Genomic DNA, 71,182 nt, shown 5'->3' on the forward strand with positions numbered 1-71,182 from the left:
TAAAATATCTCCTCTTAATTTTTAGGAAAAACTGGCCACTAGTTTTTATTGGTGGAAAAATTAACACTAATGTTGCAGATCTGTTATCAGAATGATGTCACTTTGTAAAGTCTTACACCAAACTAAACTCTTCATTAGCAGAGATACATGCCTACTTCTCAGTCAAAACGACATTTTGAAAGGAAGTATACAAAGAGGATGTAGAATAGGCACGCAAGTTGACAAAATAGACAAATGAAAATGTCTCATGACAGATCCCCTTGGAATCCAGAAAGCACTTTAATACCCTATCCTTCTTCAAATGATCAAGAGTATTGACAAGTCCTGTAATTACAAAACAGATGAAAATCACACTGTAATAATCAGTGAATGCAGAATAACTGCAGAGATCCTGCGGTTCCAACTTTTTCCACCATGATTCTACATCAAGGTAAAAAAAGATTCTTTTGTTCAAATCCAGGAAGGATGTAAAGGTAGCAGCACAACTGCCAAAGATGGGACAATGACTTATTACTGAAGCTGGTGAGGGGGTATAGTAAGGAGAGGAGGTAGGGTCCTAAAGAAAAGAACCTAACTCTAGTCTGTGGTAGATCTCCGATACCAAAAGCGTGCCCTGAAGTCATCACTACATGTCATAAAGCCAGGGTTGGTGGGTGAATGCACAATGCAGCGCACAATGTTGTTGTGACCAAGTGAGAGCAGGTTTCGGCGCTCAGCTGTCCTTGAGTCCCAGCAGCAGAGGCTGATGGTTCTTTCATCTGGCAGCAGCACATAGTCCTCAGTGTGATTGAATACAGCCTGTGTCCGGTGCACCTGCCGCCCGCTCAGACCAGCTCCTGCACAGAAATTGAGTGGTTAAGAAAAAATTTGGCTTTCCAGGTTTATATCTCAGGGTCTGAAGTTATTTTACTTTTGCTATTAGTTCTATCAATTTAAAGGAACATTTACAATTGTTGTAGTAACTTATGCAATTATGGAAACAAAGTATGAAAAAGGAAATCATCCTTGGGTCTCCCAAATAAGGCTAGATGGTTAAATGTCTTGACACACTTCTTGGTAGAACACAGAAAAAATGTAGAACTGATTATATGTATTTCATGAGAGACAGGAAGAGAGAGGGAGAGAAAGAGGGAGGGAGAGAGAGAGAGAGAGAGAGGGAGAGAGAGAGATAGTGTGTGTGTGTGTTTATTGAGAACCAACAACAGGGATTGAACCAGGAGCCTCAGGCATCAAACCCCACTATTTCCTTGGCTGCCCAGGTTTCTTTCTTTATTTTTACTAGTTGGAAACTACCACTTTTGACCACAAGTTCAAAGTACCACTACACATTTAATAACTCTTTCACTGCTAGGTATTTAGTTTGTATCCAATAACACAATGATGAACTTTTATTTACAGACACACTCTTTTCTTATGATTCAAGTGCTATGAACTAAAGTTCTAGCATACATACATGAAAAATTCACTTTTCAAAACTGCCTCAAAATTTCAGAGTATTTAAGGAACATTGTATTTATTTATTTCAAGAACTTCCAGGTATTGTACACTCAACTGCGTATTATATAAACCAGAGCATACATACTTAGTCCATGGTTTTAAATTTTTACTTATGATTACTATTTTAAACCAGAGTACTGTTCAGCTTTGACTTAATGATGGTACTAGGGATTGAAGTGGGACTTGATAGCTTCAGGCATGTGTGGTCTGAATAGCCATTATGCTACTTCCCCATCTTACACTTAAAATAATAATAATAAAGTATGTAGTGGAGATCTATAAAACTGGAATATATATCTTTACGGACAAACCCAAATTCAGTATGAGATCTGGTTTCAATACTTATAATTAATGTTGCCATTAGGCAAGTAACACCCCATTATTTTTTCTCCTCAGTTCTTGGAAGATTTCCATATCCAAGCACTCATAAAGCTCCTCCCGCCCCCTGCAGGTGGGGAATACAGGCTTGAACCCCAGTCCTTGTGCACAGTAATATGTGAGCTTAGCAGGGTTACCCACAGCCTGATCCCTACATTTTTATTTTTATGAGAGATAATCACAGAGAAAGAGAATGAAAGATCAGAGCACCACTCAGTTCTGAAATGGCACTGCCAGGGATTGAGCTTTGTCTAGACCCTCAGGCATGCAAGTCCTGTGGTCTCTCTGGTTCTAGATCTCTTTCCCATTTTAACATTTTATTATCATTAAAAGAATTAATTTTCAAAATCATAAGGAAAAAATTTCAAGGACACATTATAGCTCTTGGTAATAAAATAAATTAAAGTGGACCATGTGGTGGCACATCCAATTGATAATGTTATCATTCATGCACAAGGACTGGGATTTTGAGCCGTTGGCTCCCCACCTACAATGACGAAGCTTAATGAGTAGTGAAGCTGGTCTGTAGGCAACTCCCTTTTTCTCTTCCTCTCTATCTCCCCCCTCCCTTCTCAATTCCCATCTCTTCTATCTAATAAAAAACAAAAAACAAAAAAAAAAAAAAAAAAGGGGAAAATGCTGGCCAGGAGCAGTGGATTCACAGTGCAGGCACCAAGCCCCAGTGGTAACCCTGATGTCAATAAAAAATTAAAAAAAGATAATGAAGGAAAAAGCAAGAAAAGTATGTCAGGCATTGGTTTAACATTCTTTCTATTAAAAAGGTCATATATGGGGAAGCTTCATGAGCAGTGATACAGTGTAGCAGGTGTTTTTCTCTATCTCCCTCTGCCCTTTCAGTCTCTATCCAAAATAATTAATTAATTTAAAAAAGAGGCCATAAGGAATGAGACGAGTTCAAATTTGATTTGAAAATGGCTAAAGGATGTGAAACCACATTACAAAAAAAAAAAAAAAGCTTTGGGAACACAAGATCACTTATCTCACTCTAAGAGGAAAAAAGTGCTAGTTTTTGTTTGTTTGCTCAGATTTTAAAAATTCAAAGGATTGATGATCTAGTACTGATAAACATTCTAGGAAATCTCATGTTTAGTTATTAGGTGTGTCAACTGGTGAAATAACTCTGAAGTTAGGTATCATCTTGACCCATAATTACATCCACTCTTAGAAATCTGACGTAAAGAGACTATTAGTGAAGAATACACATATGGGGGCTGGGCAGTGGCACACTTGGTAAAGAGCACATGTTATCATCATGAATGAGGACCCAGGTTAAGTCCCTGAGCCCCATCTACAGGGGGGAAATTTTACAAGTTGTGAAGCAGTACTGCAGATGTCTCTGTTTCTCTATTTACCTCTCACCCTTCTAAAAAAAAAAAAAAATTAAAGGTGGGCTAACAAAATAGCTCACTTGAATAGTGTGTTGCTTTGCCATGTGTGTGACTCAGGCTCCAACCTAGCCCCTATGACACTGAAGGAAGTTTTGCTGTGCTTGTCTCTTTACTCTTTTTCTACCTCTCAAAAAAATTTTAAAAAAGGGAGAGGGAAGGAGAGATCAAATATAAAGTCTCCACTGCGGGGGGGGGTGGTGGTGGTGGTGGTGGTGGTGGTGGTGGTGCTGGGATACCATGAACTATGTACAACCCAAAAGTTAAAAAAAAAAAAAAATCTTTTCTAGGGGCCAGGCTGGGCCGGGCTATAGCACATCTGGTTAAGGACACATACTATGAAGAACAAGGTCCAGTGCAAGGATCCCAGGTTGAGGCCTCGGCTTCCCACCTGCAAGGGAGTGGAGGTCAGGGAGATTGGGGGTCACTTTGCAAGTGGTGAAGCAGGTCTGCAGGTGACTATCTTTCCCTCCCCCTCTGTCTTCCCCTCCTCTCAATTTCTCTCTGTCCTACCCAACAACAACAAAAATGGAAAAAGATGGCCTCCAGGAGCAGTGGATTTGTGGTACAGGCCCCGGGCCCCACAAATAACCCTGGAGGGAAAAAAAAAAATCTTTTCTGAAAGTCAAAGAACAGTAATAGAAATGACTTTCCCAAGACTTCACTTCTTAATTATATTATATACCCCAGAAACCAGAGTTGGCCAGAAGCTAAGAAAATAGAAATAATGCAAGGTAGGCCTATGCTGCACCCTAGTGGTTCAAATGCTAGTAACCCTCTGCTGTTGTCTATAGTGCTAAAAAATCCAAAACAGAAGAGCCTGTCCTCTCCCCCAAGCGTTTTCCTTTGAATTTAGTGCTATGGTCATGGTGATTTTAAGTAAAATACACAAACATCTCTCACAACAGAAGAAACTAACAAGTTTCCTACCAAAAGCATTTTGCTGCTACAAGGTACAGAACAAAAAAAAGCACAGTATTTTAATACTAGATTGCCACATGAGTTCTGAACACTGACTACAAGTGAAAGCATAAATTTAAGTATCATAAGATATCACAAACACAACTGCCACCAGTTAAAGATAAAGCAAATTTGTTTTTCTGTCTGAAGAGCTGTCTAACTTTATGCAATATAAAGATCTGAACACACTTGTGTTCTCATTTGGAGCTACCTCTATTCTTAGGGGTAGATCTTCTCCCCCTCTCAGCTCTTCTTTCCCTTATGTATACACCACTAACCAAGGCTTTTCTCTGGACTACCTTTAATGTTTCTGTTACTAGAGGGCAGTCTTCAAATGGACCACTCGATCTTAAAACATTACTTGAATGGGGTCACACCTAATTTAAGCTTGGATGCACTAAGAAGAGCAAGTTAAGAAACTGATTTAGGACAGGGTGATGGTGTAACCAACAGAGCATACATATTGCCAGTTATGAGGATCTAGGTCCTACCTACTTCTATCTCTTATCAGAAAAAGGGGAAAAAAAAAAATCAACCAATAAAAGAAAAAAAAACCTGATTCTATTTTCAGTTTTGTGTCTTATTCACTCAAAATTTGGCTAAACTATTCATCTTCTAAGACTGAATTTCCTCTGTAAGATGGAGGATAGCATCTGACTTGCTCAAACAGAATATATGATTCTATTATATAAATCTCAGAGTTCAGAAATTATAAGATGCTAAAGAAAATGTAATCAACTGCCTACATACCTGTGTATCTGACCAGTGTTCGTCCTGTTGATATTTCCCAAAGTTTAGCAACTGAGTCTTTTCCACTTGAAAGGATGTACTTAGAATTTTTGGAAAAAATGGCCGAACAAACTTCCGCACCATCATGTGCTTTCTCAAAAGTGGTGATACATCGATTTGAAACACCATCCCATAATTTGATACAGCCATCCTTGCTACCAGTTACATACATATTGGCGCTAGGGTTGTAATTAACAGAACATATGGCATCAGTGTGTTGATCTTGAGGATTGCAAGAGACAAAACACTGAAATGTGTTGATATCATAAAGCCGAAGTGTAGGATGCTGAGTTCCAACAAGTATGAAGTCCCCAGAAGGATGAAATGAGATGGAGCGTAACATTTCGGCTTCCTATTAGAACAGAGACAATGACATTAAATGACCAAACAGTGAACAATTAATTTCAAAGCAAATGTGGAAAATATTTGGTTGATGCAAGAAATTCATAAGATTAATCAAATGTTATAAAATTATATGAAGATGTGATCCCTGGAATAAATGAAAGTGTCATTTGAACAAAGATTTCCAAATTCAGTACTTGTTAGTGTGACTGAAAAATAAACTACAGAAATTAGCTTTATTTTTAACAAATGAATCCTGGGTGAACTTACACCTATTCATGCATAATTAATGAAGATAAACACAATTTACACATAAAATAAATTATCTGTTCCAGGGCTCCAGGTTTTGAATAAAAAATTAAGCTTAATTATTAAGGGTGGGGGAGTCACTGTTAAAACATCAGTATTCTGAACTACATGTTAAAAATAAGAGTAGCAGGGGGTAGGTGGTAGTGCAACAGGTAGTGTACAAGTTACCATGCAAAAGGACTAGGGTTCAAGTCCCTAGCCCCCATCTGTAGGATAACAGCATCTTTACAAGTGGTGAAGCAGTGTTACTTCTATCTCAGTCTATAAAGGAAAAGAGAGAGAGAAAAAAGAAAAAAAAAGCCACCATGCACCATGAAGTAGTCATGCAGGCACTGAGCCCTAGCAATAACCTTGGTGGCAATAACAATAAATAGAATACCACTTTCCCAGCAAACACTTGATAGCAAAAATACTATTTCAAGAGCATAATTAATACCATATATTTAAAATATATATATATTTATAAAGTTCTTTTACAAACACTTCTAACCTGAATATATTTGAAGGCTCTTTTTGCAGAAGGTTTGGAATAATCAAATAACTTAAGGGTATAATCTCTAGAACCAGAAGCTAGGATCTGTTCTGTTGGGTGGAAGGCAAGACATGTGACTTCATCCACGTGGTCATAGAGAGTTCGAATCACTGGGTGATTTTCCATATTCTGTTGTGCAGTTTCATTCATCATGACCTAGACCAGTAAGAAGAGATGTTTACGGTTTAAAATATGCCTGGGTCAAAGCATACAATCTATAATCATAGTAAAGGTAAAGCTGATTAAGCTACTTTCTACACCCTAGAATGAACAAAAGTGTTACTGGGATTTTTACCTCTATTGGCATGGCACTTTTGGCCAACATTCTTTCTGTGTCAAGTATCTTTATGGAAGCATCAGCAGACCCAGTAGCTATTAACTGTCCATCTCTACTATAGGTAGCTACACGGCAGGGTCCTTTATGGGATGTGACATAACATGTTTCATATTCTGAAGCCTCTGGGGACATAGTCTGGACATCTGCGTCAAACTCCAGGTCGATTCCTGTCCCAGGGGCAACTGTATCTGAACGACCAATTGCATACTGAACAGCAGTATCATCATTTTCCATTCCTGAAAGAAATACAAGTCAAGGGCATGAACTTTTTTTATTTAAAGGCCAAGACAAAGTTCTGGCTTAAGAACTGGGGAAGAACTTCACCAATGTCAACTATTTTCTGGAGGTGCACTGTACCTAACATTTAACAAAATTATCTACTAGGAGTAAGACAGTGACAACTCAATGGCAGTATGTGGAAGGTTAGGCTCTGTCTCACATGATTTTTGCCTCCAAAGTCTACTACATTACTGTTGCTCAACAAAATAAATGGTTTTTATAAATTGTCTTTGTTCCCGTTCTGGATGTTAGTATTTTCCATGCTGAGATCTGTTAGTAGCAGCTCTAAAGCTCATTAGTTAGACTGTTAACATTAATACAAATGAAATACATAAGAATGTTAAATAGACCATGAATGCAGCCTGGGAAGTGGCTCAGTGGATAAAGTGTTGGACTCTAAAAACAGAAAGTCCCTAGTTCAGTCCCCTATATAGCATGTATGAGTAATATTTTGTTTCTCTTTCTCTCATTAATAATTTAAAATTTAACTCCACCCATCACTACTTCATTTTAATAAATAGAGCCACACTATACAACGTTACTTGTTTTATTTAATTATGACAAATAAGCATTATGCTATCATAATATATTTTTCACCGATGTTTATGGATACAGGAACAACTACAATTCTATATTGTTGGACATTGTTATATTCATTTTATTTCTTTTTAAAAATTTTTTTATATTTATTTATTCATTCATTCCCTTTTGTTGCCCTTGTTTTATTGTTGTAGTTATTACTGTTGTTATTGATGTCATTGTCAGATAGAACAGAGAGAAATGGAGAGAGGGGAAGACAGAGAGGGGGAGAGAAAGACAGACACCTGCAGACCTGCTTCACTGCCTGGGAAGTGACTCCACTGCAGGTGGGGAGCCAGGGGCTCAAACCGGGATCCTTATGTTGGTCCTTGCGCTTCACGCCACCTGCACTTAACCCACTGCACTACCACCCGACTCCCTCATTTTCTTTCTTTAGGATAAATACCTCATAACTAACATTTCCAGTCAAAGCACACAAACATATGTGGCAATTCAATATTTTAATGAATGTATTCCATGACTTAAGCAAAACACTATGATATACTATCATACACAAGTTCCTGGTATTCAGAGTCTGGAAAAAAACAAAAAGGGGGGGGTATGAGAGGGATAAGGATAGTGACAAACAGTTCAAAGAAAGAAAATTTTAGACAGCAATTCTGTTATTAAGAAAACAGGGTTGTCATGGTAGAATCACTGCGAAGGTCAGGGGAGGTAGTAGGGTTATTTTAGAAGTGCTGAAGAGGATTCAGATGTTTGAACTGCAACTGAAAGGATGAAGTCAACAATACAGTCATGCACTGATTACATTTTAATCAACAACATAGCATGTATTTTCCATGGTGGCCCTAACTGGATAACCATATAGCCTAAGTGTGAGTAGGTCATACTGTGCAGGTTTGTGTCATTACACTCTTAGGACATTTTCATGGAAATCATCTGGTGACACATTTCTCAGAATAAATACACAAAGACAAAACACTCTAGATAATTTATGTAAAGACCATTAAGCCTAGACCAAGTTCGAAGTCTTCATACTCTGAATTTTCTTCACTCCTTCAGTTCTTAGTACTAACACATAAATTACATTAAAACTAAGTGGAAGTAAGAACAATTCTAGTGCTGTGAAAACCTAAAACCTTATTATGAGGCTCAGTGGATTTGCATTCACAAGCTACCTAGTTTGATGAGATGCAGGAGTTGCTCCGAAGGTGCACAAACAGACTGAGGCTTGATTTCATTGATGAGGCCATTAGCAATGCTGATATAGCCATCGTAGAGCAACTGGCTAATGATCAGTTTGTAGAGTTGCTGGCGGTCCTTCAAACCAACTTTGGTTCTATACATTTTGAAGAGGAAGACAATTTTCCTGATAACTGCAAAAAGAGAAGATAGGCATAGGATGACGGGCAGTCAACTAAATAAATCAAAGAAACACAGGCTTCTGAAAGTGATGGGACTTAATCCCAATTTTACTAGTTGCATTATCTTTGGTCAGTGTCTTAATTTTCTGAGATCAGATCCCTACGCTATTAATTAAGTTACTGAAGGTTAAAAAAAAAAGGTACTGGGTGGGGGTAGATAGCATAGTGTTTATGCAAAGAGACTCTCATGCTTGAGGCTCTGAAGTTCCAGGTTCAACCCCCAGCACCACTATAAGCCAGAGCTGAGCAGTGCTCTGGTTAAAAAAATAAAAGAATACACGTAAAGCATTTGACATTCAAATTACTTAAATCATTTTAGCTGACATTTTACAGTGAACCTCTCTTCATTTATCTTTCATCTCTACCAAACTACCCACCTTAAATTCTTTATTGTTATCCTAGAATCTTCTGTTAATGAAGACATCATACCACCAAAGCTTCTCATCCCCCAAAATGGGTTGTGGGCATGACAAGACAGGCACACTACCCAGGTGAGTTAACTTGCTGACTTCAACTATTCTTAAAATACATTTTAGGATCAGGAAGATAGCTCAGTTTGCTAGAGCACGGGTTTTGCATTCTTGAGGCCTCAGAGGCTGAAGGTTCAATTCATAATCCCACCTTACATCAGAGCTGAGAGGTGCTTTACTCTTTCTCCTAATAGATAAATCTTATCACGTTTAAGGCAACTGGATTTGTTAAAGCATGTATAACTAGAATAGTAAGGAAAAACACCAGGGCATAAAAGCTACTATACATGAAAACTAAATCAAGTTGTATACTTTGGAAAGATTCAAAGGAGAACTGCTTGATAAATTATTGGCAGAAAGGATTGAATCAAAACAGCTATAAACCATGTTTTTTAAAAAATATAGAAGACTTAGAACTGTTCTCCCTCAGTCTGAGAAAGTGAAAAGAGAAGTAACAATTTCTAGTTCATGCAACAATAATCACCCCCTCCCCCAACTAACACAAATAGATAATTGTCAAAACCAATGTTTATACGTATGTTTATCTAGATAGATATGAGAAGGCTGTATGAGTCTGGGGTAAAGCAGGCAATACAAGTTGCAAAACAAACAAAAAGGATAAAAGCTCCAAGTGTCTGTGGCAGAGAAGAAACTGTAAAATGTAGAGCAAGAAAGAAATATTGATGAAAGTGAAGCAGCACTACTACTATTACCTCCTGGTATTGTTGAACTTTACAAAGGTGATTCTAGAAAAAGGTTATTACAGAGAAGAGGTGGGAATTGTGTTTTCCAACTGTAAGTACCCCTGGAGAACTGAGGCTACAGACTGTACCACTAACAACTGACTGACTTTTACTTCTCTGAAGCTCCAACGCTATGTGCTAAGTCCGTGGGCAATAAAATCCAAGGTCTCATAACTAGTGTCTGCAGGAAGCAAGGTTAGAATGCAAGTGCTTTTGACTCCTGAGACTGTGCTATTCCTAACCATTTGCAGTGCTCCTTAAAAACATCATTATGAAAAATGAGCTGAAATTCATCAGACATTCATTATACTATACATATTAAATGTGTAATGTACATTACCTCATTCTATCCTTATCTAGTCCTAAATCACAGATGAGCAACATGAGGCCCAGGTACTTAGTTAATTCATAAAGACCAAAGAGCTCGTGAAATGGCAAAAATCTGGATCTTAAGAGCCAGGCTATTTGATTCAAAAGCCCGACCTCGTATTGTGCTGCACTGATTGTTAACAGCTAACGTCCATTAAGCACTTACAGAACATTGTGCTACAACCTTGATACGCATTAGCTCATTTAATCCATTCAAGTGCACGCCAAAGCAAATGTATACACGTCTATGCTTGTGTAAACAACACGGGGCACAGCAGAGATGAAACCGCTTCACACCCGAGGGAAAAACTTAACTGGAAAAAAAAAAAAGGCCTGAGCAACTTGGTTAAAGCTAAAGTAGTCGCCAACACGGCCCACACTCAAAGCCCAGAACTGAAAGCTCTCTACTCGTCCTGTCTTTTCATCCACGAAGGGAGCATATATTTTTGAGAAAAAGAAAAAAAGAAAAAGGGCGTGTGTGTGTGGGCAGTGGGTAACTCCACGCCTCTCAACTCCCGTAGAACGTTCACTAGCCGGGCAGGTGAGCGCCCCATCACCCCCGGTTCAAGTCCGAGGGCAGTGAGCACCCGACCCACCGGCTGGTCTATGCCCGGTGCTGGAAGAAAGACCAGCGCATAACACCCGGCCCCCCTCGCTGTGCGCTCTGCTACTGTTCCGAAGCAGCCGCGAACTCTGGACATAGGAGTGGGAGCTGGATCTTGTAAGAGAAGGGAGTGTGCAGGCCAAGCCCCATACTTGGAACTGAGGACACATGCCGCCCCGCTCTCTTGACCCTTCCCGCCTCAACCCAGTCCTTCCTGTGGCCCCTGAAGGCCCATCCGACCACACCAGGGTCTCGCTCCACATCCCGGATCCCCCTGTACCCGCTAGTCCGGCTCTCTCGATCTCCCGCTCACTCCTAGAAAAATGGAGGCACGAATTTAGCCCGATCGATCGTTCCCAGTACGCGCTCCTTGCGCATGCTCACAGGGCGAAGGGCCGAGCGCTGCGCTATCGATCGGCCCCCATTCTTTCCTGCTCTTCCCATCATACGATACAGGAACATTGTAAAAGTTCGTTCACCTCCTCTGACGTTATCTCCTCCGTGACAACCCTGAAAGTAAATTGCTGCTGTGCCACAGACAAACGTCTGAAATCCGGAGAGCACCGCGGAAACAAGAGGCAATGGGAACAGACGAGCCGTTACTTCCACTTCCGGGCTCTCTGTGTAAGTGCGCTTGCGCGTTGTGTTTGCTGGGATGATGACGCAAACTCGGAGCTGTAAACCAATCAGAGGGACGAACTTCTACAACCCTGGCCAATCAGCTCTTGAATTAAAGGGTTTAACTCCTATTTAAAATGAAGATGCTTTGAATCCTAACGGCTGAGCGATCGGGAGGACACCGCTCGCTTGGGTTTGAGTCCCGGGTGTGTAAGTGAATACTCCCGAAGGGCAGCTGTGGCTAGCGGGTGAGGTCTCGGGACTCCTTAGCGCGATCAGGGGGTCGGACTGGTCGGAGGAAAGCGGGCTGCGGGGCTGCGGGATTGCGGGGCTACCAAGGGAGGCATGGAGGCACAAGGCCTGTCTCAGAAGCCCTAGTTCCTCACCCCCCCCCCCACTCGCGTCAACTCCTCTACGACGTGGAGTCGCCCTGTAAGGTGCCCCCTTTTATGGGTGAACCCCTTGGGGTGGATGGGGTTGTTGAGGCTTTAGGAGGAAGAGTGAGGAGGCTCGCGGGGATTTCGGATTGGATCCTCCTGTTGGGTGAGGACCTGAGTAAACAAAGTACCGAGGTTTTTTTTTTTTTTTTTTTGCTGCTTTAGAACTTGCATTCCAATGGAGTCAGGGAAATCCGAGGACCAATTAGGGGGAAAAAGCGGCTGCACTAATGAAAAGATATGAAAACAAGCGAGAGAAATAAAACATCAGGGGCTACTTGGCCTTGAACCTCCTTTCTGCCTTTGAATGGAGTAGCCTTTTGTACTGACTTGGTTGAAGAAGGAGCTTCTTCGAGGAGAACGCCAGGGCCACTGCTTCTCAAACCGTAGGCCTGGGGCCACCTGTACTGGGGAAAGCTGGCTAGAAGTGGCAGAGCTAAGCCAGCAAGATCGGGTCATCTGGAGAGGGCAGCAGCTTTGTCAGGTGCTAGACGCGGGTTGGATTCCGGCCCCCACCATAGGGAGGGAACCTTCGGTGTCGTGTCTGTCTCTTTCTCTTATCTGGGTGGGGGAAAAAAAAAAAGCAGGGCAGACCCCCACCAACCAGATGTTCTTAGCAAGTTCTTCAGGTGATCCTGATGTGTCCTTGGGAACTTGTGATGAAGATCCACTTTTAGTCACTTGGGGAAGTTAACACACGAAGCATAGGACTTGTTAGGCCTGGAGTTAGTCTCCATTCGAACAGACACCTTGCTGGTGTAGATGTAGGTACTGTTCTAAACAGCCTTCATTACCTTTTTTTGCCCCCCTCCAAAGACCTGTTTATTAATCTGAGAGAAGAGAACTCTGCACATGCGACGCTGGGGTTCAAACTCGGGACCTAATGCTTCCAAGGCCAGCGCTCTAGCCACTGCACCACCTCAGGCTTTGCTTGTTCTTTGAAGCTCATTTAAAATGTTTTTTTGTTTGTTTAATTCTTTTCAGTAACATACCTTTCATTCCCCTCTTTCCCATCAGCACAGATATCCCCAAACTTTTTGAACGAACAAGGCTAAACTAACTCCATACCCACAGTTCTGCTTTCCTGTTGAGAGAAAAAAAAAAAAATCTCTGGCTGGAACTGATTGGATCCTATGAGGGCCATTGGCCAGGTGACACCTGCATCTAGAGATGAGAATTACCTGGCTAGTGGTCTTCTGGGGCCCTTCCCTTGATATCTGGATCAGAATTTTATCCCATTCTGCTTTTATTCACTCATCCAGAAAAAGGCGAAGCATATTACATTGGAGCAAATGTCTGTAGTTTATGGTGAAAGTAATTCAGTAAATTCCCCTAGGTATATGTAATCTCCTTAGTTAACTACTTGTAATTGTTAGGGAAAGTGAAAGAAAACAGAAATTAATGTTTGAATAACATTTTTTTTTTTTTCCGTTTTGACCAATACACTGTTGGATATAAAGATTTTAAGTTGAGGATGTAGGGCGGTAGCGCAGTGGGTTAAGCTCATGTGACGTGAAGCGCAAGGACCCTTAAGGATCCCAGCTCCAGCCCGGGCCCCCCACCTGCTGAGGAGTCGCTTCACAGGCGGTGAAGCAGGTCTGCAGGTGTCTTACCTATCTTTCAGATGGAGGTATTTTCACTGTGTGTACATGCATGCACACACCCAGAGCACCAATTTAGTGCTAGTTATTTACTGGTAATACTGGGAATTGAATCTGGAACCTCTCCCATACCTTCTAGGTAGGTCCCATGTACTTACTTATACTGCTCTCTCTCCCAGCCCTAGCTTATATTTAAAATGGATGCAAGAGCGGAGGAATTAGCATAATTAAAAAAATTTTATTAGTGATTTATAAAATTATGAGATAACATGGGTATAATTCCACACTATTCCCACCACCAAAATTTTGTGTCACTGGGAATTAGCATAATGTTTATACAAAAGACTTTCATGCTTGAGGTTCTGAAGTCCAAGTTCAGTCCCTAGCACTGTTGTAAACCAGAGCTGAGCAAAGCACTAGTATGTATAAATAATGTATGTGAAAGTATAGTGAGGGGGGAATTACAGGAGTAGAGTCTTACAGGGGACTTGCCACCAAATTTCTTTGTCATTTTAATTATTTTGTGCCTTGGTGAACTTGTTTGGATTCATTTAAGTTCAGTTACTGTATTCTTTGTTCCTCTGAGTACTGTTACGAATTCTTCGATAACTCCTCTCATCATTTGAATCTGTTGAAGTTTTCTCTTGTCAGTGAGCATCCCTAGGACCCCAACTTTGAAGTCTTCATTAGGTGTTTTTTTTTTTTAATTAAATATGTCTTTTTAATTTTTCTATTAACCTTATTTATTTGACAGAGACAGCCAGAAATCGAGAGGGAAGGGAGAGGTAGGGAGAAACACCTGCAACGCTGCTTTAGCACTTGCAAAGTTTTCCCTTTGTAGGTGGGGACCAGGGGCTAGAACCTGGATCCTTGTACATTGTAGTATGTGAGCTCAACCCGGTGCGCCACCATCTGACCCCCATTAGGTAGTTTATATAGCTCTGCTGAATTTGGGTTTCTATGCAAGTTGCTGTCTTGGTCTATCTTTGCATTTGATATCTTTTGTCTTTTTCATGTTTTGATTTTTCTGTGAAAACCAGTACCAGGAGTCTGTTTGAGCAGGTCTGGTCAGTGACCAAGGAGTCACAGTAATAAATGTCTGCAGAAGCTTTATTGTCGAGGTTTTCCGAAACCATAAATTTATGGTTGCAGGTGTATCACAAACTGGTGAGAGGAATCTGGCAGTCTGTACCTATGGTGGTGTTTTTGTGTTCCTTGACCCCTGGGTCTTGTTGTGAGGGGTGCTGAGTTCAGCAGTGTGCTACTTTAAATTGCCTGTAATTGCTAAGTGATTTATGGGTTTTTACTGTTCCAGGCCATTTTCCTTTTTTTTTTTTTTTTCTTCTCAAATAGAGAATATCACTCACTACAGCACCAAAACTTCAATGGTACAGTGTGGGCCAGGCTTGAACTTCGGTGGTGGATATGACAAAGCAAGTACACTATTCAGGTGAACTGTATTGCTGGCCTGTTCCCTTCTTTTTGTCAAATTGTGGACACAGAGTTGTTACAGAGGTGGAGCTGGTCTTGTGGCATACCAGGCAGGCAGCAGCGGCAGGAGCTGGACTGTAGCTGGCAGCAGCAGTGAAGGTGCCTTTTAACAGTGGAAAGGGACTTAGCTAGGCCTGGCTGGGTGGTGGCAGTGGGGGGCAGCCTGTGTGTAGTGGTACTGGTTTGTTCGGGGTGAGTAGCAGTAGTAGAGAGAGGCAGCTGGATTGGACCAGCACATGGAATTTATTTTCTTTGAAGACACTGATTAGAGGGCTGGGCATGAGTTTGGAGAGACAGGTAGTAAATTTATGAAAGGATGTTATGTAAGATACGTACCATGAAGAAAAATAGAGATGGTCCAAAAGAGGGACATATGAGCAGATAGACCTGAATGAAAATAAGTCATACTTGTATTAGGAGCAAGTGCCTTAAATTGTAGAGGGAAATAGAAGTGCAAAGACCCTACTGTAGGGGGCTTCTCTGATGAAAGTTCTGGGTGACTGATAATATAGTAAAGAAAGAGATAGTTAGAATTGTTTGGGACCGGCTGGTGGCACACCTGGTTAAGCGCACATGTTACAGTGTGCAAGGACCCAGGTTCCAGCCCCTGGTCCCCATCTGCAAGGGGCAAGCTTTGCAAGTGGTGAAGCAGTATTGCAGGTGTTTCTCTCTTCCTCTCTCTGCCCCTGCCCACAATTTTGGTGGTCTCTACCCAGTAAATAAAGATATTAATAAAAAAAAAATTAAGTTAGAATTAGTCATGGTCTTCATTCTTTGAGACTTCTTAGGCCTGTATTCCTGGTCTTCAAGTTTGTTTGTTTGTTTATTAGATAGATGGGCAGAGAGATGGAGTGAAAGAGACCACAGCACGAAAGCCTACTTTCACTAGGTTGCACATGTAGCAAAAGCATTACACTGTTCTAGTTTTTTTTAAAAATTTACATATATATATATATATTCCCTTTTGTTGCCCTTGTTTTATTGTTGTAGTAATTATTATTGATTTCGTTGTTGTTGGATAGGACAGAGAGAAAATGGAGAGAGGGGGAGAGACAGATAAGACACCTGCAGACCTGCTTCATCGCCTGTGAAGCGACTCCCCTCCCGGTGGGTTTCGAACTGAGATCCTTTTGCTGGTCCTTGCGCTTTGTGCCACCTGCGCTTAACCCGCTGCGCTACCGCCTGACTCCCCTCAACTGAGCTATTTTACCAGCCCTCTTCAAGTTATCTTAATAAGGATGTTTAGAGCCCTGGAGCTAGATGAGAAACCCTAGCAAGGGAGTAGAAGAATGGAGTGTTTGCATTACTTGGGTGTGGGGGAAGGGGTGGTGGAGGCTGGCTTATTATAGAGTGCAAGACTTGTATGTATGAAGTCCCAGGTATGTTGGTGCCATTCTTTTTTATTTATTTATTTATTTTACCTTTTGTTGCCATATATATATACACACACACATATATATTGTTTTAAATTTATTTTCCCTTTTGTTGCCCTTGTTGATTTTATTGTTGTAATTATTGTCATTGATATCGTTGTTGTTGGAAAGGACAGAGAGAAATAGAGGAGGGGAAGAAGGTAGATAGACACCTGCAGACCTGCTTCACCGCCTGTGAAGCGACTCCCCTGCAGGTTGGGAGCCAGGGGCAGGAACCGGTATCCCTACGGTGGTTCTTGGCTTCACGCCATGGGTGCTTAACCCGCTGCTCTACCGCCCGACTCCCTGCCCTTTTTAAAATTATTATTGTTGTAATTATTGTTGTTATTGATGTCGTTGTTCATAGGACAGAGAGAAATAGAGAGAGGAGGAGAAGACGGGGAGAGAAAGATAGACACCTGCAGACCTGCTTCACCTCTTGTGAAGCGACACCCCTGCACAGGTTGGGAGCTGGGGCTAGAACCCAGATCCTTACGCCTTTGCGATTTGCGTCACGTGCACTTAACCCACTGCGCTACCGCCTGATTCCCATCCTTTTTTTTTTTTTTTTTTTTTTTTTTACCATTGGAACTGGACATAAGAATGGCATCAGCTCTGGCTTATGGTGGTGTGGGGAATTTAACCTGGGGCTTTGGAACCTCAGGCATGAGATTCTCTTTGCATAACCATTATGCTATCTACCCTCACCTTGTTGGTGCCATTCTTATGTCCATCCCCCGCCCCCCAGTCCTGTTTCTATGTCCTCCCCTCAACCTTACCCCCAGGCATGGAAGCAGGCTTATGTACTGATGAAAGTGAGCGATTAGAGAGGTGGTTGAGTCAGTCAGTTCAAGAGTGAAGTTTATCCTACAGGGAAATAGGAGAAATTGATCTTGTGGGGAAAGGTTCTTCCTGAACACTGTACTAAAAGAGAAAACATGGCTCTCTTTATTTGGATTAAAGAAAAAGTATAAAGTTGATGCTTTTCCATCCAGAGCTAAAACCCTGATTAAGCATGGTGACATTAATGAATTGGGTGGATTTATGTTTTTTTTTTTTTTTTTTTCTCTTTTCAGGAATCATGGACAAATTTAAAGAAAACTGTGTCTCAGGGCCTGTTAAGGTAATTGAAAACTCTATAATCTCAACCATGTTAATAAAACCCGAATGAAGATTGGTCTTTATCTGGAATTCTTTCCCTTTTTATTTTTTTTAAGCTTATTTATATAACGAGAGGAAATGAGAATATAACTGGCACCTGCAGTTTTAGGGATCAAACTCTGGACCTCATGCTGCAAGTCCTGTGTTGTACCACTGTGATACCTCCTAGTTTGCATCCCCTTTACTTTGGTTTGTACTTAAAGATCCTTCTTCTGCATTCTTGGTTTTAAAATACACACACACACACACCAGCATTTAATAATGTCCTATAAATTTCCTCATGTTAACTTTTTGCTTTGTGTTTTCTACCAGAGCACTGCTCGGCTCTGGCATATGATGAGGCTGGAGATTGAACCTGGGAACAATGGTACTATCTCCTTGGCCCTCTTCTGCTGTTCAGATATCTGTAGTCTTACACTATATGCAGGATAATTATTCCTAACACTAGATAACACAGCTAATATTTGCCAGTACTTTCTTGCTTTCCAGACTTTAATTTTCTTGCTATAGTTTGGTCATAAGTTCACAGGAATGTTAAACTATATTTTAGTGAACATTTTTGAGGCAGGTTCTTTGTGAGCTACAGGGATCAAAGTGATCAAAAGCACATAGTTTATGAATTAGAAGACCTTAGAGCCCTTTTGAGAAAATGTGTGAGCCACTGCCATGTCCTGTAGATAAGACCTGAGTAAACCCAAAATGGGGTGCTTCTAATTTAAATTGTGATAGGCCAATCAATTCCATGTTTCACCAAGGAAAGATTCCTGTCTCTCATCCCTTTAATGAATATTTGTGGAGCAACTCGATGACTGAATCTCATATACAGATCCTTTAATACAAGTAATCTCCCCAATTGTCTTTTTTTTTTCCTTAGTAAACTTAAGTCATTATTGTGGGTTGGCAAGTAGCGGAATAGTTATTTGTAATATACTTGTAGTAATACTTATAGCTACTTATAATAGTATGATGCAACAGCCTTTCATGTTTGAGGATCCAGAAGTCTGAGGTTAAACTCCAAGTATCACTATAAATCAGAACTGAACAGTGCTCCAGTTTATTAAGAGAAACAAAAAATATTTTCACGTAAGTGAATACTTGCCCTTTTGAGGGAGTGATGGTGGCATGTAATGTGTGAGATGACCCGTTAGAAAATGGCCACCGTGACTGTATTTGAGTCTCAATTATTATGATAAAGGATCATTCAAAAAACTTAAATTCTATGCTTAAGTTTCTTTATCACCACCCACATATATCTATGTTGTAGATGATAATTTTTAGAAGTAACTGACTTCTCACTTAGAAGTTGGAAACATTCCTATTAGTGGACTGGTGATGGTCTTTGAGGCTTCCTCTTTCCAGTACTGCTTCCTCTGGTGAGGGAGGGTTGAAGCCTGTTCATTTTACTTAAATTAGCTTGTCTTAAATTTAAGCCCCTGGTAGCCTACTTAAAAGTATGTAAATAGTATGTTTTGGTAATAACTTCTTAGGGGCCTGCACTTATTTCCTCTTTGTCAGTGTTATTTTGGCTCTGATCCATAAGTATATAGAAAATGAATCAATAGTAAATTATCAGTAGCAATCTTTTTGTATAAAATCTGGAAAATACGAAGAATACACACTGTCTTTTCCACAACTTCCCCACTTGAAGATAACTACAGCTGACTATGTTAATGTATCTTTTTGAAATTTCAGTGGAATTGAAATTTTGGTCTAGTTTCTGTGTTGTAACTTTTGTTAAAAATTCTCAAGTCATTGAGGACTCTTAGTGTCTAATGCTCCCTTCTTTAGCTGGAAGTTTAGTTAATGCACATTTATTAATAGGAGCATGATTTCTTAGTGGTGGGATGTTGAGAGAAGGATCAGGAAATACTCAGGCATTTATTGCAGACATATTTGCTATGTCCTTTGGAAGTGCTGGTTAAAATAATGGTCTCTTTGATCTGTTCTTGACTTGTTTTTTTCTTAAATGACACTATTCTATGATTATTGGTGGTGCCGGGGATCAAATCTGGGATTTGTAACATGCAAGCCCTTTGTACTATTGCGCTATCGCTCCAGCCCCCCTTCCATCTGCTGTGACATTGATTACTTTGTTAAAATAGCAAACAAATTTTATGAATTTCTCAAAATATTAAGCTTTTGTTAATGAAGACCATGAAGTTTATTTTCCCCCACTCCCAACCTAGAGTACATTTCCACTTGGTGATGGTCCAAAACGTGTTCCAGTGGCTCAACATTTTCCTTCTCAGAATCCATTATCTGCAAGCAGTGGCCAAGCTCAGCGGATCTTGTGTCCTTCAAATTCCTCCCAGCGCATTCCTTCACAATCACAAAAGCTTGTCTCCAGCAATAAACCGGTACAGAATCTGAAGCAAAAGCAATTGCAGGCAACCAATGTACCTGGTACTGTCTCTAGGCCTATAAAAAATAACCCAAAGAGCGAGCAACCCCCGCCATCAGCACCTGGTAAGCCAGCTTTGAGATTCACTGGATAGTCATTCTTTATGGTTGCTAGAAAGACAGGTTTGCATATATTTATTTTTAACATTTGGAGTCTTACCTTTTTTATTGAGATGAGTAGAAAATCTGATGTTTGGGCTGACATAGCAGTGTTTCTTGTGACTAGCCTGTGCTAACAATACAGGAACAGATTTCTATCATCATGGAAGAGTTGGACAACTAGGAAGACATCAACTTTATGTCTTTTTTTTTGCTTATATAGTGGGGAGAGGGAGGATGCTTGTAGACACAGTTGGAATCTGCTGGTTCAAAGTTCTGGAGCTGGTGGGGAGTGGATAAACTGAGGGAGACTATGGTGAGGTCATGTTTGGTGCTGCTGGTTGTATTAAGGAGTGGGGCTTTAAGCTCTGCATTGGGAAGCTGCTAAAGAGCATTTGAGCAGAGCACATATAGCTCAACCTGATCTGAGGGAAGCTTTTGGATCAAAGATGGCAGTAGAGTAGTATAGATCTCAACAGATCTATATACCAGCTATTGAGTGTTCACACACAACAAGCTCTGAGAGAAGTGCTACTTTAAAAAAAAAAATTTTTTTTTTAACCAGATCAGCTACGGTGCAGGTGGTGCAGGGGATTGAACCTGGGACTTCAAAGTGTTTCTTTTATCAACGTGGTCTAACTCAATTCTTGTAATCCTCTCAGGACGGTAGGGTTGCAAATTTAGGTTTTTTTTTTTTTTTTTTTTTTTTTTAAGCTAAGAGTCAGACACTATTTTCTTTTCCCAAGAATGGCCAGGAAGGAGAAGTACACATTTGAGAGTTCATTTGGGATGCAAACTTGATAGAACTAGACACTGGAGATGAGTGAAGAGTTTAGAGGTGGTTATGTTGATTGTATTAGCTGAGATAATCATGGAAGAGGGGAACCTAGCCTGAGCCTGTATTCAGGTATCTGAGTTGAAACATACTATTAATTTGACATGTTGAAGATCGATAAATGTAAACATCCCATATTTGTTTCATGACTATTGGAATAGTTATTTATCGTAAAGTACCTTGTGATGCAGTTGGTTTGTTGAAAATTTTGCTATATTGCTAGCTACCATTTTTCTTTTTTGAACACTTTTTAAAAAAATATTTTATTTTCCTTTTTGTTGCCCTTGTTTTTTATTGTTGTTGTTGTTGATGTCGTCATCGTTGTTGGATAGGACAGTGAAATCGAGAGAGGAGGGGAAGACGGGGACAGAAAGACACCTGTGGACCTGCTTCACTGCCTGTGAAGCAACTCCCCTGCAGGTGGGGAACTGGGGGCTCGAACCGGGATCCTTCCGCTGGTCCTTATGGTTTGCGCCATGTGTGCTTAACCCGCTGCGCTACCACCCGACTCCCAGCTACCATTTTCTACTTTTTCTCTTGCCAACTATTGGGTTGTCATAAAAGTCATGATGTGGGAGTCGGGCTGTAGAGCAGAGGGTTAAGCGCAGGTGGCGCAAAGCACAAGGACCGGCATAAGGATCCCGGTTCGAGCCCCGGCTCCCCACCTGCAGGGGAGTTGCTTCACAGTTGGTGAAGCAGGTCTGCAGGTGTCTATCTTTCTCTCCTTCCTCCTCTCTGTCTTCCCCTCCTCTCTCCATTTCTGTCTGTCCTATCCAACAACAACAACAACAATAATAACTTCAACAATAAAACAACAAGGGCAACAAAGGGAATAAATAAAATAAAATAAATATTTAAAAAAAAAGTCATGATGTATTTTTCTATGCAAAAATGTGTCATGACTTTTACAATAACCCAATAGTATAATGGGAGGGTGGCTGCCTTGTGTTTTGTTACACATTGTTGATAATCTGTATGTAGCATATGAACAGTTGACTGGTCTTACTAGTGGATAAAAAATGATAAAGTAAGACCTTCTCTTAGATAGGAAGATTGGCTAAGAAGTTTTCCTACTGAAGTGAGCTTCAGGGAGAATCAGTAATCTTTGACCTAACAGAAATCCTGTAAAGATTTCATATAGTGGGAGGCAGTTTTAGTGTTTACTATTAAATCCTCACTGTTAAACCTTCATCCATTGGTTCTTGCAACTGCAATTTTAAGTAAGCTGTAATGGAGAGCAGATTCTTGAATAACATTGTTCAGTGTCATCTACCAGAATTGTTTACTCATCGGTATTACAAAAAATACCCTGCTGAAGATTGATATTTACAGATCTGCTGTAGTAGTCTATTTTATATAAATAGGAAACAGATTAAATAGGCCAGATCTACTATTCTGGACATATTAATATTTTTGTGACCACTCTTTGATTTACTTTTTAACTTACTTTTTTAAAACTTATTTCAGGAAATAACCCTGAAAAGGAATTGGCATCCAAGCAGAAAAATGAAGAATCAAAAAAGTAAGTGTTATTCATGAAGTTCTGTATTCCCATTCTGTGGTGATTAGGCTGCATATTTAGTTATGAGAACTAAAAAAAAAAAAAACCTATATATTTTTTTCAAAGAAAGAAGGAAATTTTAAGGATAGATGTTTGCTAAGAATTCTTGTTTCTTAATTCCTCTTAGAAAAAGCCCTTGGTCCATGCTCCCAGAGGGATAAAGAATAGGAAAGTTACCAGAGGAGGGATGGGATGTAGAGTTTTGGTGGTGGGAACTGTGTGGAGTTGTACCCCACTTATCCTATGGTTTTTGTCTCTTTCCTTTTTATAAATATAAATATAAATTATATATATATATATAAAATAAAAAGTTTTTATTAATCAGTTCTAGAAATACATAAAGTAAAAGTTGATTTCTACTTTCAGAAGTAATCATTACATATGTGTGCTTCCATACTTTTTTCCTATTTTTACAGAAGTGCAGTTTTTTAAATAAAATGGTCATGGTGCAGAACTCTATATATCTTTCATATGTGTATGTATAGCATATTTACATATATATAACTATAAATATTTTAATAGTATTAATACCATTATTATTATTTTTTACTATGAAACATGAATCGTATATTCTCTAGATAGCTTCTAGTAAATTTTATTAATATCTGAGCCAGGAATGAATGAATCCTAGATTTTTTTTTCCTTTATATGCCTAAAGGAGGTTTTCTGAGAATCGAAATTCAGTGGGTCTTATTCCATCCCTCTTCCAGAGTGATTTTTCCACCCCAATGAGTATTTCTGTAGGTAGAGGTTGAAATTATAGTTAATTTAAAGGATGGTCATAGATATGTTCTGAAGCATTCTCTCCCCCCTTCCCTTATTGGGAGTTTTAATAGTCGACACAGTAAAATGCAGTAGTTGATACATGTGTAAAACTTCTCAGTTTTCCACATAACACTCTAAGCCCCCAGGTAGGTCCTTCTCTGCCATCATGTTCCAGGACCTGAACACTCCCCCGACCCCAGAGTCCTTTACTTTGGTGCAATACACCAGCTCCAGTTCAAGTTCTGTGTTTTCCCCCTTCTATTCTTATGTTTAACTTCTGTCTATGAGTGGATTCATTCCATATTCATCCTTCTTTCTAGCTTATCTTACTTAACATGATTCCTTAAAGCCCCAAGATGATGTGACAAAGGTGAATTCACCATTTTTAATAGCTGACTACTATATCTATCTATCTATCTATCTATCTATCATCTATCTATCTATCTATCTATCTATCTATCTATCTATATCATAGCTTACTCAGCTACTGATCTGTTGGACACTTGGGTTGCTTATGAAGCATTCATGACTTCTCTAATTATCTGATCTTTTTTATGTTTTTTTAAGTTTGGTGTTACTAGGGCTATAGTCCTATATTTAATATTGCATTTGGTTAGTTTCCATTTAGTGATTCTATTGGGGTGGGCTGAGGTGGGGTGGGTGGGTAATTTTGTGATGACTCATTTATTGTAGTTATTGACTTGATTTGTCTAGAGGATACTTGCTGAATGATAGCTTTGAATGTAAGATTACTTATAGAATGTGTCTACTAACATTTTTAGAAAAGACTTGTTTCCACACTTTAAAATGTTCCAATTTTTTCACAGAAGGCAATGGGCTTTAGAAGATTTTGAAATTGGCCGCCCACTGGGTAAAGGAAAGTTTGGTAATGTTTATTTGGCAAGAGAAAAACAAAGCAAGTTTATCTTGGCTCTTAAGGTGTTATTTAAAGCTCAACTGGAAAAAGCAGGAGTTGAACATCAGCTGAGAAGAGAAGTTGAAATACAGTCCCACCTTAGGTAAGTTTTCAAATTGATGTTCAAAAGAATGGAGTACAAAATTGAGTTCTTAATAATTATAACCCCCTGCCTCTCTTTTTTAAAAAATTAAAAAAAATTTTTTTAACCAGAGCACTATTCAGCTCTGGCTTAAAGTGGTAAAAGGGATTGAACCTGGGACCGCAGGCATGAAAGTCTTTTTGCATATCTGTTAGGCTATTTCCCTAACCATCAACCAATTTTTAAAAATTTCTTTTTTTTCAAGAAAGTATGCTTTATAGTATCATAATGAGTGATTAAATCTGTCCTGTTTCAAAGATTTATGTAGTTTAAGTGCTGTGATTCATAAACTATTTTAATGTTTTGTTAGTGGAATATTTTATGTAAGATTTTTGGTGTGTAAGATTTTTGGTGTGTGTCTAAGGTGAATGCCATTCTTACGCTTGAGCTCTCAAAAGTTGAAAAATGGCAGCATGTAGACTGACTTTGGTCAGTGGGTAGAGATTTTTCCATATAGTACTTTTAAAAATTTGAATCAGTTACTAATACTTACACTCCTGGCATTAAACTAGAGGTCCATTAATACTTTGAAATTTCTAAACAGCAATGCTGATATATGTAGTTTACTAGGAGTGGTTCTCTAGTTTTGAGATCCTTAAATGGGCCAGAGATGGGTCTATAACCAGGACCACTTTTCACCCTGGTTTCACATGAAGAATTTATTTGACATTTAGCTCATATATATTTATTGGGGGATTAATATTTCACTGTTGACAGTAAATACAAATCCCCACTAGGTTCTCTGCCATCATGTTCCAGGACCTGAACCCTCCCACCAACCCACCCCAGAGTCTTTTACTTTGGTGCAATATGTCAACTCCGGTCCAAGTTCTGCTTAGTGTTTTTTCTTCTGATCTTGTTTTTCAACTTCTGTCTGACTGAGATCATCCCATATTCATCCTTCTGTTTCTGACTTCTCTCACTTAATGTTAAGTGAGATTTCTTCAGGCTCCATCCAAGGTGGGCTGAAAACGGTGAAATCACCATTTTAATGGCTGAATAGTATTCCATTGTGTATATATACCACTTGTTCAGCTACTCATCTGTTGTTGGACACCTGGGTTGCTTCCAGGTTTTGGCTATTACAAATTGTGTTGCTATGAACATAGGTATACCCTTTTTTTTTTTTTTTTATGGTTATGTTTTGTTCCTTAGCTCATATTCTAGTTGTTGTAGGCATGGGTATGTTTATACTTTTGTTTCTTGGCAGGCATCCAAATATTCTCAGACTGTATGGTTATTTTCATGATGCTACTAGAGTTTACCTAATTCTAGAATATGCACCTCTTGGAGCCGTTTATAGAGAACTCCAGAAACAGTCCAAATTTGATGAACAGAGAACTGCAACTGTAAGTTATTATGTACTGTTCAATCTCGCTTTGTATATTTTCTATTCTAGTCCCTAGAATTGGTCACTTACCTGGCCTTCTCCTTTTGAAAAACATTTTATTTGTTAATGAAAGGACCAGACTATCACTCTGTCATACTCGATGCTGCTGAGTGAATTCCATACTTCATGCTCGAAAGTCCAAGGTTCTAACCACTGCACTATGTTCAGGCTGTGCCCTATTTATTTATATTTTAAAGATTTTATTTATTTATTCATGAGAAAGAAAGGAGGAGCGAGAGAGAACCAGATACTACTTTGGCACTTGTGCTGCTGGGGATTCAACTCAAGACCTCATGCTTGAGAGTCTAGTCCTTTATCAGTTGTGCCACCTCCCAGACCACCCCTATTTAATTTTATTTATTTATTTATTTATTTGTTTATTTATTTATTTGTTGGACATTAAGCCAACCCCCTCCTCCCCCCCTGCTCCATTGCTGATACTATGGCCATTAGATAAAAAGAAACGGGGTGATGTCGGGCAGCCCCCCTGCTCCATCCTCCATTGCTGACACTATGGCCTATTTACATAATCATTGTTTTGCCTGAAAGATTCCTCACCCATTCCTTTGATCTATCTTCTTTCTACCTTGAGACCCACCCTGCCTGCAGGGTAACATTAATCCCACCAGTTAAAATCATCCCAACAGTTGTTAAGGAAGTTCCCAGTTTCCTTTTTCCACCCCCTTTTCCTAGCCATTTCCATTTCCGACTTGCCACTTCCAGTTTTATCCTATAAGGCCACTTCTGTTTCTGGTTTCTCTCTCTTCCTCTTTTCTGCATCCTGACCTAGAGGAGGGCAGGTGTGCAGGGGGAGGTGGATGCTGGCTATTGGTTTTGGGCTCCATGTGACTTAACCCGTTGCACTCATGCCTGACTCTAGGGTGTCCTCATGAATAACGAATTGTATTACCACTCCGCCACGAGTTCCTGGTCTCTCTCTCCTGTGAAGCTAGCCCGGCATTTATTTATCTATTTACTTACTTACTTGCCACCAGGATTTTATTTCATTTCGTTTTATTTTATTTCCACCAGGATTACCCTTGGGCTCGGTGCCTACACAATGAGTCCAGCATTCCTGGCAGCCTTTTTTTTTTTTGTCCCTTTTTATTTTTTCTTTCTATTTTTAATTGATAGGAGAGATAGAAATTGAGAGGGGAGGGGAATATAGAGATATCTACAAACCTGCTTCACAACTCGTGAAGCATCCATTCTGCAGGTGGGGAGTGTAGACTTGAGCTCCAGTCCTTGTGCATGGTAATGAGGGCGCTTAACTGGGTCCACAACCACACAGCCCCTATACTTTTTTTTTATATATATATTTATTCCCTTTTGTTGCCCTTGTTGTTTTATTGTTGCAGTTTCTATTGTTGTTATTGACGTCACTGTTAGATAGGACAGAGAAATGGAGAGAGGGAAAGACGGGGAGAGAAAGACACCTGCAGGCCTGCTTTACTGCCTGTGAAGCAACTCCCCTGCAGGTGGGGAGCCGGGGTTGGGGGGGGCGGCGATGGGGCTCAAACCAGGATCCTTACTCAGGTCTTTGCACTTTCCACCACCTGCGTTTAACCCACTGCGCTACCACCTGACTCCCGATTTTTTAAATTATTTTTTTAATTGCCACTAGGGTTATCCCTGGGGCTCAGTGTCAGCACTATGAATCCACTGCTCTCGGCAGTGATTTTTTTCTTTTTTCTATTTCGTTTGATAGGACGGGGATATTAAGAGGGGAGGAGATAGAGGAGCAAGAGAGAAAGACAAAAACTTTTAGACCTGCTTTACCATTTGTGAAGTGTTCTCCCTGCATATGAGGACTAGGGGCTCTAGCCAGAGTTTTTGTGCATGGTAATGTGTACACTCAACCAAGTGCTCCACCGCCTAGCCCCATGTCCTACTCCTTTTTTTGGAAAATTTAATTAGAAACCAAGATTTGACTGCTAGATGTTTAGGTCACCACTGAAGTGTCATAAATTCCAGGTTCTTGGCTGACACAGTAAGGAACCGTGTATAGTCATCCATGCCTGTAATATATGTTTAATTTCTATATCTACTTGTATCTACATTAGTCAAAACTGGAGTCCATTTCCACATGGATCAATTTATCTTCTTGAGTATCCACAACTTCTCATTTCTCTGATATTGAAAAACCTGAATTCTATCATCCATTAATCCAGTTTTAGTTTACATAGTAGTGATACCAGAATTGTTAACGAGTTACCCTTGGGAAACTACTGTATTTTTTCTCTTTGTCCTTTCCTCCCTTACCCCCTCCCTCCCTTTCTTTTCCCATCAGGATTATCTCGAGCTCAGTACCTGTGAGGGAATAATTCCTCTTGTTGTGGCTTTAACCAGATTAATTTTGGGGGGCCAGGTAGTGGTGTATCCAGTTAAGTGCACACAGTTACCATACATAAGGACCTGAGTTTGAGCCCCTGCTTCCTACCTGCAGGAGGGAAGCTTTATAAGTGTTGGAGAGGCCTGAGGTCTGCAGGTGTCACTCTTTTCTCCCGCTACCCTCTCAATTTCTATCTGTCCTATCAAATAAGAGAAAGCAAAAAAAAAAAAAAATTTAGAGAAATATGATTGCTAGGAGAGGTGTATTCGCGTGGGCATGGAACTCTAGTGATAACCCTGGTGACAGAAAAAAAAAATTTTTTTCCCTTTTGGATAGGGGGTTAGGCAGAGAGAAAGGAAGGAGAGAGAAAGTGACAGAACAGAAACCTGCATCATTGCTGCATCACTTTTGAAGCTTTCCCTCTGCAGCTGGGGACTGGGAGCTTGAACTGGTGCTCTTCCACATGGTAACATAATGTGCTCTACTGGGTGTGCCATCACATGGCCTTCAATATTTCATTTTTCTTTTTTTATTACTGAAAACACATCCATAGTATGAATGCACCTCATTTTGTCCCTTCCACTATTAAAGAGCTTCTAGTTTTTGGTGATTCTGAGTGAATTTACAATAAATATATGTGTGCAGGTTTGTGTGCAATGGATGAAATCACACCACTGTTACTGAAGGGCCCCGCTGAGGACATAACTGTTTTGAACTTGACTATTTCTTTGGAATCTCTAGAAATAGAGATCTATGTTCTTTGCCTTTAAAAATAGTTAATCAAATAGTTTGACAATATTTACACTAATCAGTTTTCACTAGTCCAGATGAAATTTATTTGGTGTACAGAGATAGATTATTTAAACAAAATAAGACTAGTTCTTTGTAGATTCCTTGTAGTAAGCATGAAAAGGCCTATATATACACTTATTTTCCTTTTCTGATTAATTCAAAGAAAAGTGCTAGGGACTTTTCCTGTATCCGTAGTACCATGTGAGAGGTGTGGAGGAAACAGCTACCATAGCTCTGACTTAATACATGTCATGATTTGAGCAGAGGAAACCCACCTGTCTTTTTTATATGCTCTGAAGTGTGGTTAGCTCAAATGGTTTACCTTCACTTTTTGTTTACTAAATTTTGGTCTCTGGCGCTTACCTAGGGGAAAAAAATACTATCCTATTTTGGCAATGTCACTTGTTTAGCAAAATAACGTTCAATTCTATCAGTTACTTTGGAAAAGTCAAACTTACACAGAACTAGATATATTCTGGCAGTGTACTAAAAATTCTTGTCTATATTTTAAACAAGTTTTGGACTTAACTTGCTAGATCCTCCTTTACTTGAGATGAAAGTAAAAGCAAAAGTACTGATTCAAATGCTGTAAAGCTAATATAGAACCTGAAATTTAACATATCTAACATGCCAACATACCTGCCTTTAGTTTGTGTTGTTTAGGATTATCCCTGCCCCACCCTTACCCCATGTACATTTTTAGCTTTTTGTTGTAATTTTTTAAAAGAGAATTTGCTATACAGTATTTAAAAGATTTTAAACTTCAAGAAACAATATATTGGGCCAGGAAAATAGATCACATGGATAGTATCCCTGCTTTGCTATGAGAATTACCTAGGTTTAAACCCAGCCCCTACCACATTAAAGTTAACTTGGATGCTAGTGTCTATCCCTGTGTCTGTCTCTGTCTCTCTGAAAAGTTGACCCAGAGTGGTGATGCCCTAGTAAGGACAAAATAAACAGAATAAAATTCATTTAATCTAATGCACATATTACATATATTTGTATGCAAGTTTGCTTGTCTAGGTAGTACCAGTTTTTCAATAGTCTTAATTCATTGCTGCTGGGGCATAAATTGCCATGTATGGATATAGTTATAGTTGATTGTATTTTATTTTCTCTTCAGTAATATCACAACTATTCTTACTAACTTTGTAACTACACTTGCATTTCCATACTAAACACTACAGATACTAGGGTTTCATGTTAAACTATTAAAGTTGACTTTTTTGAGTCATCAGTTGTCTCTAGATTTTGCTTTAAAATCTTAAAAACTTAAAATCTATGTTGTGTCCTTCCAGAAGAGATTGTCTAAAATTGTTATGTAAAGTCTAAAACAGATTTTTAATTTTATTTTAATAGTATATCACAGAATTGGCAGATGCCCTGTCTTATTGTCATTCAAAGAGAGTTATTCATAGAGACATTAAGCCAGAGAACCTGCTCCTTGGGTCAGCTGGAGAACTTAAGATTGCAGATTTTGGGTGGTCCGTACATGCCCCATCTTCCAGGTATGTAATTCAAGAAGTGGATTTGTTTGGTTTAGCAGGAAACTTTGGGGCTTAATGATGAGCTAAATAGTAAAGTTTGTGAGAGCAGATGTGTGCAGAATTGGGGCAGGTAACTTAGAAACATTCTGAGTGATTCAGACCTGATAATAATAGTCTTTAAGAACATTTTGTTCTGTAATTTTTTACTTACTGCATCCTAATCTTTGGGTTAAAGATGCCTAGTGCTGTTGGAGTCTAATGAAACACAACATCAAGAAAACAAATGATAAGTATGACAGAACTGAAGAGCAGGAGGTACAGAAAGCAGTAACTCTTGATCCTAACTTGATGGTGAGGTAGAGTCTGAACTTCTTGAACCAGAACATAAAAGATGCAGAGTGTACCTACCATGTGTAAAGATCTAGAGTTAAGTTATTCAGGGAACTTTTAAAAACCAAATTAGTTTGGAAGTAACAGTCAGCATTTCAATTAAAGATTCTGTAGTCACCTTGTTAATAGACTAAGCCCTTCCTTGTTCTTTCATAAACCAGAGAGATCTGTCCAATGAAAAATATCAAATGTTAAGTGAATTTTGCAAATAAGAGCTAAAATACTATTTTTTTTTTTTTAAATTAAAATGAATTGGGGCTTCACTGCTCCTGGCTGATTTTTTTGGATGGTTGGATGGATGGATGGTAGGTACTGCACTAACACTTCCTCCATTGTGCTGAGGGTCTGGCTTAAATCTTGGTGGCACATGTTACAAATCAGGCATATTATCCTGGTTAGTTTACTTGCTGGCCCTCTCTATTCTTTCAAAATTTAGTTTAAATAAGTGTTTGAAACGTTTTGCAATGTGGAACATTTTATACATTTAGTGATAAGATTGTTACTTTGGGGTAGTACTAAAAAGTTATAGACAGAATACTTTTGGAAATTTACTGAGTCTAGAATGATGGTGGAAAGGCCGGGTGGTGGTACACCTGATTTGAGTGCATGTGTTATCATGTGCACAGTCCCAGATTCAAGCCACTGGCCTCTACCTGAACGGGGGAAGCTTCGTGTGTGGTGAAGCAGTGCTGCAGGTATCTTCCTAGTTCCCCTTTCCTCTCAATTTCTGTCTCTATGTAATAAAATGAAAAGAGAATGAGTGAGTCTTGTTTTTGTTAACAGACTACTTTTTGTTGTTGAACCTGGGCTTCACTGCCCTGGGCCGGCTTTTTCAAGTATAGGGAAACCGGGTGGGAGAGAGATCACAGCACTGAAGCTTCCCTCAGTGTGCTGTAGTTCCTCCCATGTAGTATACCAGGGTCTTGATCCTGGGTCATGCACATGGGAAGCCGTCAGTTTCCCAGGTGTGTCTCACTGCCCATTAAGACTACTTTTGCTTTTGGCAGCACATTAAATCTGCTGCCACAGTCTATTTACTGAATTGGTTTTATACTGGGAGCTGTTGGCACTTGGTAAAGCAGTGACGAAGAACTGTATGTAGACTTCATGCAATTGCATGGCTAAATTGGACCTTGTTTGGTAATGTCATTGTAATAAGCAAGACAATTTAGCCTCTCCTTTTGTAAAAAAGACATTTATTATGTGATGTCGTTAGTAACTTCAAGCCACTGCCCAAATGTTCATCAAAAGAACTCCTCAAGTATTGTACATTTTAATTTGAAAGCCTGATTCAGTCCATCTTCATTTCATTGATGAACTGGGGTGGGGAGGGGTGATGTGAAATGTCGAAGTAATTCCTTAATCCTAAGGTACCATTCATTCGCATATTTGTGTATTTACTGGGTACCAAGCATAGGGAACATGCCCCTAACACCTACTGACCCATATCCTTGGTCCACCTCCCCCGCCCCCAACTCTCCTAGTAGTTCCATGGCAAAGAATAACTGATATGAACTAGTATGATTTTTGCTTTTATTCAGGGCCAATACTTAACAGTTTGACATTTGGACTATGACTTTTTGTGTTTGAAACTTAAATAGCTTGTATATATGATACTTTGTCCTTGAATGTTTCCATATGTATCTCCTCAAAACAATGATTTCCCCCCCTTTTTGAAATTTAAATAATCACCACCATTATCATGTCTAAGGAAATGAACAGCCTTATTATTTTAAGTCATGTTCAATTTTCCAGTTTCATAAAAATTTATCTTGCTCTTTTAAAACAGAATTCAGCTAAGGCTCATATATTATATTTTCTCATACGTCATAGTTTAGACCAATCTCTTCATAATTTTTTAAACTATTCTAAATTGTGGTATTACTTAATTTTCCTTCCTTTTTTTTTTTTTTTTTTAATGTTCTGAAAACTGGAAGCTAGGCTTAAAGGCTTGGAGAATATTTCTAGTAAGAACATTTCATAGGTCACTCCCAAAACTTCAGTACCAAATTTTTGTTAAACAATGTGTTGATCAGAAGTCAGCATGTACCTATCACTCTAAACCTAGTACTTTCAGTGGGATGATTTTTTTTGTTCCCAGTCATTAATGTCATCTGTTTATTTAACATCTTAGCATATCTGTAATATACAAAGAAAATAAGAACTCACAATTGTATTTACATAGTGAACTTTGTACAACTTTTTCACTCATTTATGAAGGTTCTGGAGTTGGACAATTTCAGGGTGCAGCTTGGTTCCTAGCTGTGTGATACTGCATTTCTTTAATTTTCTAAAAATAAGGGATTTATAATACTATACTATATATACATACATATATTTATGTGTATATACACATACATATGTACTAGTACTTGCTTCATAGCACAGGATCTCTTAGGAAAAGTGCCTAAGCACTCAATGTTCACATGCCTTTCAGTTATTGTTAAAAGAAAATCAGAAGCACAACAACCTAAGCCCTCCTCTGTTTTTAGGAGAACCACTCTTTGTGGCACACTGGACTACTTGCCCCCTGAGATGATTGAAGGCCGAATGCATGATGAAAAGGTGGATCTCTGGAGCCTTGGGGTTCTTTGCTATGAATTTTTAGTTGGGAAGCCTCCTTTTGAGGCAAGCACATACCAGGAGACCTACAAAAGAATATCACGGGTAAGATAGGAAAGGATCTATCCCTTGTTAAAATACTTCATTAGCCTTAACTATGATTTGAGTATTCATACTATTCTCTCTGATCTAACTTTTGTGACTATTACTTAATGTATTCCAGGTTGAATTCACATTTCCTGATTTTGTAACAGAGGGAGCCAGAGACCTTATTTCAAGACTGTTGAAGCATAATCCCAGCCAAAGGCCAACTCTAAAAGAAGTACTTGAACACCCTTGGATCACAGCAAATTCATCAAAACCACCAAACAGCCAAAAAAATAAAGAACTAACTAGCAAAGAATCAACTGGGAAAGAATCTTAAGACTCTTGCAGGGATAAAACTCTTGAGCCATGTCTATGTAATTTGTCAGGAATAGGCTGCTGAAATTCATCTTACTTTGACTGCCTGCAGTCTAGAATGTTCCAGAAATGATTTCTTTTTTTCCTTTTTCCCAAATGGAGCTGGCAGTACTTTGTCCTCCCCATTCCGGATTTCCACTTCAAGTTTAACACTCTAAAGTGAAAGAAGCCATAAGAAGCATGCCGACTTTACTGGTTTTCATAATCCAGAGACAAGGTTTAGTCACCCTATAGCCTGTTTTACCTACGGCATCCTTCTGGAAGGCAAACTGACTGTGGGACAATTAGCCACTTTACCCGGACTTGATCAGTTAGAGCTGTGCAATAACCTTCCAAATAGCTAAGTATGCGTGTAACTTATTGGGTGACCAAGCCTAGTAAAGCTGTCAGAATGAATATGTGGTTCTTCCTTTTAAATGTTAAAATAAAGTTTTGCATTTTCTGTTTTCATGCATTCCTTTGGGAATATTTTTAGCTTCTGTCCAAAGCCTGAACATCTAGTCTAGCTAACTTACCTCTTACCTGAGACTTGACATAGGATACCTGCTTGACTTCCATCTCAGGACTTTGTTGGGATACAGACAATACTTGTCTTTCAGCTATTTCTAAATGTTAGAAATTACACAGAGCCATGGCATATGTGTAAACTTTTACAAATACATCTAGGATACATAGTTAAACCCCACAGGTACCTTGTGCCACTTGTTCATTGCTAGCCTTGAAACAGTCAAGTGCCAGACGAGCTGGCCTTCAATGTTCTTGGTGTTCCTAATGTGTAAAGTTAGTTATTTCATTTTCTTATCAACCAAATATGAACTTGGCAATGATGGAGGAGGTAGATAGGCCAAACTTAATAGCATGTTTTCATGATACAATTCAATGCGGGAGAATGAGTAGCTATTATAATAGTCTACATCAAAGTTGAAGTATACATGAAAATATCAAAATTAAGGAAAATTGCAATGTCCACTTAGTCTTGAGGCAAAGGAGCTATTGGTTCCTATAGATCTAAGCTGAATGCAAAACAGTATTTCATGCACAATCCATTTAAATTATGATTTAACTAGTGGTACTGGGTAGACTTACAATTTAATCACAAAACTCCATGTGAACAAAGGAAAAAAAATGTAGTAGCACAAGATTAATAAGTTAGTTTCACAATCTGATGCTTCATAATCAACAGTTAATGCCTTTCCAGAGAGAAATGAAAACTCTTCATAGATATATTTATAAATTTTATTTAAGCTGTTCATTTTATCAGATAAAAAATTAGAGGGGGAACATTGACATATTTGTAAAATAGATAATCAGTTTTATCCCCATAGGTCAATAAAAACATTATAAATACAAGCAACTTGTACACCTTGCTGGTGAATTCACATATTTGTTCCCTGATCTGTTGAGCTGCTCATCCTATCCAGTTCATTTGATTTGACAACTGGCCACCAGAGTGGGATGGAGTTGGGGCTTGGTCAAGAACACAATTTCTATCTGATGATAGTTTTATTGCTGTCCATTTCAGCCCATTCACATTACTCAAAACTTGTTTAAGATTTTAGCCCTTAACTGTAGAAATCACTTGGCTTTTTTTTTTAAAGGACATTACTAGGAACCTGAATGGAAGGGAGACTGACAGATTGTAACCTAACCAATTGTTTAAAGATGAAAATGGTGGTCTGACTGGCATGGTGCACTACTCAGCTCTACAGATAACCTCTGAATTAGGTCCCAGAAATACAATTCCAACTATGAATCTGGAAAACCTTTAGTAATGGGCTGATTGCTTTAAGAGACCTTGCAAAAATTATAAAATCTAACTGAAAGAACTGATTGCCATGGGTTACAGTGGACTAACAGCTAACTCCACATCGGATTTAAGTAAAACCAAGATGGCCAATTTATAGTCTCTTTTTCTGATTGTCACAAATGTAACTATAAAAACCAAGGACCAGAAAAATAAGTGTAATTCTCTCTAACAGGACTGCAGGTTTAAACTAGGGTTACCCGACTGAAAAATGTATAATAGTGTCTGCCAGAGGGTGGCATGAATTTGTGCCTAATTTTGTAAGAAGGAATTCCTTCAAATACTATTTCAAGAATGTCCAATTTTAGGTCTGTGCTTGAGTTTCTATTATCTAGTGTTCTTAACAAAGTAAGGGATTGCAGGTTGCACACCCTTTATCATATAAACTGATTGGCTCAGTAGAACGATACCTGTCTTTCTTCCCACCTACCTTTACTATTTCAGTTTCACTTATTGCTACTAAATTTGCTTTTATGAGAATAACAATATTTTTCTTTAAGCCTACATAATTTAAACTAAAAAAAAGTAACTATAATGTAAACATGTGACAGTGGTTCTAGAATATCAGAAAGTCTGAGATGTAGAAGGATAAGTGAAGACTGTCTTAGTATTTCATTTGTTCAGCATCCATATTCCCTATGAATATGGTTGTTAGAGGCCAAGGGGTGCCATTACTACTGGATAAGGTTTCATAATTAACCTACACAGAGACAAGGTGCCCTGACCAACTTTAATGAAATTCAAGTAGAACTGTCAAAGGGAGACCTTATGTCCATAGTTGAAGGTATATTGGGGTCAGTAGAACATAGCAGAAGTACTTGCTTTTCCTCAAACAAGTGGAATCATTGTCAAAGTGTTGATATTAATTAGAGTACATATTGTCAAGTCTGTTAATTGTAGCACTGGCAGCAGTTCTGCAGAATATTGCATATTAAACTGCAGGCAGCTTAACCAATATTGGAGGAAAGGGAATTTAAAAAATAAACTTAATTGTTGCCCTTTATAAACCAAAGCAAAGATTTCTCTCTTAGGACTTGTGTAGACATACCCTCACTAACAATCTTCTGGAAGGACTATTTCTTAGGCTAATAGTACAGTTTGAGATTATAGCTCATTTGTGATCTTTTGCTGACATTTTAGGGTATGTATACAGGCTCTATGACAAATAGCCTTACCAAAATTTAAAAAGCAAAATGATGATTATTAAATGCCTGACTTTTGCTAGTAAAGGCAAAGCATTCATTAGCTCATAGTAACTACCCCTGGCCCTCCCCCCAAAATCCTAAAACCAACCCAGAAAATGTAATTTAAAAGAAACAGGTTTTCAGGTCTGCAGCTCATCAAGGCTTTGTAGTTGGAGATTTAAAAAATCCCACTTTCCGAAAATATCTGACAATTAAGGGTGCAGAAACTAAGGTAATGCTGATTCTCACTGGAGCAAACAGTTTGTGGATGGCATATGCCACCACAAAGGTACTTGTGCCTGCTGCCACTTTTGACTGGACCAGTGACTCTTTAAATCCGAGTTTAAGCAGAACTGCAGACATGTCCACACCACTGGAGAAATGCAAAAGTAAAACAACAAAAAAAAAATGGTTATTATCAGTAAGGGGTTAAATTAAGGAATAAATTCATTGTAGGATTTACAGTATTTTTAAGAAGGGGAGGTTGTGCAGTGAGTAGATAGAACTTTTAGGCATTACCAGGCCACCCCATCACCTGGTTCCCTAGTCAGGGAGTCCTGGGATTCCCACAGACATGATGGGCCTAGAACTCGAACGGATCACTCTCTCCATTGTCACTGGTCATCTCCATCAGGAACAACATAATGGACCCCATTGTGGGCCACCATAGGACCTTGCCCTCAATGCAGACCAACAATGGAAGAGACTATTCCATCCTCCAAAGGAGGCTGGACAACATACTTTATGTTCCACCTGAGGAAGATGGGTCCTGAAATTGGTGCAACTTGTAATGTTCCTACTCATGACCACAGAATGTGAGCTCGGACCTACAGGGTTGCAGAGGTTACATAGGCTCCTATGATGAATATGGGCCCCACATCAAATTGATGGGGTTTTTAGTCAACAATATTTATATACCTTTCCCATATATGGAAGCTACTCTTTTCCCTGATCCAGCTTTCCAGCCCTTTTTCCAGCCATGACATCATCTCTCTAGACAATACCTTGGGTTCACCTGCATATCAGATGTCAAGCTCATTCAAAAATTAGTAAGGTCATAGGTCCCTTGGAATATACCTAAAATAGACCTACTAGCTTTTTCCAAAACGGAGACCCCAAATCTTCATCTGCAATATTCTTGTCTTTAGGTTCATGATTAGTCAATAATTTGTTCTGCTTTATATCTTAACTTTTTTTTTCAGCCACCAGGTTACAGATGCTACCATGATACCAGTTGGACTTCCCTGGACAGATGACCCACCAATATGCCCTGGAGCCCCACTTCCCCAGAGCTCTGCCCCACTTGGCAAAGAGAGAGACAGGCTGGGAGTATGGATCAACCTGTTAATGCCCATGTTCAGTGGGGAAGCAATTACAGAAGCCAGACCTTCTACCTTCTGTACCCCATAATGACCCTGGGTCCATACTCTCAGAGGGATAAAAAATAGGAAAGCTATCATGGGAAGGGAATGGGATATGGAGTTCTGGTGGTGGGAATTGTGTGAAGTTGTACCCCTCTTATCCTACGGTCTTGTCAGTGTTTCCTTTTTATAAATAAAATTTTTTTAAAAAAAGAACTTTCAGGCATGAGATTACTTGTTCAGTTCCAGGCACGGCATATGGCAGAGTTATGCTCTGGTTCTCTCACTCTCTTGCTAAAATAAATCTTTAAGGAAATGTGATAAAATGCAACCTGGGGGAGTACTACAGTGGACTCTCAAGCATGAAGTTCTGAGTTTGATCCCCAGCACTTATGTGCCAGAGATGGCTCAGTTTCTATTCATAAAAAAAAAAAGAAAAAAAAAAAGAATATGATAACAGCTAAATGAATAAGTCTTAGGAAGAGTTTGCATTCATAGAAAGAATGACTAAACATCTTACCTTGAAACCACCATGTAAAATATGCCCAAGGATATTAATGAGATTCCAATGTGCAGTGACACACCAACAGCACCATACTCTTGAAAAACCTTCTTTAGCTGCTGTGACTTGCTTTGCTTTTTTTCCTCTGTTCTGCTGGCATTGCTTCCTGTTGTGGTAGTGATTTTGCTGGGGTCCTATGCACAGTCCAAAGAAAGAGATACACATTAGGGAAGGAATAAGGATATCAGTCATATAAGGTATTCACATTGTTCTACCCTCTCTCCTAACAAATAAAAGATGTTATTCTTTTTCTTCCCAGTCAGCCACTAAACAATGAAAGGCTGGGTACTAAGTATGATGGCCTTCAGGAAGTTCAGGTTTTATCTTCTGAACCTGTGACTATATATTACTTATGTGGTGAGAGGAGTTTGCAGATAGAGATTAAGGGTCCCGAACTGGTGAGATTTCACCAGGATTATCTAAGGTTAAAAGACAAGAGGGTCGGGAGTTGGGAGGTAGTGCAGCGGGGGTTAAGCACACGTGGTGCAAAACGCAAGAACCAGCATAAGGATCCCAGTTTGAGGCCCCGGCTCCCCACCTGCAGGGGTGTTGCTTCACAGGCGGTGAAGCAGGTCGGCAGATGTCTATCTTTGTCTTTCCCTCCTCTCTCCATTTCTCTCTGTCCTAGCTAACAATGACAACAACAATAACTACAACAATAAAAAGGGCAACAAAAAGGGAAAATAAATAAACAAAATTTTTTTTGAAAAATCCTTAAAAAAAAAAAAAGACAAGAGGGTCAGAAAAACAGGTGTGAGGACAGAGGCAGACTCAGATTTGAAGATGTCACTCTGCTGACTCGTAGTGGAGGAAATGGTCAGGAGTCAAGGATGCATGTGGCCTCCAACATCTAGAAAAGACAGGAAATGGGTTCTCCCCTAGAGTGTCCAGGAAAAGTCGGCCCTGTACACCTAATTTTAGCCCAGTTAGATCTTTCTGGGCTTCTGAGCTCCAGGACTATAAAATACTCTGTGTTGCTCTGTGCTACCAGGTTTGTGGTTATGTGAATCCAATATGAATCCATTACATGCTTGGGGATTGATACTTTTCCAACACATAATCTTAGTTAGGCAATGCTGGGAATTTTCTCTTCCTTGCTGACCATACCCTCCAGCTATACCCTCCATATGCAGAAGTCACACAGGCTCAGAAAAGTCACACAGGCTCAGAAAGGCAGAGCAGTTGGCCCAAAGTCCTTGAGACTGAACTTGGGTGACTTCAGTTCTAAACAGTTTGGGACAACCATGGAAAAGAGTTCAGCACACTAAGATAGTGTGTGTGAAATAAAACAGAGCAGGAGTTATGGTGCATTTACTTCTTGATCAAGATTCACCCCTGAGATCTGAGCAGTGCAAGGGAGAGTCAAAACACTTCATAACATGGTCCGGTAGGTGGTGCAGTGGATAAAGCGTTGGACTCTCAAGGGTGACGTCCTGAGTTCAATCCCCGGCAGCACATGTACCAGAGTGATGGCTGTTTTTTTCTCTCTCCTTCTATCTTTTTCATTAATAAATAAATAATAAAATCTAAAAAAAAAATTCATGACACATCATACCTATGTAGCTCTTTAAGGACCTGGGTTATTGGGAGAAACAAAACAAAACAAACAAAAAGCCAACAGTGAATCACAGAAAGAAACCTCAAATCTAAAATTCCTTCCCCACCTTTGATTAAAGGATTTCTAGAATGCTAATGATACTCAACAGGACTGTTGAAGGTTGTTTCTGGTTCAGTTAGCTCCCTTGTATTTTTATTATCTACTTATTTAAATTTTATTAGTGACAATATAGATTTACAAGATTAGAAGATAACACAGGTACAATTCCACACCATTCCCCCCACCAGAGTTCTGTATCCCCATTCTCTCCAATGGAAGCTACAGTAGTTCTCCCAAGATTGCAGATATGGGTTGACTTACTATTTCTATAACTGTATATATATATATATATATATATATATATATATATATATATATATATATATAGCCCATTTTTCCCCTATGGTCCTGCTTTCTATTCCTTTTTAAAAATAAATTATTTTAAAAATGTTTTCATTATCTTCATTTATTTTATTGGACATAGTCAGAAATGGAGAGGAGAGAGGGAGATAGAAAGGAAGAGAGACACTTGCAGACCTGCTTCACCACTTGTGAAACTTCCCCCCTGCAGGTAGGGGCCAGGGGCTCAAACCCAAGTTCTTGTGTATTGTAATATGTGCACTCAATCAGATGTGCCACCACCACCCCCTTCTCTTCCTTTCAAAGTCACACCTACACCCATTAGTAGTTCCAAATATCCTTCCTTTATTCCTTTTCTCCCTACAGATCCCAATGGAGTTGGAGTTCAGAGCACTTTGGTTATCTTTTCCTATCATTCCCCCCCCTCTGAGAATATAGACCAAAATTCTTTTTGAGTGCAAAAGTGGAGAGGGAGGTCCGGCTTCTGTAATTGCTTCTCCACTGGACATGGACACTGGTAGGTCGATCCATACCCCCAGCCTGTTTCTACCTTTACCTAGTTTGGTAGGGCTCTGGAGAGGTGAGGCTCCAGGACACACTGGTGAGGCCGTCTGCCCAGGGAAGTCAGGATGGAATTATGATAGCATCTGCCTCATTTATGGGACACTTCATGCTTAGCTGCTGTCCCCTGAACTAGCAGCTCTACCTAGCCCTGGCTCCTCTCCAAATCCTTCATGCCCACAATCTTCAGAAGTCGTTTTCTTTCTCTCGGGGCTGACACCCCAGAAGAACTCATTGCTCTCCCCTTTGTGCTTTCCATGATAGGTGTCTCATCAATCCACCTTTCTTATTTCCAGTTTGGGCTGTGACAACCCATTGCTTTCATTGACAACTGTTGGGACCAGAACTCAAAAAGGACTATTGTCCTAGCTGTGGTGGGTACTGCAAACAACACTCCAGGGTACTGGGGGCCTATCTTCACAAGTCTTATCCCTGAGGGGTTAACTCCACAGAAAAAGATATTTAAGGCTGCCCACCTGAATGTGCACTGGGGGTAGTAGGCTATGCAGCCTTGGGAGAAATTCTCAGGACCAAACTTGCAAGCTGATGGTCAGTGGATTTTCTCTTCTGGGTTACCTCACACAAGGTTGGGGGCTCTGAGACCAAGGAGGAGTCAAATTCCTAGCATGATCTTAATCTTGACTTGAATGTCCATGACCAAACCTTCCTTGCAATTTCTAAAGGAGTTTATAATCTACTCTTCTCCCAAATTAGCTTTCAGGGTTATAACAGACCTTCCATCATTGGCCAAAACTGCCAAGTCTGTGACTCTTCTCCCGCATGCAGTCCAATAGCTGGGCCTGTTTTACCTGGACCCCTGCCCCTTCTCCTCTCCTGTACACTGCCTCCTGGTCCAGGCATTATTTATCACTTGGATTGTTGTGACAGCCTCTCAGCTGGTGCCTCACTCTCACCCTTGACCCTATAGTTTATTCTTAACATGGTCGTCAGAGAGAATCTGTCAAAGCCCAAGTCAAAAACATCTACTCACTTGTCCCTCCTCCCTCAGAATTCAGATTTATCAGTTAAGAGTATTTTTTTCCCCTCCCAATTAAAGAGTATGTCTTGGGTTCCCAAACTATAATTGGGGAGAGGGAGAGGAGAAATATCTAAAAGCTTTTAAAATTAATTACAATTGTTTGGGGGCCGGGTGGTAGCGCAGCAGGTTAAACAGAAAAGGCACAAGGCACAAGGACCGGTGTAAGGATTCTGGTTCGAGCCCCAGCTCCCTACCTGCAGGGGGGTCGCTTCACAAGCGGTGAAGCAGGTCTGCAGGTGTCTGTCTTTCTCTCCACCTCTGTCTTCCCTATCTCCCTCAATTTCTCTCTGTCCTACCCAACAACAACAATAGCAATAATAATAATAGCCACAACAATAAAAAACAAGGGCAACAAAAGAGAAAAATAGTCTCCAGGAGCAGTGGATTTGTAGTGTAGGCACAGAGACCCAGCAATAACCCTGGACGCACATACAAAAAAAATTCATCACAATTTCCTCTTGGTCTGTTTAGACCCTGGGAACTGAGTGTCAAAGCCCCAGGGGTGGGGGAAAACAGTGTTCTGTTGCTGTGTTGAGACTTAATTCTTCTTTTAAAAAAACTTTTATATTTATTTTCCCTTTCGTTGCCCTTGTTTTTTACTGTTGTTGTAGTTATTATTGTTACTGATGTCGTCATTGTTAGATAGGACAGACAGAAATGGAGAGAGGAGGGGAAGACAGACGGGGGATAGAAAGATAGACACCTACAGACCTGCTTCACCACCTGTGAAGTGACTCCCCTGCAGGTGGGGAGCCAGGGGCTCGAACTAGACTTAATTCTATATGCTATTTCTGACTTAGGAAAACAAATGCTTAAAGCAATAGGTGGACTTACTGAATCCAGTATTGGGTTATGGGGTTCTAGAGACTGAATCCTAATGAATAGTAAAGCATAACATTTTTTGCAAGATATGAGGATACTCCTCACCCTCATGTCTTTAAGATAGGTCCCATGTCTCTTGCAAGGCACTGGGCTTAGCACCTGTAAGGCTGGCAGTATTTGGGATCGAGACCATAGCCACAGACTATCTTTCATGTCCTGTAATAGCTAAGCATTCCTAAAGGACACTTTTTCAAGTGCTCTGGGAGGGCAGTGGGGGGCAGAGAAGAAAAATTATAACATATTTTCTTTTGGTTTGCCAGCACAAGTCACTTCCCCAGCTCTCAAAACCATTGAGTGTCTCTGCCCATCCTCACAGCAGAAGTGTTGGGCAGAGCTGAGGTTCATTCTGATAAATAAGCACCTATCTGCCTTTGGCTGCTGAGAAAGAGCTGCAGATGGGAGGACTGCCAGATGTCAGGCGCTGATAAGAGGGACAGTCCACAGTTTCTCCTGTGAGGCTGATAGGGGAAGGGGAGGAACAGGGCATAGATGAGTCCCCTTCCTTTCCCGCCCTTAACACTAGGTCTAACTAAGTTCAATTATGTCATATTTGGCGTATTCACCAAGATCTAGTGTAACTGTGTGTCTTTGAGGAGTAATCCCTGCCTTTTTTATTTATTACCTCTACTTTGGCAAAACACACACAAACTTACAAATGCTAAATAAGCGGCAGAAACTTCAAGACCAGGAAAAGACAAAATATTCATTTCCTGTTAGCCAGCACCACAGTTTTTTAAAATATAATTTAAAAAAATTTAATTCTTTTTTAAAATTTAAAAAATATTTATTTACTGATTTATTCCCTTTTGTTTCCCTTGTTGTTTTCACAGATAGTTTTTAAATGAACTTTCTGGACGTAGTGTGTTACTTGGACAATTGTCTTCCTTTTAGCTTGGCAAAAAGAAATATCTTTAAGCATTCATTGTAAGCTATTCTTAATCCTAGAAGAGAATAAAGAAGCTAAAATAAAGGGATTTGGGAGACTAGCAAGGAACCAACTTTTCAAATACTCATTTCTTTGCAAAATATCACATTAAGCATCTGTGATAATGTAAGACCTTTCCCTGGGTGCATAAACACTATACATCTCCTGTGTCTGTACATTTTTAAAGAGATTTTATAGAGGTGTATGTGTACATGTGTTCATGCACAAAACCTCTTCCCTCCCCTAATGTTTGTTTCTTATTAAAATATATATTTATTTTTTAATGAGAGAGAGAGACATGGAAGGTACAAAGCACTACTCAAGTTCTGGTCTGTTCCAGAGAAGATATTGAGCCTGGAACCTTTGGGCCCTCAGTTATGCATGTCCGGTGCATATACTGTGATAATGCCCCCCCCATATTTGTTAGAGTACAAAAGGCTATTAGAAAGTACAGGAGGATGGGGGAGATAGCATAATGGTTATGCAAAAAACTTTTATTCCTGAGACTCTGAAGTCCCAGGTTCAACCCTTCATAACACCACAAGTCAGAGCTGAGCAGTGCTCAGGTGGGAAGAAAAAAAAAGAAAAAGAACAAAGAAAGGAAAAAAAAAGTGTAAGAGTCTTGAGGAATGAGTCATAGATCTTGCTCACAGGTTATTTGGTTGTTGGGAGTTATGTGTTTTCATTCATTCAAGAAATATTTTTAATAACATGCTGAATTATGTTAACCTCATACTAGGCATTGCTGTGCTGTGAAAATATTAATTCACATGGTCTTTATGGAAACCTCATGAGACAGATACTATTATCTTCTCCACCTGACAGACTCCTAGAAGCCCAGAGGGGTTGAGTAACTTTCCAAGGGTCATAGACAGATTACATGTTAGAGCTGGGATTCAGATTCACTGATGGTGACCTTTGTTCTTCACTTGGCTAAGTTCTTCATTTATTCAGAGTGACTGCTCTGTATGAGGCACTTCACTAAGTATGAGGGGGCCGAATAATGAATAAAGCCTTATTGTCGGAGAGCTTAGGGCTGAGTGGGAGGGGAGAGTCACTGAGCAGAAAGAGTGGCAGCAGAGCTATAAGATGTGACAAGTTCTATGAGAAACACCATGAAGAGGCTGCTAGCTTTAATAAGATCATCAGGGATGTATTCCCTGAAAAAGGCAACATATGATCTAAGACTAACGGAGATGAGAACACTAGAACTACAGGAGCAGGTCAGCTGCCCAAAATTTCTCTTCTAGAAGTGGCTAAATTCAGGCAAATTGGGCTGTTCTGCTGGGTGACAGGACACTGAAAGCTTTTCACTGACAAAGGCAGGTTCTTCCAATGGTTTTTTTTTTATCCTTTCTCTCACCGTTAAGGTAGATTCTGCCTTAGAGTTGAGAGTGTCTCAGACACTGAATTAAGTGTCTGGCACAGTAGAGTTACCGTCTGGGTACTGCCTTTTCTCTTCCTAGTGACAAGAGATGAACTGCCTAATGGTAGCCAGGAACAAGAGGCAGAAAAAGCACTGGGCTCTATACAAACCCACCCCACCCCACAGCTGGTCCCAGGCCCAGCTGGCAAGTGTTTCTCAGGAAGAAGAATATCTTTTGTGTTAATTACCTGGTAAGCTGGATTTCTTCTAATTGAGGACAGATTAAACAAGAACACGGGACTCTCTGATTTCACACATTCACGATGATGATCATAACATAATAATTTAGAATGTGCCAGATATAGCATATCAACTCATTTTATACTCACACTCTAAGGAAAGAGAATTACTAATAAATCATTTAATTAAAAATTTTATTTATTCTTTCGGATAGAAACAGAAATCGAGAGGGAAGGAGGTGGGAGAGAGACAGAGAGACACCTGTAGCCCTGTTTCACCACTCTCAAAGCTTTCTCCCTGCAAGTGGGGACTGGGGGCTCAAACCTGGGTCCTTGAGCATTGTAACATGTGCGCTCAACCAGGTGCGCCACCACCCAGCCCCCTAATAATTCGTTTTACAAGACAAGAGAGAGAAAATGATCAAGTTCACACAAGTAATGAGTAGAGTTAGGAAGATGGGATGACCAAGATGATACTGGTTTCTGCTATATCTCCCCCTCCATACACACACACACACACACACACACACACACACACACACACACACACCTTCCAGTGGCAGGGTCTAGGCCAAGATAAGACTAATGTATATAGGTAGCTAGTCAAAGGCAATTCCAGATGACAAATGCAGAGATCTACACCACTGAGGGAGTCAGTACATTAACTCAAGACATCACTTGTGGTCAGGGAAGGCTTCCTGGAAGTAGCCAAGAGAAATCACTCAGAGGTAGCCAGGGGTGTGTGGAGGGTGCCAGTTCTGAGATGATCCCCAAACTGGGCTCAGGATTTAGAAATGAAATCTACCACTTGAAAGATGGGGGCAGAGAAACTAAGAAAGTTTCTCCATCTGTGCCAGAAGCATGGAGTCAAATCACTGTGGCGGTGGGGGCAGGTAGTAAATCACAGGTAGAGCACACATGCTACCAGGTATAAGGACTCAACTTTGAGCCCCTCATCTCCACCTGCAGTGACTCAAAAGCAGTGGGGCAGTATTGTAGATACCTATCTCTCCTCTCAATTTCTCTCTTCCTATCTTTGTCTCTTATCCTCTATCAAAAATAAAGGAAAAGGAAAAAAGAGGGGAGGGAGAAACTATAGAAATGATCCCTGAAAGTGGTGGCAAACAAATCACTATGGAATATTCAGGAAGCAAGTCTGAGGGACAGTGTGATCAGGTTGACATCAGCTCATGGAACTTTCCCCCAAACTCTTGTTGGGAAGATACTATTTTTAGCCCTTTGCAAGGCTAGCACACACACAGTGCCTGGGTAGAGCACAATGCTGCTGAGTGGAAGAGCCAGAGCTTGTAATCAGGTGAAGGGAAGTCAGGATGCAAAACTTGGGTTCTGAGTTTTCTATCTTGCTAGTTTAAGTCCAGACTATTACTTAACACTACATTTTTCTTTAAACAGCTCCATTTTAAAGAAAGGACACTGTAATAGATTTTTTTTTTTTAAAGTAAAGCCCATATTACAATTCTGAATGGAAAGTAGGTATTACTTACCCTGCACACAAAGCAACCGAAATGAAACAACACTGGTGTTCTTGTGTAAGTATTGCCTGAAGTCCACCAGGGAAGCTAAATCTTGGTTGGGTGAAAAGGGAGTAGCAGCAAAATGGGAAGATTTAAAAACAACACCTACCACAACCTTTCTCTTTGGGAGAAGGGTCCTAGGGAGGAGACTCCCCTCCAAAAGGGAACAACTCTGCTGGCTAAGTTTAATACCAAATGCAGGCCCTATGTACAAGTCTACAGGCTACCACCACTTGACTGAACGACATTTCAGGAGCCTGGAGACTGAATGACCTTGGGCAGATCCCTATTCTGAGCAACAGTGCCTCAGTTTCTCCAGCAGTCGATTGGGATGATAGGGATCGACAGCCTCTGGTTTGCAAGCATTCGGGGCCGGGAGGACTCTGAGGAACTCGGTCTTTGGCGGCTATGCGTGCAAAATCCTCCTTCGGGGACTGTGGACCGAGGTCTCAAACGCCAAGGGCTGGGGTGTCTTAGTGCTTGGGACCAGGGTAGGGAGGCTTACCTGGTGGCCATGGCAGAACCCGCGGACTGTGCGCAGCAGCCGATCTTCTGGCTCTCGGAGAAGTAGGGGCAGTAACAGGGGCTGTGGAGCGCAGGGGGTGGTGGCACGGAGGACCCAGGTGGCGGGAAGCCGCACCCGGGCACCCATTCTGCCTACAGGGCCCAATAACGCCAGGAAACCGGCCATAGTGTACAGCAAAGCGTTGTAGCCCGCCCCGGGAACCTGAGAGGAGCTAAGCGCAGGTGGGCGGGGCCACGCCGAAACCTTTCTCGGCCCCGCCCACCGATCCCAGACTCGGGGTAGAGCTGCAAGTAGGGAGGTCAAAGCGGGTGGGCGGAGCCGGAGCCGCGAGCGGCGTCCTCGGCCCCGCCTTCTGGCCCCGCCCTCTGGACCTGGGGCTCGGAGCGGAAGGGGCGGGGCCAAATACATGCTCACACCCCCTGAGCCAATTCATGGACTCCGTTCCTCCAATGCCAGAGCCCAGAGTGAAGTGGGCGGGGCCGGGACTGCAAGCCCTGGTGCCCCACTTTGCTCACGGTTGGGGGTTCTTTAGGGTCTGCAGGGTCGGGCACAGTTGGTGAACTGTTTTATTTTGAGCGCACAAGGTGAGCAATGGGTTATAATCTGTGAAGTTTTTATTCTACAGAAATGATGGGAAGAAAGTATAGACTTGAGTCTATGTTAGCTTAAAAGAAAAAATAATGTAGAAATTGATATTAACAAGTGTTAAAAAAGTTGAAAGTCCTCTATGTGATCCAGGTTATAGTCAGGCTCCCACCAGACTGGAAGAAACTTAGGTGTTGTGGTGTTTCTTTCTCTCTCTTTGTGTCTCTATCTGAAAAAGTTGCCTCAGAACAGTGAAGCCACTGCAACAGCAAAACATCTAAATGACCCCTCTAAGACATTGCTAATGTGAAGCGGTATAGCTTCTTTTGAAAATAGTTTGCCAGCTTCTAAGATACAGAGATGTATACTGTGAAAACTTTCTTCCCTTCTCACGTGGTCCCCCATCTCCTCTTCTAGAGGAACCACAGTTACCTGCTGACTGTGTGTCTTCCTGGAGGACTTCACACACATGCAGGCCTTTTTTCTTTTTGGTCACCAGAGTTACCACTGGGTTTTGTACCTGAAAGATTGACTCCATTGCTCCCTTGCAACCAACTTTCTCTCTTTTCTTACTTTTACTTTCTCAATCCCTCCTCTTATTAACTTCCTTCCTTCCTTCCTTCCTTCCTTCCTTCCTTCCTTCCTTCTTCCTTCCCCTTCCTTCCTTCCTTCCTTCCTTCCTTCCTTCCTTCCTTCCTTCCTTTCTTTCTTCTTTCCCACTCCCTCCCTTCCTTCCTTTTAGATATAAGTGAGAGATAGAAAGAGAGAGAGATCTGCAGCTCTATTTCATTGCTCGTGAAGTGTCCTCCCAGGTAGGGAAAAAGGGACTTGAACTCCAGTCTTTAGGTATGGTAACTTGTACACTCTACTGAATAAGCCTTGCCAGCATTTTTTTTTTTTTTTTTTTTTTACCAGAACACTGCTCAGCTTTGGTTTGTGGGCTTATTTATGATAGTGCAAAGGACCAGGGATTTTGGAGCCTCAGGCACAAGAGTCTGTCTGTCTGTCTCTCTCTTTTTTCTTTAATTGCCACCAGGGTTATTACTGGGTTTGGTGCCTGCAGGACAAATCCACTGCTTCTGTAGGTTTCTTTCTTTCTCTCTCTCTCTCTCTCTCTCTCTCTCTCTCTATTTTATTTGATAAGACAGAGGAGTTGAGAGGGAAGGGGGAGGTAGAGAGTCTTCTTCTTCTAGCGTTTGCCCTTCTTCCGTAGCCAGTCAACAGCATCAGGTTGAGCCTGATGTAAAGTTTCGAGACCTCCTTTGAATCTGGAGAGGTGGCAGTCATTGACTATGTGGGTCATACTATGACCCACATAGGTAGAGAGTGAGATAAAAAGATAGACACTTACAGACCTGCCTGCTTCACTGCTGGTGAAGTGTTCCCCTGTAGGTGGGAAGCTGAGGGCTGAAACCTTATTTATTACTTTAGTTTTTTCAATGAGGTCTATCCATTAGCATAATAGGTAGTTCAAATTCAAAGAAACAAATGACTTAAAGTAAAGTAAAAGCTCTCTGAATAAAAACCCATTTTCTTCTGCTTTAAAACAATTTTTATTTTATTTTTTTATTTTTATTTTTTATTTAAGAAAGGATTAATTAACAAAACCATATGGTAGGAGGGGTACAACTCCACACAATTCCCACCGCCCAATCTCCATATCCCACCCCCTCCCCCAATAGCTTTCCCATTCTCTATCCCTCTGGGAGCATGGACCCAGTGTCATTGAGGGTTGCAGAAGGTAGAAGGTCTGGCTTCTGTAATTGCTTCCTCGCTGAACATGGGCGTTGACTGGTCGGTCCATACTCCCAGTCTGCCTCTCTCTTTCCCTAGTAGGATGGGTCTCTGGGGAAGCTGAGCTCCAGGACACATTGATGGGGTCTTCAATCCAGGGAAGTCTGGCCGGCATCCTGATGATACCTGGAACCTGGTGACTGAAAAGAGAGTTAACATACAAAGCCAAACAAATTGTTGAGCAATCATGGACCCAAAGCTTGGAAAAGTGGAGAGGAAGTATTAGGGAGGTACTCACTGCAAACTCTAGTATACTTCTGCTTTCTTACTTTGGTGCCATACTCCAAACTCAGTCAATTTCTGCTTTGCGTTTCTACTTCTTTTTTTTTTTTTTACATGCATAACATTCCCCAGATTCTCATTTAGCAATAAAACCCCCACTATTTCATTCATCATTTTTCATGGACCTGTATTCTCCACACCCACCCACCCACCCCAGAGTCTTTTACTTTGGTGTAATACTCCAATTCCATTTCAGGTTCGACTTGTGTTTTCTTTTCTAATCTTGTTTTTCAACTTCGGCCTGAGAGTGAGATCATCCCATATTCATCCTTCTGTTTCTGACTTATTTCACTCAACATGATTTTTTCAAGGTCCATCCAAGATCGGCTGAAAACGGTGAAGTCACCATTTTTTACAGCTGAGTAGTATTCCATTGTGTATATATACCACAACTTTCTCTGAATGACTCTGAAAATGTCCAATAGTTCTAGTTTATCTATCTCTTCATTTAGCTCCCTTATGTCTTTCTTGATTTTCTTCCTGGATGATCTGTCAAGTTGAGATAGTGGGGTGTTGAAGTCCCCTACGATGATTGTGTTACTGTTAATATATTGCTGTAGCTCTTTCAGTAGAAGTTTGATGTATTTAGATGGCTTCTCATTGGGTGCATAGATATTAATAATTGTTAAGTCCTCTTGATTGACTGATCCTCTGAGCATTAAGTAGTGTCCATTCCTATCTTTTTTAATCTTATCTATTTTAAAGTCTATCATGTCAGATATGAGAATAGCTGTTCCTGCCATTTTTTGTGGGCCATTGGCTTGAATGATAGTTTTCCATCCTTTCACTTTAAGTCTGTGTTTGTCTTGTTGCGTTAGGTGAGTTTCCTGTAGACAACATATTGTTGGGTTGTGTTTTCTGATCCATCTTCCTACTCTGTGTCTTTTAATAGGTGAATTCAGGCCATTCACATTTATTGATATCAAAGATTGAAGATATTTTAACGCCATTCTTGTAGAGTTTTAGAGTGTTTTGATATATGTTCTATTTGTGGTGGTCTGGTTGTTTATAGGAAACCTTTCAGAACTTCTTTCAAGGCAGGCTTGGTGATGGTTGCTTCCTTCAACTGTTGCTTGTCTGAGAAGGTTTTGATGCTTCCATCTAGTCTGAATGACAGTCTAGCAGGATATAGTATTCTTGACTGAAAGCCTTTCTCATTGAGCACTCGATAGATATCTTGCCATTCTCTTCTGGCCTGTAGTGTTTGTATGGAGAAGTCTGCTGCTAATCTTATGGGTTTTCCTTTGTAGGTGACTCTTTGTTTTTCTCTTGCAGCCTTGAGGATCCTTTCTTTATCCTTATTCCTTTCCAATCTAAGTATGACATGTCTTGGTGTCTTTAGGTCTGGGTTAATTCTGTTTGGGACCCTCTGGGCTTCTTGAATCTTTATGTCTTTGGTGTTGTCTAGACTAGAGAAATTTTCAGCTATTATGGCCTGGAGAACGCTTTCTTCCTCCCCTTCTCTATCTTCCTCTGGTAAGCCAATAATGCGTATATTGTTTCTTTTGAAGTCATCCCATAGGACTCTGTTGTTGTTTTCAGCATCTCTTAATCTCTTTTTGAGATCTCTTACTTCTTCTTTAGTTGTCTCTAATTCATCCTCAATCTTGCTAATTCTGTCTTCAGCCTCATTGATTCTATTCTCTCTGCCCTCTACTGCTTTCTGGAGTTCATCTATTTTGTTGCCCTGCTCTGATACTGTTTTAGTTTGTTCAGCTAGTTGCCTTCTTAGCTCAGCAATTTCAGCTTTCAGCTCTCTAATAACCATGAGATAATTAGAATTTTCTTTCATATTCTCATTTGTTGTTCCTGCAGTTCTGATTACAATTTTTTCAAATTCTTTACTCACTCCTGTTATTATTTCCTTAGCTAATGTTTGGATGTTGAACTCGTTGTTTTGTGCTTTGCCCTCTGGAGGACTTTTAGCTGGACTCTTGTCCTGGTTCGAGTCTCCATTATTTTTTCTTGTTGTTTTAACCATTTTATATAAGTTAAGAGGTTTTTCAATCCCTGAGTTGGAGTTCAGTGGTGTAAAAGCCCTTTTTTTTTCCCCTGTAGGCTATGGTAGCCTGAGGGCTTTTAAACTATCAATAGGCTTCTTGGCTTAATCAATGACTCCTGACCAAGAGATAAAGCAGGGTGTGGCAGAGATAATCCAGTGGTTATGCAAAGAGACTTTCACAGCCCTTCAGCTATGCCACCGAGGTATAGGTCTTCTCCTGAGTTTCCCGGTTAGATCTCTGTGCCCTGGTGTCCCTCCCTGTTGCTGCTCCAGATTCTGAGGGTAGTAGCAATGGAGACTCAGAGTTGTACTTGGTGAGTCTCTGGGGAGTCCTTTCCTCCCTTCAGCTGTCCCCTTGTTGGTGGAGCAGACTGGAGGTGGTGTCTCCACTGACAAACTGTCGAACTGTTAGCAGTCACTTAATCTCTCCTTAGGCCCCTCTCTCCTCTCTGTCACCAGCCACGCGTGTTTGTACTCACGGGTGATTTACTGGGTTTCTGTGGTCATTCTAGTCCTGTCTTGTTTCGGTCTGGGTGGTCTCCTTTGGTATTCCTAGTTGATCCGGGAGAGGAGAGGAGAGGAGAGAAAGCGATCTGCTGCTCGTAGCTCCATGCTTTAAAACAATTTTTAGGGTGGAGGGTAGATAGCATAATGGTTATGCAAAGAGATTCTCATGTCTGAGGTTCCAAAGTCCCAGGTTCAGCCCCCGCACTACCATAAGCCAGAGCTGAACAGTGCTCTGGTAAAAAAAAAAAAAAAAAAGTATTAGTGCTTTAGTAATGATTAACAAGATTGTAAGGTACTAGAGGTATAATTCCATACATTTCCCACCACCAGATTCCATGTCCTATCCCCACCACTGGGAACTTTCCTACTCTTTTTGTTTACTTATTAATGAGAAAGATAAGAGGAAAGAGAGAAAGAGCGAAAGAACCAGACATCACTCTGGTACATGTGCTGCCAGGGATTGAACTCAGGACTTCATGCTTGAGAGTCCAATGCTTTATCCACTGTGCTACTTCCCAGACCACAAAAACTTCCCTACTCTTTATCCCTCTGGTTTCTTCTTCTTTTTAAATATATCAGAATTATTTTTGTTGTTTTGTTTTTTGCCTCCACAATTATTGCTGGGGCTCAGTGCCTACAACATGAGTCCACTGCTCCTGGAGGCCATTTTTGTTGCCCTTGTTATTTTTATTGTTGCTATTGCTATTGCTGTTGTTGTTGTTGGATAGGACAGAGAGAAATCGAGAGAGGAGTGGAAGACAGAGAGGGGGAGAGAAAGATAGACACCTGAAGACCTGTTTCACAGCTTGTGAAGAGTCCCCCTTGCAGGTGGGGAGCTGGGGGCTTGAACCGGAATCTTTATGCTGGTTTGTATAATTCGTGCTATGTGTGCTTAACCCGCTGCTCTACTGCCTGCCCCCCCAGAATTATTCTTTTTTTTTTTTAGAACTTAAAAAAATTTTTTTTTAATTTTATTTATTTATTCCCTTTTGTTGTCCTTGTTTTTTTTATTGTTGTAGTTATTATTGTTGTTGTCGTCATTGTTGGATAGGACAGAGAGAAATGGAGAGAGGAGGGGAAGACAGAGAGGAGGAGAGAAAGATAGACACCTGCAGACCAGCTTTACCGCCTGTGAAGCGACTCCCCTGCAGGTGGGGAGCCGGGGTTCGAACAGGGATCCTTATGCCGGTCCTTGTGCTTTGCGCCACCTGCGCCCAGAATTATTCTTAATAGCATGTTATATATATATATATATATATTTTTTTTTTCTAACTCCATTATCACGCTCTTGAGGAAATGTTGATTTACAAGATTATTGTTGTCAAAGGTACATTTCCACATTTCCCCATAATAATTATCAGTACCTCTCACCTTCAACCAAATCATCATCTTGTTCTATTATAAAGACTTAGATACCCTGGCGCCAGGAGGGAGCACACATAGTATGAAGTGCAAGGACCGGCTCAGGGATTCCGGTTCGAGCCCCCAACTCCCCACCTGCAGGAGGGTTGCCTCACAAGCGGTAAAGCAGGCCTGCAGGTGACTTTCTCTTTCTCCGTCTCTCTCTCTCTCCTCTCTCAATTTATCTCTATTCTGTGCAATTAAAACAGAAAAAAATGGCCTCAAGGAGCAGAGGAGCAGTGGATTGTTACGCTGGCACCAAGAGGCAAAAGAAAAAAAAAAAAGACTTAGATCCCTACCTCCCTTTAGTAATCTTCCCTTCCTCCTATCCCCAAATCTACTGTTGTAGACCTCAAGTTCATTGAAAATTCATCGTATTTTGTCCTTTGTTTTTCTTAGATCCTGCCTATATGTACTTTTTCTCCCAGACTTAATTATTTGTGATAGATTGATGAGAGAGAAAGAGAGAGAGGAGAGAAGGGAGGACTAGAGCATCACTTGGGCACATGCAGTGCTGGGAATTGAATTTGGCACCTCATGTTTGAGTATATAACACTTTGTCCACTGTACCACCTCCTGTGCTACACTTTTACATACTCTTATGATGATCTTGGGCATGCTTGAATATTGTATGTACATTGCCCTCTTTTAAGGACAGCTCATTATTAACCTTATTCATTCTGCAACTTTATTTAATTTCCCAGGTGACATAGCACATACACAAGGACTATGAGTTAGGATAAAGATGTTTTGGGGGGTCTTATATACCATATATATATGATATGATATGATATGATATATATATCTTGTCATATTTATTATTGCCACCATATTGTTATTGGTGGGACTTGGTGCCTGTACAATGAGTCCGCGGCTCTCAGTCACTACTTTTTCTTTTTGATAGAGACAGAGAGAAATGGAGAGGGAAGTGGGAGAGAGAAGGAGAGGGACAGAGAAACACCTACAGCACTGCTTCACTGTTTGTCCCCTTGCAGTTGGGGACTTGGAGCTTGAACTCAGGTCTCTCTAATGGTGATGTGTGTATTTTACCAGATGTACCACCACCCTGCCCTTATACTAGAATATTTTAATGAGCTTCCTTTCATACTTCTTGACCTTTTAAATTTAATTTTCTGTGAACTTTCTAGTAGAATGGCCTAAAGAAGTCACCATAAATTTTCCAATCAAATATTTATTATGTCAGAAGAGTGGGGTCTTCATAATAGGATTCACATTTTTATTAGAAATGGGAGAGAAGTCCATATAAAGTAGTGAGAAGATGGAGATCAGCAAGCCAGGAAGGGAGCTCTCACCAGAAATCTGTTAGACTGGTCTTGATCTCAGACTTTCAGCCTCCAGGACCATTAGAAATAGTGTGTGTGTGTGTGTGTGTGTTTGTGTGTCTGTATGTGTGTCTGTGTATCTGTGTGTGTTTCTTTCGTTTTTGCCACCAGGATTACTACTGGGGCTTTGTGCCTGTACTACCATCCCAGTGGCCATTTATTTATTTTTTTCTTTCTAAATTTATTTAACAGGACAGAGAGAAAAAATTAGAAGGGAAGGGAGATAGAAAGGAGGAGAGAAAGATACTTGCAGACCTGCTTCACCATTCAAGAAACGTTCTCCCTGCAGGTAGGGAGTGGGGGACATGAACCCTGATCCGTGTACTTAGTACTTTGCAGTTAACTGGGTACACTACTGCCTGGCCCAATATATGTTGATTCTGTTCTAGGTGTATCAGTGATTCTGTTCTAGGTATATCAGTATGTGGCTCTGGCTTCTTGAAGGAGAGAAGAACAATCTCTATGTGCACATGACACACAATGTCAGCACCACAGAGATTTCATACCCTCTTTCTTTGGCACACAGATGGCCTTGTGGGTACACTGAAAGAAGGGGAGAGTAGAGGGAAAAATGGGATTCCTGGATAGGGAAGCATGAAAACTTTAGCCTCTTGTAAAGAAAGACACTCATTTGCTCAGCAACTGTTCATTACACGTTTGGGTCAAACTTTGGCACTGTGCAAGACTCAAAAACGGGTCACAGAGAACAGTAGGTAAGGGCTTTCATTTCCAGGAAATAGAGTTTCCCAGCTCTTGTTACCAGCCATGTTATTATATCATTATGACCCTTTTCCCCTCTTAACCCATTCCAAGGGAGCCCTTTCCCTGTTCAAACTTGGATTAATTTTAGACCATTGTTTCTACATATCTCCTTTTCTCTCTCTCTCTCTCTCTCTCTCGCCACTAGGATTATCACTGGGGCTCAGATCCACTACTCCCAGCGCCCATTATTTTTCCTTTTTTTAATTTCTAATTTTTTATTTATAAGATAGGACAGAGAGAAATTGAGAAAAGATGGGGAAATAGAGAGAAGGAGAGAAAAACACTTGTGGATCTATGTGCTTCACCACTTGTGATGCATCCCCCTGCAGATGGAGTGTGGGAGTTCGAAACCCAGTCCTTGCCCTTGGTAATATGTGTGCTTAACCAGGTGTGCCACAGCCTGGTCCCTGCATCTCTTTTTAAATTTATTTATTTATTATGAAAAGAGAATGGGGGGGGGGAAGAGAGAGAATGAGAACCAGAGAACTACTCATCTTTCGCACAAGTCTGAAGTCTCTGGGACATCAGACATGCAAGTTGGTGTTCTAACAGGTTGAGATGTCTCCCCAACCTTCTGCTTCTCTTAATCTCTTTGGATAAGAGACCTGGCTGAGAACATGGGTCAGTCAGGCAGACAGACTGGATTTCATTTACGAAGTATGCTGCCTTGGCATGTCACTCCCCTTTGGCAAGTCATTCCTCCCAGAGAAGTGATTGATAAGGGTAAATACCTTCACACTGATGTGAGGCTAAATTATGACATCTTTATAGAGCTTCTTCTAGTCCTTGAGTGAGGCAGAGAAACGTGTGTGTGTGTGTGTGTGTGTGTGTGTGTTGGCATCACCAAGTGGCGCCTCACTTTACTGTGTGCTAATAAGTGAGTGGGAGAGTCATGTAATAAAGGCTTTGATCTTCAGTTTTTCCATCCACAAAATGGGAATAGTAGGAGGATTCATAATATTGTGGTGAAGAGACATAATGCACACAGAGTTGGCACATATCTGGTACAGTGTTCTCCCAGGAGCTAATTGCAGTGAGCACAGTGACCATTGTTATTCTTTTTCACTCATTTATTTGCTCAATCATTTATTCCTTCTGAGGAAAGGCTGTGTCCTCCTGTTATGTCTGTGAAGCTTGTTGGAGGTGGAGGTGCTGATGGGGCATTTTTGAGATTCTCCTTCTCTTGACTGCCTTTCAGACAGACATGAATCACTTTTCAGTACTTAGGACAGATCTGGATTATCTGGGATTGTTGTCTGAACTTTTGTTTTTATTTGTTTTTGTATGATGTCCAAAACTAGCTGTTAATGAGAATGTCTGCAGTAGTTACCAATAGCGACTTAAAGAATACTGACTCATGTCAGAAGCACAAAGATTAATAGGAAATAGAATCAGTATCTGTAAGGCAGGTCATTGCCTGCCTGTTTTATTGACAGTTTTGGAACTTTGTAGAATCTCAATTGCTTTTTAAAAACTATCGTTATAGTTAGTACTTATGCTCATTGTAAAAAGTAAAATTGAAGGGAGTCGGGTGATAGCGCAGCCGGTGAAGTGCATGTGGTGCGAATCACAAGGACTGGGGTAAGGATCCCTGTTGGAGTCCCCGGCTCCCCCCCCCTGCAGGGGAGTTGCTTCACAAGCAATGAAGCAGGTCTGCAGGTGTCTATCTTTCTCTCTCCCTCTCTGTCTCTCCATTTCTCTCTGTCCTATCCAACAACGATGACAACAGTAATAACTACAACACTAAAAAACAAGGGCAACAAAAAAGGAATAAATAAATAAAATAAAATATTTTTTTGAAAAGTAAAATTTAAGTGACTCAGCCATTAGTTATATTTATTTATTCAATAAACATGTTTTGAGAACCTACTCAGTGCAGATGTTTTGAAGGGGGATGCTGAGACACTTTACTGTGTGCTAGCACAGTAAAGAAAATAGGGAGACAAAATATTCAATGAAGTTTGTGTTCTATGGGGGAAGAGATGTTGGGGAAATATAATTCAAAACAGAATCTCCTTTCAACCTAGGAAACCTTTCCACAAAAGAAGAAAAACACAAAGTATTATTACTGAACAAACATCAAGCCAGAATGTGACACTTACCATAAACAACACAATAAAAAGATTGTGAAGACAGAAAAATCACGCCCTGTTGTGTAGTTGACAGATGTGACCCATTATATCCCTGTGCTCATTCTTCTTCTAGCGTTTGCCCTTCTTCCGTAGCCAGTCAACAGCGTCAGGTTGAGCCTGATGTAAAGTTTCAAGACCTCCTTTGAATCTGGAGAGGTGGCAGTCATTGACTATGTGGGTCATAGTCTGTCCGTAGCCGCAGGGGCAATTCGGGTCTTCTCTGGCTCCCCAGCGATGGAACATGGCCTGTTCGATAGCGGTTGAGGAGGGCCCAATCATAACGTGCTAGGTCAAAGCCGGGTTGACGCTTGCAGGGGTCTGTGATGAGGTGTTTGTTCTTTACCTCAGCTGACTGCCAACTCTGTTTCCAAGAGACTGGAACAGAGAAGTTCAGTGTAGGCATAGGGGACCAGATTGGGTGACGAGACGTCAAGCGTTGGACAGGGTGGGCGAAGATATCTGCATATATTGGCAGGTCCGGTCTAGTGTAGACGTGGGAAATGAACTTAGATGATGCGGCATCCCGACGAATATCTGGTGGGGCGATGTTGCTAAGAACTGGCAGCCATGGAACCGGGGTGGAACGGATGGTTCCAGAAATTATCCTCATGGAGGAATATAATTTGGAATCGACCAAGTGGACATGGGGGCTACGGAACCATACTGGGGTACAGTATTCTGCAGTGGAATAGCATAATGCCAGAGATGATGATCGCAGTGTGGAAGCGCTCGTGCCCCATGAGGAGCTGGCCAGTCTTGCAATGATGTTATTCCTCGCGCCCACCTTTGCTGCAGATTTTATGAGATGTTTGTGAAATGACAGAGTGCGATCGAGAGTAACGCCAAGATAGACTGGCTGGGCTTCATGCCGGATTCTCGTGCCGCCAAGCTGCACATTAAGCTCACGCGAGGCCGAGGCATGGTGTAGATGGAAAACAGATGACACCGTTTTTGCAGTGCTAGGGATTAGTCGCCATTTTTTACAGTAATCAGATATCAGAGACATGTCTTTCGTGAGTGTTTCCTCGAGGATGTCGAACTTGGATGCCTGAGTTGCACAGCAGATGTCATCGGCGTAGATGAACTTCCTTGAAGAAGTTTCTGGGAGGTCATTGATGTCAATATTAAATAGCGTAGGAGCCAGAACAGAGCCCTGGGGGAGGCCACTTGAGACAGGTCTCCATCTGCTAGACTTGTCACCCAGATGCACCCGGAATCTTCTGTTTTGGAGAAGAAACGATATAGTGTTGGCCACCCATGGAGGCAGGCATCTTGAGATCTTGACTAGGAGACCACGGTGCCAGACCGTGTCATAGGCTGCTGTGAGATCAACAAAGACAGCACCGGTCTTTAAATTCTTCTGGAGTCCATTTTCATGTGCTCATGATACATGATAACTAGTTCTCAGGTCAGAGGACTTGACAGCACTATTTGTCACGTACAGCTCATCTCCACAAGATTGTTGGAGTGGCTGTGAGTGCTTTCTAATTGTCTGTATCCAGAGAAATAACAAACTTCTCATGTTTTTATGATAAGCATGTAATCACAACATGAAACTACTAACCTCAATTAAATCCATTCTAGATGATAGGAATACTCTCTTACCTGATGTTTACATTTCCTAGAGCCAGTTTTTAGACTTCTAAGAGAAACATTTCCTGAGTTGTGAAACCTATCAATAGCAGGAAGCATATTTAACTTTTGAAAAGATTTGTATACATATTTATGGGGCAGAGACAGAATTTACTAGGACAGGCTTCCTCTTCCTCCTCCTTCTCCTTCCCCTTTGATAAACCTTCTAAAGGAAATCTATCAAAAGAAGGAGAGGGTGGGTCTCTTTCCTTTTTTTGCAAGGAGGAAAATTTAGCATTATTCCTTTTCCAGTTTGATTTCACCCTTATAGAGATGGGCATTTGACAAACATACACTATTGTGCTGTGTGTCTATAAATGCCATGTGTAAATAAAGAAAGAGGCAGTGAGATTTTAGTTTGGGGACTTTGGATTGTTTCCCTGAAGAGTCCTAGATGCCACTGTGGTTTAGAATACCAGGCTTCCCTGGACTGAAGACCCCACAATGTGCCCGGGAGCTCCGCTTCCCCAGAGACCCACCCTACTAGGGAAAGAGAGAGGCACACTGGGAGTCTGGACCAACCAGTCAACGTCCATGTTCAGCAGGGAAGCAATTACAGAAGCCAGACCTTCCACCTTCTGCAACACACAATGACCCTGGGTCCATGCTCCCAGAGGGATAGAGAATGGGAAAGCTATCAGGGGAGGGGATGGGATATGGAGATTGGGTGGTGGGAGCTGTGTGGAGTTGTACCCCTCCTACCCTATGGTTTTGTTAATTTATCCTTTCTTAAATAAAAAATAAATTAAAAAAGATACCAGATTCTAGCTTGACCCCTGTACCTTCTGGCTTCTGGGATACCATCAAGTGACTTAACTCTTTAATACAACCCCTTCATTTTTCTCTAAGATTGGGTCAAATACCTAGGCTACCATGCATGCCACAGGGACCTTGGGCAAGAAAAGAACCAAGGTGCCTTTTTTTTTTTGGAGGGGGGGGCGGTGGTGGGGAGCATTTCCCCTCTGAATATCTTGCTAATGATAGGAGTAAAGGGAGGGCAGAGATTTGATCTGACAATGTCTATCCTGGAAGGAAAGTTTATACTTCTAGATGTAGGCTGCTGACATTTGAATTTTGGTTGGGTGGTTTGCTTACTAGCTGACCTTGGACCAGTTCATTTATCTCTCTGAGCTTATTTGTTTATCTAAAGAATGAATAGTGTTACTGCTTTTTATGGGAATGCTTAAAGTTTAAATATGTTCAATATGTGTATATGTTCATGTAATCGTCTGATAACAAAGTCCATGCTACCTGCACCCATACTCCTGCTAAAGGGAAGGGTCAGTATTTATTATCCTTGCTATGCTACTATGATTCAGAGGAGACTCAAGTATAGATGAATTAGAACCAAGATGCTACTTACTGCACACTCTGCTACAGCGACTTGGAATGATTCCTCTGGATTACCATTTCTGTATGTAACCACACCCCTGGGCCTTGCATTTTTTTATCTTTTTCATTTTGCAGATCAGGGAATAGAAATATTTTTATATTTATTTATTTTCCCTTTTGTTCCCTTTTTATTGTTGTAGTTATTATTGTTGTTATTGATGTCGTTGTTAGATAGGACAGAGAGAAATGGAGAGAGGAGGGGAAGACAGACAGGGGGAGAGAAAGATAGACACCTGCAGACTTGCTTCACCTGTGAAGCGACTCCCCTGCAGGTGGGGAGCCAGGGGCTCGAACCGGGACCCTTATGCCGGTCCTTGCGCTTTGCGCCACATACGGTTAACCCGCTGTGCTACCGTCCTACCCCCTAGACTTTCATTTTAATGAAAGAATATACAAATCAGCAATCCAAGTCCTATGCTGAGGTAAGAACATGGAGAGGCCTTCCCCCCACCCCCACCCATTTCTCTACCGCCCAACTCCCAGGAAAGAGAAATTTAGGAAAGTTAAAAGGGGTGTGTGTCTAGGACTCATGGACCCTCTCGGATATGGGGAACTGAGTGTGGCTACACTGAGTTTCTGCCAGTGCAGTGCGGGCTCATTGAAGGGCTTTGCATAGTGGTCCAGGCATGTTGATGGTTGAAGTGGGCACGCATGTGCAGCAGAGGGAGCTTGGATATCGAAGGCACGGCAGGCAGATGTCGGTCTTATATGTGGATTTTAAGTGACTGGAATTCCGCTAGTTTGCAGTTGGTTGCCAAGATTTCTACTGATTTAGGAATTGTCCTGGGACTTTTAACAGTGTTGTATGGCGCAGCTGATAAATCTGTCCAGCAGGTGGTGCTCTAGGCCCTTTCAAGGTTCTGACCAAAGGAAGGTGAAGTACATACAGCTTATCAGTTTAATTGGAACTGTATAATCAAACTAGCCCTACCTGGGCAACTGAGTTTCTGGATATTTCAGCAAATTAGTTCTGTACTAGAGTCAAAAATTGCCTTTTTTTAGGAAGCTTGACTTAAATTTATTTATTTTTATTTTTAAAATGGAAACACTGTTCAGCGGGGAAGCAATTACAGAAACCAGACCTTCCACCTTCTGCAACACACAATGACCCTGGGTCCATGCTCCCAGAGGGATAGAGAATGGGAAAGCTATCAGGGGAGGGGATGGGATATGGAGATTGGTTGGTGGGAATTGTGTGGAGTTGTACCCCTCCTATCCTATGGTTTTGTTCATGTCTCCTTTCTTAAATAAAAAATAAATTAAAAAAAAAAATGGAAACACTGACAAGAGCATAGGATAAGAGGGGTACAATTCCACACAGTTTTCACCACCAGAACTCCATATCCCATTCCCTCCTCTCATAGCTTCCCTATTCTTTATCCCTCTGGGAGCATGAACCCAGGATCATTGTGGGGTGTAAAAGGTGGAAGGTCTGGCTTCTGTAATTGCTTCCCGGCTGAACATGGGCATTGACAGGTCAATCTGTACTCCCAGCCTGCTTCTCTTTCCCTAGTGGGGCAGAGCTCTGGGGAAATAGGGTTTCAGGACACATTGGTGGGGTTGTCTGCCCTGGAAAGTCTGGTTGGCATCATGGTAGCATCTGGAACCTGGTGGCTGGAAAAGAGTTAAGATATAAAGCAGAACAAATTGTTGACTAATTGTGAAGCTAAAGACTGGAATATTGTGGATGAAGATTTGGGGTCTCTGTTTTGGAAAAAGCTAGTAGGTCTATTTTAGGTATATTCCAATAGGCCCATGACCCTACTAGTTTTTGCCTGGCCTGACATCTAATATGCAGGTGAACTAATTTTTTTAATTCTTTTTTTTTTTTTTTTTTAACCAGAGCACTATTCAGCTCTGGCTTATGGTGGTGCAGGGGGATTGAACCTGGGACTTCGGAGCCTCAGGCATGAGAGTCTGTTTGCATAACCATTATGCTATCTACTCACCACAGGTGAACTAATTTTTAATTAAAACAATTTTGCCTTAAATTTAGAACAAAAAAAACCCTTAACTACTCCTCTCAGGTTATATTTGATTGTTATTGCTTTTGTTATGATGGGTTCCCCCTTTTGGTTACACCAAAAATTGGTACACATTTATGCAAAATGTATGAATCATCTAACACAGTATCTTCAAGGAGAAGCTTGCAGCATTGGCATAATAGTTCACTTGGATAGTGCTCTGTTTTGGCCTATGTGCCACCCAAGGTCCAGCTGATCCCCTACCTCATTGGAGGAAGCTTTTGTGCTGTAGTCTCTGCCTCTCTCTTTCTATCTGAAAAAGTTAGCTCAGAACAGTGAAGTCATGGAGATGACAGAAATTTTAAAAAAAAGAAGAAGAAGAAAGAAAGAAAAGAAAAGTCTTGCAGACATAGAATGCAAAGTTTGACAGAGACAAAATAGGTTTGGAAAAATTTAAGTGAATGTGAGGGGTAGTGGAGCCAGGAGGAGAACTTGTGTATCTGACTCCAAGGTGGCTCTTTGTCTTCCAGCTTTTGAAGACCCTCCCTCTTCCTATTTTCCCAGCAGAAAATGAGAAGTTTAATGGGAGGCGGGAGATGGGATACAGCAATAAATGAGAACAAAAGGGCGGGGGCATGTTCTTGTCTGGGGAGGAGTCTTTGAGGTAGATGGGGTGGGAAGTCATTCTGGGATCAGAAATGGCATATCCTACCATGCCCACAGGGCCAAGAGTTTGCATAAGTTGGTCAGCAGGCACAAATCTTGTGTGGAAGGGCATTGCCATACCCACTGGTGATGGCAGCTGCCTCTTGGGTAGTGCATATTATGGGGTGGGGAATCTTTGTGTTATGGAGGGGTAGGAAGAAACTATCCTGCTCCATCCCTTCTAGGTTCTTCAGAAGCTGGGTAAATAATCAAAAGAACTATGAGGGGGGTCGGGAGGTGGCGCAGGGTTAAGCGCACGTGGCGCAAAGCGCAAGGACCGGCTGAAGCATCCCGGTTCCTGCTCCCCACCTGCAGGGGAGTCACTTCACAGGCGGTGAAGCAGGTCTGCAGGTGTCTGTCTTTCTCTCCCCCTCTCTGTCTTCCCCTCCTTTCTCCATTTCTCTCTCTCCTATCCAACAACGAATAGCATCAACAATGGCAATAATAATAACCACAACGAGGCTACAACAACAAGGGCAACAAAAGGGGGAAAAATGGCCTCCAGGAGCGGTGGATTCATGGTGCAGGCACCGAGCCCAGCAATAACCCTGGAGGGAAAAAAAAAAAAAAAATATATATATATATATATATATATATATACAAAAGAACTATGAGGTGAGCTGATAAGAGAAAAAGTAAAAAGAATTTTATCAATAACATGTAGATTCTGGGTATGTGGGAGACAAAAACAGGTCTGAAACTCCTCTACATGATCTCTTATAGCCTTCTAATGCAGAGGTTGATTGAAAGTGGAAAAGGCAGGTCAGTTAGGTAAGAAGGTTACCTAAAACAGGGCTTAAAGAGAAATTAGAAGAATATAGAGTTTTGGCTTCTATGTAGGCTTAAGTTTCACCTTCTCCATTGATCAACAATAAGAGAATTAAGTCCTCTCAAGAGCGATAAGAAAGAGAACTACAGAGAGTCCTTCCACTATATAGGGAAAAGTTTTTAGTTCAAAGAAATCCTCCACCTAGATTTCAGAGCTCCGTATATGAAATTTGCCTTTTAAAATATTTTATTTATTTATTGAATAGAGACAGAGAAATCAAGAGGGGGGAGATAGAGAAGGAGAGACACCTGCTACACCACTTCACTGTTTGTGAAGTTTTTCCCTTACAGGTAGGTGGGCACTGGGAGCTTAAATATGAATCCACTGCCCAGCTTTTGAAGTTTTTTTTAAAAATTCTTTTTGTTTATTTTTATTATTGGATAGAGACAGAGAGAAAATGAGAAGGGAGGAGTAGATAGAAAGGGAGAGACAGAGAGATACCTGTAGCCCTGCTTCACCACTGGTGAAGATTTCCCCCTGTGGGTGGGGACCAAGGGCTTGAACTTGTGTCCTTATGCACTGTAATGTGTGCACTTAACCAGGTGTGCTACCACCTGCATCCCCCACTTTATTCTCTTTTGGGAAGAAAATTCTAAGGCATATTATGCACACTTCTCTAGTTGGATTTATGAAAATTAAAAACTTTTTTTCTTTCTTCTTTCTATTTTATTTGATAGGACAGAGAGAAATGAAGGGGAGGGGGTTGAGAGGGAAAGAGAAATATAAACGTCAGCAAGCTCCACTACTCATGATGAAGTGTTACTTCTGCAGATGGGGAGTACGAGCTCCAACCCAGGTCCTTGATCTTGGTAACGTGTGCTTAACCAGGTATGCCACTTCCCAGGCCCTAAAAAAACCTCTTTTCTACAAAGGACATCATCAAGAAAGTGTGAAGACAATTCCCCAAATGGGAGAAGACACTTGCATGTCATGTATCTGTTAAGTGACTTATATTCAGAATATATAAAATACTTTTCACTCAATGGTATTTTCCTCTGTAGGGAGGAATGAAGATTGCTTGTAGTCTTTTTCTCTCTCTCTGTGTATGTGTCTGTCTGTCTCCGTGTGTGTGTGACACATGCACAATTCCACTGCTCCTGGACTGACTTATTAATTATTCTTTTTAAGATCTTATTTTATAGATACAGGAACAAAAAACTAGGGAGGATGAGGAAGGGGCAACAGCACCAGAGCTTGATGGTACCATAGTCAGTCTTCCTTCCTTCCTTCCTTCCTTCCTTCCTTCCTTCCTTCCTTCTTTCCTTCCTTTCTCTCATTTTCTTACTTTTATATTTATTTATTTATTTATTTTTTGAAAGAGACAGAGAGAAATTGAGAGGGGTGACAGTGAGTGAGAGAGATAGAGAGACAACCTTCAGCACTGGCTTCACCACTTGTGAAGTTTTCCCCCTGCAGGTGGGACCAGGGCTTGAACCTAGGTCCTTGTGCATTACAATGTGCGCTCCAAACCAGGTGCCCCACTGCCTGGCCCCCTTTCATAGTGTTTCCATATTATGACAGGGTTTGGACTCAGCATGGCAAGGTACATGCCCTGCTGGGTGAATTGTCCCCTGCCCCTGTTTATAGTTCATTGTAGGGTCAATCAATTAGGGGCAGGGAAGTGAAATCATTTTTAACAATATAGACATTACCAATTAGAAAATTATGGTAACTTGAGGGAAAAATGCAGGAGATTGCCTTCTATAGTAGAAATACTTGAAGCTTTAGGATCATAAAAACTTAAGATTCAATTCTTATTTTTGCATGTAATTTAACTTTATTGGGAATAATGGCCTGACCTTAGGGAGTTTGGGAGGGCTGAAGACAATGAATAGACCATACTTAGCATAAAATTGGTGCTCAGCTCATAGTGGTTAGGATTATTAAGGTCACAGTGACCACATGGATGTGGTCTGTTAATATTGGGCTGGAATTAAATTGGAATTTTTGTAGAAAGCGCAGCAAGAAATTGATATAAATGGAACCCATCCTATTCATTTTCTAAAGAAATTTATAATGAAAGAGAACTTCCTAACCTGTGAAAGCACAAGACCTGGGGGAGAAGGGTGCACAGTGAAGGATAAATAGGCTTTTTGCAGAAAAAGCAAGACCACTTAACATTTAAATGGTACACAGAAATGCATTTTTTTTTCTCTATCAGCAAACTGAATTCTGGCTTCAGGCACAAAAATGTGAATGTTCTTCAGCGAACACTTGAACTTAATGTGTATATATCAGGGACCACTCTCAAGCCAGTCTATTTGAAATACAGATAGACTCAAATAATCAGGGCTATATATCAGTTGTTCAAAGCCATCCCCAACTGACTAACACTGGGAGTGGTGGGCAAGGAAATGCCTTACTTCTTTGTCTCCTGCCCTCCCCTTTGATCTGCTGTTACTTCAAATGGAGTTTGCAATCCACTCAGTAACCAAATGCTAAAGCGAAAACCTATTTCCTAGAGCAGAGAACTCCAAATCATTTTGGCAAAGTGTGGTTTTAGGGCAAAAGCTATGTTGAGTGTTGGCTGGTGAATTTTGAGAACTTCTGTTTCTCTGAAAAAGGCCCCTCTTGTGTCTGCTGCTTATTGAGATAAGATTTTGTCAGAAGAATATGACCCAGAGACTGGCAGACTATTTTAATATTCACCCTCCAGATCACTCCAACCCCAGCATGTTCTCCCATCTGTCAGTAATAGGTCATGTTCAAACAGAATTCTCCATGGATTCCAACCTGAACTTTATTTTTCTGATCTGAACTAGAACAGATCCTCATGATTGGTCTTTGCTCTGATGTTATATTGAGGGGCTGAGTGAGCAGCCCTCACAAATAAGGTCTGGCATTGTGTTGGTTCCTCTTGATCCCCAAGAATGGGCAGGAATTGCTGATAGAGATGCTGTTTTGGACTTGATGCATTCACCAAATTCTGCTCAGTTCCTTATAGTTCATTAAGAAGATGGTCTCAGTTCTGTTAGATAGTTATATTTAAAAGTCCAGGTAATAAGCTTTCTGTGGGGATGAAATTCTAAGTGTAAAGAGGTTTCCCAGACCACAGTGAAACTTATTTGATTTTTGTGTGTGTTTTCTGTGTAGCTTGTCATACACACACACACACACACACACACACACACACACACACCATAAGAAACTTTGATTTCTTTTTAAATTTTATGAGTGATTTAATAATGATTAACAAGGCTGTGGGATAAGAGGAGTATAATTCCATACAATTCCCACCACCAGAGTTCCATATCCCATTCCCTCCAGTGAAAGTTTCCCTGTTCTTTATTCCTTTGGGAGTATAGATCAAAGATCTTTATGGGATGCAAAAGGTGGGAGGTCTGGCTTCTGTAATAGCTTCTCCGCTGGACATGGACATTGACAGGTTGATCCATACTCCCAGTGGGTAAGGTATCCTTCCCCCACTACCTTTTTTTGTTGATTTGAAGTACAGTCTACTTTTTTCTTTTCCAAAATCTCTAAATACTTTGATTTAATTTGAATTTCTAATACAAGTTGGATTGAAGACTTATTTCAGACCAGATCTGGATCTTGCCCAGCCAGATACATGTAAAATAAACTTGTCCAGTTTTTTAGAAATTTACATGACTCTGAACCTTGACACCTCCCACCAACTTCAGTGGGGCCTTAAAACAGAATTGTTTTGTGGTAACCTGCAGAATCTACCTGACTTTCCCCCTCTATTTCTCCTGAAACAGAGTCTATCAATTTTATACTGGAATGGAAAGCAAGCAGAGAATCTAATAGCTTATTTCATTGTTACAGCAAAAGTCTCTATGGATCTATGGCTATGTTCCAGTAAGGATTAGACTCTGCTGCTTATGACTCAGAGCTTCTCACTGAGAGAAGATGGTACTTATGCCCTCTCAGTGGGTTCTGGAAACATCTGGGAACATTTTGTGATTGGTACAACTTGTGGAAGAGGAGGACTATATTGACATCTAAAAAGTAGGGGCCAGGAATGCATCCAACTTCCCACAGGGCAGCTACCACTACAGAAATTGTTCCACCCCACAAGTTAATAAGCAAAACTGGAGAATACCTCATTCATTCAATTGAAATAAGTTTGGCAAACCTGCCCACTCATATTGGGATTGTACTCCATTTGGAACCCTTGCTGTGTTCATGTATATAAACTGCTGAACTTTTGATAGTGCTGTTTTAATTACTTCAGCTATCTTTATTTAATGCCTGTCATGTACCAGCCACTATTCTAAGCTCTAGAGACACAACAGTGAACAATATCCCTTTCTAGGGAACAATTTTCTCTGGTGAAGACTCATGCTCTACTTACATTTTTAGAATATTTTTTTATTTGTGATTAATAATAGTTTACAAGATTATAAGACTATAGTGTATAGTTCCACACCACACCCACCCTCCCACTCTCACAGCTCCCAAAGATCACAAGTCTTAAAATTTGCTTCCTTCTTTTTTTTTTTCCCCTCCTCCAAGTTCATGTGTATCAGATCTCTAGATTCCACACATGAGTAAAACCATCTGGTAGGTTTTTTTTTCTTTATCTCTCTACTTGTTTTGCTAAGTAAAGGACACCATATCATCTTCTTCTGATTGCACAGTAGTATTCTATAGAGTATTTTTTGCTTAATTATATATATTTTGATCACACAGTAGTATTCCCGGGAATATATATGCTGTAACTTCTCTAGCCAGTCATCTGTTGATGGGCATCTAGGCTGCTTCTACTTTTGGCTATTGTGAATAGGTTTCATTTCATTTTAATGGTTTACAGTATGGTTGTTGACACTTGGGTACAGTTCCTTATTTCCCCATGACAGGTGTCTATAGAACACTCTCACCCCCAACTTAGATTCTCCATCATCATACACCAGGATCCCAAGGCTCTCTCTATCCTATTCTTTCCCATCCTTTACTGTGATGCAGAACACTGCACCTACTGCAAGTTTTACATGATATTTTCTCTCCATCCTTGTTTCTTCAGTTCCACCTGTAAGTGAAATCATCTGGTATTTGCCCTTCTCTTTTTGGCCTATCTTACTTAACATAATGCATTCCATTTTCATTTGAGATGAAGCAAAGGAGATTACTTCATCATTTGTAACAACTGAGTAGTATTCCATTGTGTCTACATACCTTAAGTGTTTTTAGCCTCTTATCTGTCATTGGGCATCTGGGTTGTTTCTGTTTGGGATATTGCAAATTGTGCTGCTATGAACATAAGACATACATCAGATAAAGGACCAACAATCAAAATACATAAAGAGGTCACTAAACTTAGCAAGAAAACACACACACACACACACACACACACACACACACACACACACACGAAAATGGAGTGAAGACATGGACAGAAACTTCACTGAGGAAGACATCCAATGGCCAATAGATGTATGAGGAAGTGCTCAAAGCCACTAATTATCAGAGAAATGCAAATGAAAACCATAAGATACCACTTTACACCTATGATAATGTCATTCATTAGACAGGAAAGAGACAAAACATGTTGGAGAAGTTGTGGGGGGTAGGGGCAAGAATCCCTTCTACACTGCTGGTGGGAAAAATTGGTCAAACTGCTGTGGAGAGCAGCTTGGAGAATTCTCAGAAGGCTAGAAACGGATATACTTTATGATTGGCAATTCTCCTGGAGATTTATCCAAATGAAACAAAAATAGTTATCCAAAAATGCTTACTTTTTTTTTTTTAAGTTTACCTTCAATCTTTGCTGGATTTCTCTGGCCCTTTTCTTCTCCACCTAGATTAACCATAAACTGGAAATTGAATGCTTGGGAAAATTAGTATTGCTCTCAAAATGCCTCTCTTAAAGACTGGCAGCAACACATGTTAGTGTGAGGAACATAGATTTTTGAAGCTACTTGAAAGTTAGCTCTAGTCTTGGCTATGTTGTTTAAAACTGTGGGACTTTGTAATTTCTTTGACTCTCACTTTCCTCATCTGGAAAATGAGGCTAGTAAATTTGCATATTTTGATAAGTAGATCACCAAAATTGGGTAGAATGTATCTGGTTCTGGGGAATTAGAGATTGCATAAACAGACAAGGTCTGGCCACTTC

The 71,182-nt window shown here is 40.6% G+C and overlaps 3 protein-coding genes across 16 annotated transcripts; 1 reads left to right on the forward strand and 2 right to left on the reverse strand.

The window, feature by feature from the left end:
- Positions 1-245: 245 nt before the first annotated feature.
- Positions 246-11,592, reverse strand: CSTF1 (cleavage stimulation factor subunit 1). 5 transcript variants are annotated; one of them, XM_060185001.1, is made up of 7 exons: positions 11,260-11,328; positions 9,171-9,307; positions 8,548-8,745; positions 6,509-6,786; positions 6,172-6,369; positions 4,992-5,382; positions 246-836 (listed from the first exon to the last, which is right to left on the reverse strand). In XM_060185001.1, the coding sequence occupies exons 3-7, from the start codon at positions 8,714-8,716 to the stop codon at positions 577-579; spliced, it is 1,296 nt and encodes a 431-aa protein (XP_060040984.1). In that variant the 5' UTR covers positions 8,717-8,745; positions 9,171-9,307; positions 11,260-11,328; the 3' UTR covers positions 246-576. The 5 variants fall into 5 exon arrangements, with proteins under 5 accessions (XP_060040984.1, XP_060040980.1, XP_016047949.2 ...); XM_060184997.1 differs by having other exon boundaries at positions 9,171-9,312; positions 11,260-11,325; XM_016192463.2 differs by lacking the exons at positions 9,171-9,307; positions 11,260-11,328 and adding an exon at positions 11,459-11,592.
- A 108-nt stretch (positions 11,593-11,700) lies between these two features.
- Positions 11,701-34,281, forward strand: AURKA (aurora kinase A). Of its 10 annotated transcripts, none has more exons than XM_060185025.1 (9): positions 11,701-11,803; positions 17,615-17,661; positions 19,886-20,165; positions 22,501-22,555; positions 24,187-24,378; positions 25,628-25,766; positions 30,294-30,442; positions 33,304-33,478; positions 33,597-34,281. In XM_060185025.1, exons 2-9 carry the CDS (start codon positions 17,620-17,622, stop codon positions 33,795-33,797), a joined length of 1,233 nt encoding a protein of 410 aa, XP_060041008.1. In that variant the 5' UTR covers positions 11,701-11,803; positions 17,615-17,619; the 3' UTR covers positions 33,798-34,281. The 10 variants fall into 10 exon arrangements, with proteins under 10 accessions (XP_060041008.1, XP_060041004.1, XP_060041043.1 ...); XM_060185021.1 differs by having other exon boundaries at positions 11,703-11,807; XM_060185051.1 differs by having other exon boundaries at positions 11,722-11,807; positions 19,949-20,165.
- A 776-nt stretch (positions 34,282-35,057) lies between these two features.
- On the reverse strand, positions 35,058-48,129 carry FAM210B (family with sequence similarity 210 member B). Its single transcript, XM_007532909.3, has 3 exons — positions 47,756-48,129; positions 38,705-38,880; positions 35,058-37,196 (listed from the first exon to the last, which is right to left on the reverse strand). Exons 1-3 carry the CDS (start codon positions 47,939-47,941, stop codon positions 36,980-36,982), a joined length of 579 nt encoding a protein of 192 aa, XP_007532971.2. The 5' UTR covers positions 47,942-48,129; the 3' UTR covers positions 35,058-36,979.
- Between the last annotated feature and the right edge of the window lie 23,053 nt (positions 48,130-71,182).

Source organism: Erinaceus europaeus, chromosome 1 (assembly GCF_950295315.1).
Source record: "Erinaceus europaeus chromosome 1, mEriEur2.1, whole genome shotgun sequence".
NCBI lineage: Eukaryota > Metazoa > Chordata > Mammalia > Eulipotyphla > Erinaceidae > Erinaceus > Erinaceus europaeus.

Coding starts and splice junctions, on each gene's coding strand:
- AURKA (XM_060185025.1), top strand. CDS start 17,620: ATGGACAAATTTAAAGAAAACTGTGTCTCAGGGCCTGTTAAG. Junction 20,166..22,500: donor ACCCCCGCCATCAGCACCTG/GTAAGCCAGCTT, acceptor AACTTATTTCAG/GAAATAACCCTGAAAAGGAA. Junction 22,556..24,186: donor AAAAATGAAGAATCAAAAAA/GTAAGTGTTATT, acceptor ATTTTTTCACAG/AAGGCAATGGGCTTTAGAAG.
- FAM210B (XM_007532909.3), bottom strand. CDS start 47,941: ATGGCCGGTTTCCTGGCGTTATTGGGCCCTGTAGGCAGAATGGGTGCC. Junction 38,881..47,755: donor GGTTCTGCCATGGCCACCAG/GTAAGCCTCCCT, acceptor GACTGTGCATAG/GACCCCAGCAAAATCACTAC. Junction 37,197..38,704: donor TTTTACATGGTGGTTTCAAG/GTAAGATGTTTA, acceptor GCATTTCTCCAG/TGGTGTGGACATGTCTGCAG.
- CSTF1 (XM_016192463.2), bottom strand. CDS start 8,716: ATGTATAGAACCAAAGTTGGTTTGAAGGACCGCCAGCAACTCTACAAA. Junction 6,370..6,508: donor AAAGTGCCATGCCAATAGAG/GTAAAAATCCCA, acceptor TTACTGGTCTAG/GTCATGATGAATGAAACTGC. Junction 837..4,991: donor AACACTGGTCAGATACACAG/GTATGTAGGCAG, acceptor ATTTCTGTGCAG/GAGCTGGTCTGAGCGGGCGG.